The 72,089-nt window shown below is 41.3% G+C and overlaps 3 protein-coding genes and 1 pseudogene across 4 annotated transcripts; 1 reads left to right on the top strand and 3 right to left on the bottom strand.

Annotated features, from left to right (window-relative positions):
• The first annotated feature begins 2,121 nt into the window (after nt 1-2,121).
• On the top strand, nt 2,122-15,871 carry zcchc4 (zinc finger, CCHC domain containing 4). The gene is given in 14 exon segments (XM_052112173.1): nt 2,122-2,295; nt 2,417-2,535; nt 2,878-2,960; nt 3,145-3,423; nt 7,791-7,871; nt 12,364-12,436; nt 12,519-12,669; nt 13,884-13,984; nt 14,075-14,092; nt 14,094-14,197; nt 14,375-14,450; nt 14,545-14,596; nt 14,700-14,832; nt 15,728-15,871. Coding segments are annotated over 14 exon segments (1,467 nt in total). The 5' UTR covers nt 2,122-2,198; the 3' UTR covers nt 15,828-15,871.
• On the bottom strand, nt 7,893-10,153 carry LOC127633236 (tripartite motif-containing protein 14-like; annotated as a pseudogene).
• LOC127633234 (major facilitator superfamily domain-containing protein 8-like) lies at nt 15,859-24,776 on the bottom strand. 2 transcript variants are annotated; one of them, XM_052112171.1, is made up of 12 exons: nt 24,416-24,776; nt 23,896-23,969; nt 23,317-23,360; nt 22,831-23,071; nt 22,522-22,635; nt 20,737-20,881; nt 19,414-19,472; nt 19,119-19,227; nt 18,884-19,018; nt 17,728-17,831; nt 17,327-17,553; nt 15,860-17,221 (listed from the first exon to the last, which is right to left on the bottom strand). In XM_052112171.1, exons 1-12 carry the CDS (start codon nt 24,520-24,522, stop codon nt 17,003-17,005), a joined length of 1,578 nt encoding a protein of 525 aa, XP_051968131.1. In that variant the 5' UTR covers nt 24,523-24,776; the 3' UTR covers nt 15,860-17,002. The 2 variants fall into 2 exon arrangements, with proteins under 2 accessions (XP_051968132.1, XP_051968131.1); XM_052112172.1 differs by lacking the exon at nt 23,896-23,969 and having other exon boundaries at nt 15,859-17,221.
• Nucleotides 24,777-55,112: 30,336 nt separating this feature from the next.
• Nucleotides 55,113-64,829, bottom strand: LOC127633174 (E3 ubiquitin-protein ligase TRIM39-like). The gene is made up of 10 exons (XM_052112050.1): nt 64,799-64,829; nt 64,200-64,333; nt 63,982-64,080; nt 63,244-63,375; nt 62,967-63,101; nt 62,749-62,877; nt 56,592-56,643; nt 56,369-56,395; nt 56,222-56,248; nt 55,113-56,095 (listed from the first exon to the last, which is right to left on the bottom strand). Exons 1-10 carry the CDS (start codon nt 64,827-64,829, stop codon nt 55,551-55,553), a joined length of 1,311 nt encoding a protein of 436 aa, XP_051968010.1. The 3' UTR covers nt 55,113-55,550.
• Nucleotides 64,830-72,089: the final 7,260 nt, after the last annotated feature.

Genomic DNA, 72,089 nt, shown 5'->3' on the forward strand with positions numbered 1-72,089 from the left:
AACACAACATCACCGTGCAGCTGGGTTCAACTACAGTATCGCCTTCCAAAACGGTCCGAAATCTAGGGGTAACCATCGATAACAAACTAAATTTCACAGACCACGTCTCATGGACTACTGTAACGCTCTCATTGCAGGCCTTCCTGCAAGTGTAATTAGACCTCTGCAAATGATCCAGAATGCAGCAGCACGTCTGGTCTTTAATGAACCTAAGAGAGTGCATGTTACACCACTCTTTGTCTCTCTCCACTGGCTGACGGTTGATGCACGCATTAATATTCAAGGCTCTGATGCTAGCATACAAAACAGTCACTGGGTCTGATCCAGCATACCTAAAATAATTTATGCAGATCTACACTCCTGCCAGAAGCCTGCGGTCGGCTAAGGAACGTCACCTTGCTGTACAAACACAAAGAGGCACCAAAACACTTTCCCGGACTGTCAGTTTCATCATACCACGTTGGTGGAATTGACCTTCCCAACTCCATTCGTGAAGCTGACTCACTCACTGCCTTCAAAAAACAACTAAAAACACATCTTTTCCAAGGGCACTTAACCAGTCACTAAAAAAAAAAAAAAAAAGAAAATGTTATATTTGTTACACTTATATCTGTTTTGAATGCTATTCTGATGCTAGTAAAACTTTGTGGTATGGCACTTTTCGTACAAATGTCTCCTTAAGATGATTCGCTTATGTTTTCCTCTTTTGTAAGTCGCTTCGGATAAAAGAATCTGCCAAATGAATAAATGTAAATGTAGAAAAAGGCAAGAAAATCCTACTAGAACAGCTGAACTTTATTTGTGATTAATCAGAGTCACTTTAAATGATGGCAGGTGTGTAATGACTTCTATTTAACATGAGTTTGAATGTGATTGGTTAATTCTGAACACAGCCACATCCCCAGTTATAAGAGGGTGTGCACACTTATGCAACCAGGTTATTGTAAGGTTTTTAATTTGTTTCCTTCATAATGATGATCATAATAATGAATACATTTATGAAATAGTAAAAAGGCTTATACATTTTTACATTTATATTATTAACAATAATCAACATTACCCAAAATCGAACCTTTTATGCTGCTTGTTTAAACTTATTTTGCAGCTTTGAATATTTATGACAAGAACACGTGAAATGTTCCGTTTAAAATGATTCTGACAGTGAAACTAAAAATAAATGACATAATGACTAAACATCAATAGGGATGTGCACTCTGTGTTTGTTACGTTTGTTGGAGTTCGGTGTGTAAATTAGCCATTAAATGCCTTACAATAAGCCTACGATTTGCATGAAATTAATCGATGTAATCGCTCACGCGTGCTAAATCACACACATCTGAATGATCATTCGTGGTGTTCATGTCTTGAGCTCAAAACGCACTTACAAACCCCAACAAGTGTTTGAAATAACATCCGACTTGGATCTGATTTAGTATAATTTATACTAAAACAAATGACAGCTTACACAAATGTCTCATATGCTGAGAATGTGCTAACCATAAAAATATAAATCATAAAAGTTTAAGAACCACTTCATGGTCAGAATGGCGACCTTTTGAATCACGCTCGCGCCAGATTATTATTGCACCTCGACCTGTAACTGGCTAAAATGCTCCGTTCGACTTTTCCGAGACCCTCTACTCTTCCATGTGGAACAAGGAAGCTTGATCTCTGACCCACTTTCTGTAGATCTGAATTTCTGCTATTTGAATTTTAGAATATTGAATTTGGTGTTCCGAATTTGTTCTTCATCTTGAAAACTTGAAGCTGTATTTTTTTTAAAACTGAATATTTACAGTGTAAGAATTCAGAACCAAAAATTTGCTGTTTGAAAATACATATTTATAAAATTGTTTTGTTTGGTTAAATATGAAATGTCCAGGATTGGAGTTTAAACATTTCTAATTCAAACCTATTTAAAATACAACGTAATAATACATTTGGCAAAATCACACTTAAAATTCAAAAGTCTATAATTCAAATTTATACAATTCTAATTCAGATTGTTTTGTCGTATTTCTGGCTCCATGCGTCTCAGGGAACCGAGGTTACGAACGTAATCGAGACGTTTCAGTTTTACCAGTAAATAAACCTGACGTCATATGTGTGCGACAAGTGTGGTTGTCTACTATGGCAGACTCCATTCAAGCATTGTAGGCATGTGTTTGGTGTTTTGATTAGCACATATTACATTTAAGATGGCAAGCATGGGTAAAGTAGAGGATGAAATCGTGGACAGCAGCGGAATAGAAGTGATTATTGAAATCGACAAAACAGCACCACGGTGTCCACATGGTATGAGCTACATGTCAATGTTATTTTATTGTTGCCCTCCCGCTAGTCTACTGTAATCCCAAAATGATTAAAACATATCTTTAACATATCAGTATCGTGTATTTAAACGTACTTTCCTTAGGACCAGCTCTGTTATTTGAGAAAACTAGCAATGGAGCGGGGAAAGGAAGGAGGTTTTACGCGTGTTCGGCTTGTCGAGACAGGAAAGACTGTAATTTTTTCCAATGGGAAGACGAGAAGGTAGTCGAATTTAACTAGTAATTTCACTAGATTGTCTTTTAGAGATTCCTGGAAGTTCTATAAATCAGACCTTTGAAGGAAATACTGCACGTAACATGTTTGCTTTTGCCTGTCAAAGTGCTTTATGGAATACATGGAAGTTGAGGTTGAATATTTGATTGCATATTCTGGTATAATATTGACAATATTCTACATGCATGTAACCAACATCTGCACATTTCAAGTGAAAATTAAAAGTGCTAATGTTTTAAAGATATAAAACCTAAGCCCAGATGTGAAACAATGAGCAACCTAAATTTAGGATGATCCTGTAATACCTGATATATTTGATCCATGCTTCAGATATCAGTGGCAAGAATGCTTGCCAGAGAGGAACAGAACCACTCCAAGATGCCCCTTTTCACTCATAAGGAATACTGTTCAAGGTAAATAACCCTTGAAGCAATTGTACACATCGAAGCCCCACTACTAACTACAATGAAAATTGGTGCTCAAATAGACCTGCTTAAATCCATACATAATGAACTGGCATTAAAATGTGAAAAGTCTGAGAGACTATGACCTGACAAAATGTTTTATATGTGCCATTTGTGTTTGTTTCTTTGACAGATTCAGAGAGTTTGTTTCTCTGCCACTGGAGAAGAGGAGGTTCTGTGTGGATTGTCAGCTGTTGATCCTGCCAGGAGAATGGGCCAATCACACAAAACACAGAACACTTTCAGATGACATCACAGTACAGAGGCTGAGAAGGCCCAGTCAACTACTGTGTCCCCTGGAGAACAAGAAGAGTAATGCACAATATCTGTTTGACGACCGCAGCTGCCATTTCCTCCTGGATATGCTCTCTCGGTTAGGTTTCAACAAAATTCTCTGTGTGGGGACACCAAGGTAGGTCTGAGCTGATGTGAATGGGAAAACTAGTCTTGGGAATCATACTGTGGCGCAATAGTCTCATATAATGAATGTTACTATAACACAATTTTTGCACACTGATTTTTACATGTTGTATTCAACGTTTTGCTGCAGTCACCTGGTGAAATTAACACTAGAGGCAATACAACATCTTCATTTTATTATTTTCACACAAATCATGACTCCAACGGCTGATTATGACTTTATAAACTTTTATTTTTCACACTTTTACTCACACACTGCTGTTATATCAAATATCACTTTTACTCTGATACATCCTTTGAAAAGTGATATATTTTAAAGGGATAGTTCACCCAAAAATGAAAATTCTCTTATTTACTCACCCTCATTCCATCCCATTAAGAAAATGATCACTCGGAGAGAACGTTAGAAGCGACAGAATGTCTTATTTTTTCTCTCACACAGCCTCCGCCTTTGTAACTGAGTGATAAGCAAGAAAAATAATGGTCAAATTAAATTGTTTAAATTAAGGAGCAAACAATGCAGAATATTGATTGGTCCTTGGCAACTCTGTTTGCACATGTGCTGCTCATTCACGTCTGTCAGCTGCCATGTGGTGAACTGAATATGCTGCTCCTCTGTAGTGATGGCGAGATGAAGCTTCATAAAGCATTGAAGCGTTCCATCCAATTGGTTCACTCATGTGCCGAAGCTTCATGGTGCTTCATTTGCTCTATTGTGCCATCAAGTGGACAATAAATGTAAAACGTGCAGTGTGATTATAATGACACTATGGCTTTGGTGTCTGAAGCATTGAATGAATTAATCAATGATGTTTGTGATGCTTATACATAAAGTATAAACTTTTATATGGTGTCTGTCTTTATGATACAATGACAGGGTCAAAATGAAAAGTGGAAACAAGGGAGAGCGTTGTCATGTGAATGTGCTTGTGTTACTTATTTTTTGACTGTGCTGACACAGTCAGCATTTTATTCATTTTTATTTAAAAATAACAACTTCTCCACAGTGCTCGGCTTCAGGCGGTTTCTTTTTTTTTAGATTATTTCACCTGCTTTAGAAAATACCCTTTCACAGGGCACAGATGAAGCAGGGGTACAGAGAAAAGCAATAGCAAGTTGGTACAAGTTGGGATATACTTTTTTCTGTCTTTCCCAATATTCCAGGGGGTTCTCCACTCTGGCGATGTTTGGTTCACCCAAGTACTTCTGGACCTCCACTGTTGCATCTGCAGTGACATTTTGAGCCCTAGTCTGCAGGACTGTGGTGTCCAAACGATGCCATAGTTTGTTACCTAAGACAGACAGACAGGCTGTAAGTCACTAAATACAATAATTAGACATTTATTAGACAACAATTAGAATGTATACAGTATCTATTACTTTGAGTCAAAGGCTGAGAAGCTTCTGATGTGTGTGGTTGTGAGGAGGACGAGGAGGAGGACGGGCTGTTTCGAATAACAGCAGCACATTCAGCAGTGAGCCTCTTCTCGGCCTCTGCTGCTTTATTGGGGCTAAAGAAGCCTATCTTTTTAAACCTGGGATCAAGCAGTGTCACCAGTGACATGATGCTCATTGATTGCAATGTGAATAGCTTCTCCCGTAACTGTCTCTTCAGACTCTCAGCCATTGCTTTGCTCTCTGGAGTTTGGAGAATTCCCATGTCCTCCTCCAGTGTGTGGTGTAGCATTGACAAAAGAGGAATGACTTTTGATCTGGATACTCTCTTCTCCTCTGACAGCTCAACTGTGGCATCATGAAATGGGGACAGCACTTTTAGACATTCTGCAATAATATTGTACTGTTCTGATGACAGTGGGGCAACGTCAGTGCGAAGGCCTGCCAAAGCTGCTCCTACAGGTTCCCTGAGGTCATAAACACGTTGGAGCATATGGTATGTGCTGTTCCAACGTGTATCCACTTCTTGAACTAGCTTCACTGCTGGCTGGCCCATTTGCTCCTGTACCTGTGTCAGCCTCTCCTGTAAAATTAGCAATCAAAAAGTGATCAATGCAAGTGACACTGCAGCAGCACAAAACAGTGGCATTTAGAATATTGCAATGAAATAAAGAACTTCACCTTTGCAGTTGTGCTGCTCCTGAAATAGCCCACTATCTTCCTTGAGTTTGCCCGGATGACAGACAACACAGCGTTTTGGTCAAGAGCCTTTTTTACAAGCAAATTCAAAGTATGCGCCACACAATTTGTGTGACGCAAACGAAGCTCCTTGGCACAAGCACCCATATTTGCAGCACCATCAGTCACAAGGCAAGTAACTTTGTTTGTAATACCCCATTGTGACATAAGTGCTGCTTTTACTTGTGCCAAATATTTAGCAGTATGTGCCTTAGGGAAATACAGCACCCCTAAAACAACAGACTGCAAAGAGGTGCTTGCATCTATAAAATGGCATGTCACAGCTAGATATGCATCGGTGTTTATAGAGGTCCACATATCTGATGTTAAACTAACTGCTGAGGCCTTCAACACCAAGGCTTTGGCTTTCTCCTTGGATTCCTTATATTTGTCCTCCACCATAGCTTTCAAAGCCTAAAGGAAAGAAGAGAACACTCTTGGAATGGCAAATATGGGAAAAAAGGGAAAAATACATGTGCTCACATACGCACCTGCCTTGTGGGGAGAACATAGGTTGGGTTCAAAGCTTTAACAAGCTTTCTGAACCCTTTGTCCTCCACAATAGTGAAAGGCTGGGAATCCTCAATCACCATATTGACCAAGCCCTCATCCACATCCTTCTTCTCTCCTAATTAATCCATTAATTAGATTAATTAATTATTTACAGTATCAGTTAATGTTGTCTAATACAAATATACCATGTCATTTTATGTTGGTATGCTGTCTTATCATTGCATCCTAAAATGGCTTACCTGAGCCTGGTCCACCTTGGTTGGTCTCCTTGTTTTCGTGCAGGGCTCTATAATGCCTCAGCATAGATGAGGTGTTATTGTTGTATCCAAGTTCTTTGGGACACAACAGACACTTCACCTTTTAAAATACCAGAAATAAGAAGAAAGACATTAGAACAAGTAATACCTTGTGTTGCCGCGTTTATTTATATTACACTAGTTATTATTACAATGTAAATACATTATTTGGTGAGATCAGCTCAAAGTGTTCCCAGACAGGGAAAATCTCCTTTTTCTTGCTGGTTCCATCGCAAAAAAAGAAGCTTGAATAGATCGCTAACAAACTCATAGAAGTCCCAAGTCCACAAAATGTGAGGGGAATCCATTGCATTTTGCTGGCCCTTATATTTCAAATAGACCGCCGAACCACTTCCTGAAGCAGTCACGTGGTACAGGCGGCTCGCGAGGCTTCAAACGTCACCACATACATCACCGACACAAGCCTCGATACGCGCTTCACAGAAATCATCCCGGATTACTCGACACACGCTTCGAAGCCTCGATACGGGAGGACACATCACTACCGGTACTCCTCTGTCTGCCACTCCCTGAACAGAGTAGACACAGAAAGAGGCATGCCTGCGGGTGGGAAAGCAAGTGGTGACTCTTCTACGGAAAGTAGCTAAGATTTGTCCAAAAAGTCGCTAAATTTGCCACTAGGTTCTTTTTAGGAAAAAAGTCGCTAAAGGGGTCTGAAAAGTCGTTAAGTTGGTAACACTGCTCTAATGGTTAAAAACATATCCTCAGAAGCGATATGAGTGTGGGTGAGAAACAGAACAAAATTTAAGTCCTTGTTTTACTCTAAATACACTTTCACTTTCACATCTGATAGTCACATGTGGTGCCTGTTTAGTTTCACTTTCACGTCTGTTAAAGTGGAGATTTAGAGTAAAAAATAACTTTAATTTTGGGGTGAACTATCCCTTTAATGCTTGTATTACACTACATTTACACACTTATTCCAATGTGATTAGCTTCCGAGGTAGCTCACCTCAGAGATTGTTGCACAGGATAAGGTTTTGTCTGTTTTGTTGACCTCTCATTTGCTTTTAGGACACTATTGGTTAGGTTTAGGTTAAAGTTTTAGGTTAGAGAGGTAGGATTTACTCATTAAAACTTCCATCTAATATTCATATTAAAAACTTTGTCTGATTACAACACCATTTCACTCTCTTCTGTCGCACCCCGCTGGACATTTCACTGGGAAAATGCAGCGAAACGTGTAATGAACCACATAATTTAGTTTTGCAAAATATTGCCACCTTCACTTAATGTTCATGAGACCATACATTTCCAAACTCTGTGTTTAAGAACAGAACTCAAATGTTCAAAAGTTTGTCAGATGTTTTCCAATCAAAACATCAAATGGAATGTGTAATTGAAAGTGTTTCTCCCCATTTTAACTTTGCAATTATTCTCTTTTATTAATTCACAGATTACATGAGTTAATGAAATTGCGGAACATGGAGGGCAAGAGTCATACCATGAAGAGTTTATTGCTGGATATTGATTGCAGGTAAACTTAAACCAAGAATTACAAAGGAAATACAAGATTAAAGAGCCACACAAACATAGAATTGAATCCCATTAAAGGGGCATTCCACTAATTTTGAGCTTTTACTTTATTATGCCCACCTTTACGCTCTTTTTACTGCATTTTGCATAAGGTTTAAAGTGGTAGACTGTCCCTTTAGGATGACCTCGCTTTTAATTGTTATAACCCACATTCAATTGTTAAAGAATATTTATTTAAAGGCTGAGGTCACATATCTCCATATGATAATGATCTGTGTTTTGGTCTTTGAGTAAAAAGAAGCGGAAGGCTGGGTAGAGAGGCTCAGTAAACTGATGAGCTCTGTCAAACACAGTTGTTTAAACAGCTGAGAACTGTTTACAAATACTCCCAGCCTATCTGGTGCCGCCCGAGCTGCTGTGACAGGTAGTGCCTCATGTCCATCGTAATGCCAGGCCATGAGGTGCCCATCCTTAAACTCAAGGCTCCAAGAGCACCTGTTCCGTCCAAGTTTGGCTTCTTTGTCCCATCCTCTTCTCTGTAGGCTACCATAAGCCACACCCACAGCCCATGATGGGTAGCAGTGCACATCCACCTCGCAGTAGTGCTGCCCAGACTTTGACAACAGAGCCTAAGGCACAGTACAACTGATCAAACCTTAGAGGGTCATTGGTAACGGAGTGGCCCTGTGCAGAGAGGTACATGGTTTGACTTTCTGAGGTCACTTGATCTGTTTGTGACAGGTCAGTTTGTCAATCACCACATTAGAAGAGACTATCAAGGGAAAATGCACAAACATGACATTCATAAACAATTGATTTAATCACAGAATAGTCTAGCTTCTATCTGTCATGTCCTATCACACACGCATATATATATATCATATTTTTCCACATTTTGTTGTTACAGCCTTATTCCAAAATTGCTTAAATTCATTATTTTGCTAAAAATTCTACAAACAATACCCCATAATTACAACATGAAAGAAGTTTGTTTGAAATCTTTGCAAATTTATAAAAAATTAAAAACGAAAAGAAAATCACATGTACATAAGTATTCACAGACTTTGCCATGACACTCAAAATTGAGCTCAGGTGCACAGATCTGGGGAAGGGTACAGAACAATTTCTGCAGCATTGAAGGTCCCAATGAGCACAGTGGCCTCCATCCGTAAATGGAAGAATTTTGGAACCACCAGGACACTTCCTAGAGCTGGTCGCCCGGCCAAACTGAGCGATCGGGGGAGAAGGGCCTTACTCAGTGAGGTGACCAAGAACCCAATGGTCACTCTGACAGAGCTCCAGCATTTCTCTGTGGAGAGAGGAGAACCTTCCAGAAGAACAATCATCTCTGAAGCACTCCACTAATCAGGCCTGTATGGTAGAGTGGCCAGACGGAAGCCATTCCTCACACATGAAAGCACATGACAGCCCGCCTGGAGTTTGCCAAAAGGCACCTGAAGTAGTCTCAGACCATGAGAAACAAAATTCTCTGGTCTGATGAAACAAAGACTGAACACTTTGGCCTGAATGGCAAGCATCATGTCAGGAGGAAACCAGGCACCGCTCATCACCTGGCCAATACCATCCCTACAGTGAAGCATGGTGGTGGCAGCATCATGCTGTGGGGATGTTTTTCAGCAGCAGGAACTGGGAGACTAGTCAGGATCGAGGGAAAAATTAATGCAGCAATGTACAGAGACATCCTTGATGAAAACCTGCTCCAGAGCGCTCTGGACCTCAAACTGGGGCAAAGGTTCATCTTCCAACAGGACAGCGACCCCAAGCACACAGCCAAGATAACAAAGGAGTGGCTACCGGACAACTCTGTGAATGTCTTTGAGTGAGCCCAGACTTGAACCCGTAAACATCTCTGGAGAGATCTGAAAATGGCTGTGCACCGACGCTCCCCATGTGTGTATATATAAAAAAACACACACACACACACACACACACACACATATATATAGAATAGGATTTATAGCATTAAACAAAATGACAAGTTTTATGAACAGAGTGCTTTGTACCCATCAGTAGGCTCTTTCACAGTAGCTGGGCTTTCAGATCTTTTGAGATGTTCCTAAGAGTCTTCATGAGCTTCTGGATCCTCTCCTCATTCATTTTTATCTCCTCTTCAGCTGGGTCCTGCTTCTTATGACAGCTTGCCATCCTTGTCAGAGAGTGATTAGAATTACACAGTCATTCAGTTGCATGCATATTAAATATTAAACGATATACATTGTGATCTTCAGCACCTTCAGTGCTTAGTATTTAAAATAAAATGCAAAGGCATATCGTTTTGACATTTATGAAATGTATATGTATATTTGTCATAAGTTTAACAGAGAATGCTAGTATTCATAAAATAAAAAAAGATCTTGCATATAATCCTCAGGAAGCTGAAAGTAGAGAACATTATGTTGACAAGATTATTACAATGACACTGGTAGAATTGATTTCAGTAATGCGTATTTGTCCTTGATCATTCTAAATCATGCTGGCGTATCTGCTTTAGGATCACTTCTTGGCTCTGTTGTGGTGATTGTATTGTGCTGGTGTATTTCTGCACGAGACTGAGGTGTTGATTCCAGTCTTGAAGAATTCAGTTTAGTTTACTGCTGGTCTCCCTGCAGTGTTGCTCTATCATGTCCAAAACAGCCCCTCATCCTCCTGCAGAGTCATATGTAGCCCCTCAAAGCACTCCTGTACCTGCTGTTTCATTGCCTCTGAACTCATCTTTAGCAGAGACATTTATGGTAGTTGACAAAATAGTTGAAGTGTTATCACTTTATTTTTTTTTAAAGGGATGCTTGTTTTTCACTTACATTCAGGTTTGCTTTGCGCTTTTTAATGGATTCCAGATGAGCCTCTGCTCGTTGTTTCTCTTTCTTCAACTCTTCCAACCAGACTGGCAGATGCCCCTAAAGTGTTTACAAATTAATTATGTTTTTTAATTATTTTCTGCACTTTTAATCTATTTATTGCTGTATTTTATAAAGGAATAGTTCACTCAAAAATGATTTATTTTTCCTCTCATCATTTACTCACCCTCATGCTGTTCCAGTTGTATATGACTTTCTTCTTCAGAACACAATGATTTTTAAAAGAATCTCTCAGCTCTGTAGGTCCATAACAGGCAAGTAAATGGTGGCCAAAACTTTTATGCTGCCTTTTATGTCCTTTTTAGGGCTTCAAAGTAATGCAAGTAATCCAATTGGTTTTGGATAAAAAACGACCAAAAAATAACTCCTTTTTCACTATAGATCATGACATCAGTAGTCTTGTCAATCATGATTGACAAGACTACTGATGTCATGATCTATAGTCTTGTCAATCATGATTTCAAGCTTGATTCCTCTTCCTAGCGCCATCAAGCACTAAGTGTAATCGAGACTGAAATCATGATTGTGACTACAGACTGCAATGGCACGATATACAGTGAAAAATTAGTTATTCGTTCTCTGGTCTGTTCTCACTTTAAACTGATTGGATCATGTTAGAAGACATGGATTAAACCACTGGAGTCTTTTGGATTACTTGTATGGACCAAAAGAGTTGAGATAGTCTTCAAAAAATATTCATTTGTGTTCTGCAGAAGATTGAGAGACATTCCCAGATGGGATAGCATGAGGGTGAGTAAATCAGAGAATTTTAGTTTTTGTGTGAACTGTCCCTTTAAAAGTTCAGAATTGTTGCAGCCTGTTGTTATTCAACCGTCAAGACATGATTCACTTCATAAGCTGATTATTAGACTAATTTCTTTTTCTCTGGTAGGCGATTTGTAGGAGGGAAAAAGCATCTACTGTACCTCTGAGGGTTTTGGAGAGCCATCTGTTTTTCTGATCAGTTTTGGACTGGGGGCTGTGTTACTTGTGTCCCTGAACGAGCCTCTAAAGCCAGACAGAAGTAACTGGCTTCCTCAGATAGAGGCATGAAGTCTTCCTCTGCCATCTCTCCCAATTCTAAGAACAGAAACTTTGGTGTTAGCGGTTATGTTTGTTTAAGGAATGCCTTGAACATAACTGTTTTCAGTTCCTATTGTGTCACGCATACAGTCACAGTATCGCAAGCACAAATTGCAAAAACTCCTAAAGTTCTAAACTTGCTTATTTTCTCAGAGGACAGATAAGTTTGTTCCTTCTTATTTCAGATGGAAAATTTGCAAAATGCCATGGCAAGCCTTTACTAGAGCACATTGTTGGGCTAAAGGTGCACTTAAATCAATATAAACTGAAGGAAAAAAAAAAATTGGGAAAACGTTTGTTTCTAAACTGTTCTGTAATGCATGTTGACACTTGCATTTATTTAGTTATACATTACATGAATATTTAGTTTGAGTTCATAGTAAAAAATTTATCTTAAACGTCTTATTTAGTTTTATTATATTAACCTGGTTTTTGCTATGAAAATAACCATCAAAGCTGGCATTGCATTAAGAAACAAACAAACATTTACATGCATTTTGGATCCTCATTTTTCGTTTTCTGTCTTTTTAGATACGGACAGTTTTATGGGCAAGATGAGTTCTGCCACTATAACATGTTCAACCATCACTTTTTTGATGATGAGGTAAAAACTCTGCCTATGTAGATGTCAAATGTGGTCACTCTAAGCACATTCTAAGTAATCACAATGTGCTACTGTTGTGCAGGAAGCGGTGGTGTTTTTTCAAGACTTTCTGTGTGAGGAAGGAGCAGCAAAGTTAGTCATGGTAGCAGACCCTCCTTTTGGAGGCCTAGTGAAGCCACTAGCCAGCAGTTTCCTCAAGATGTCAATGACCTGGAAAAAGCTTCAGAATAATGGCCAGTAAAATTGCATACTTGCCTATTACATATTCTGGTTTAACATCTTTAGCAAGGATTTGTACAATGTACATTTTTCATTCATAAACCAAATGCATTATGCATAATGAGTTTGTCATACTTTGATTTAAATTGGGTTAATAGAGTGTATACCTGGAAGCCTATTACTAAAGAAAAAAGTATAAAAGTAGGTAAAATAACTCAGTAGATCCCTCTTTAGGAGACATAGGTGGTGCTACATAAATCTAAATGGGTAAAAATGTAAAATAAGATTACATTTGTTAATATAAACTATCAATGAATAATACTTTTACAGCATTTATTAATCTTGGTTAATGTAAATTTCAATATATACCAACAAAAAATTTTTTTTAAACAAAAGTTGAATATTAACATTAATGCACTATGAACTAACAGTGAACACGTGCAGTTTTAACTAGACAACATTAAAGGGATAGTTCACCCATGCAATTCCAGATGTTTATGACTTCTGGTCCTCACAATGCAAGTGAGTGGGTAACAAATTGTGAAGCTCCAAAAAGCACAAAGACAGCATAAAAGTAATCCATACAACTCCAGTTATTTAATCCATGTCTTCAAAGCGATATGATAGGTGTGGGTGAAAAACATTCATATTCAAGTAATTTTTTTCCTATAAATTCTCCTCTCTGCCCAGTAGGTGACTATATGCATGAAGAATGCAAATCACCAAAAGCACAATACAAATGTGAAAGTTTAGATTGATAGTAAAAAGGGACTTAAATATGAATCTGTTTTTCATCCACACCTATCATATCTCTTCTGAAGATATGAATTAAATGACTGAAGTCATATGGATTACCTTTATGTGGTTTTTGGAGTTTTACAATTTTGGTACCCATTCACTTGCATTGTATGGACTTACAGAGATGAAATGCTTTTCTAAAAATCTTAGTTTGTGTTCCACAGAAGAAAGTCATACACATCTGGTATGATGTAATAGTGAACTATCCCTTAAACACAGATAAAACAAAATGCTGTCAAAAATGAATAAATTAATCATTGTTAGTTCATGATACCCAATGCATTTACTAATGTTAACAAATGTAACTATTATAAAGTGCTACCAAGCAATGTTTGCTTTACCATTACAGCAGAACTGTGTCATAGGAAAAAAAAAATCTGCCAGAAACATAATCAGTGATCATTCTTACCTTGATGTTTATCATCTTTAGAGAGTGATGCAGCTGAGATGCCGATTATCTGGATATTTCCGTACTACTTTGAGTCTCGTATCCTTGAGTGTTTTCCCTCCTTCTCCATGTTGGATTATCAGGTACTATACTGTAAGAATGCCATATCATACAAATTGATATGGATAATCAAATATTTACCAGGTGTGATAGTGTTGTTTTTTAATTCTCAGGTTGATTATGATAATCACCGCTCTATATAAACATGGCAAGACCGGCCGGAAACAGTCACCAGTACGACTGTTCACTAATCTGAGTCCCAAAGAAATCATTCTACCTGAGGACGAGGGTTACAGGTCCACATTGAACACAGTTTCTTTTTTTAAACATGTTAATAATCAGCAAAAGCCATTAATCTATTATTTGATTGTTGCATGTAATTTGCTTTTAATGTTAACTGATTGGAGTGGGCAGAGTTCAGATGGTGGTGTGTTTAAGTTTGGATCTAACATCATTCAAACCCCTCTTTTCAGATTTTGCTGTGTTTGTGAAAGGTATGTTTCAGCAGGAAACAAGCATTGCCCTAAATGTGACACATGCCCATCAAAGGTAAGGGCTGTTATCTAAGCAGGAGCATATTAAATGTATTGAATGAACACAGACTGTGTCTGACTTTCTATCTTTCTGTTTATCTATCTTACAGGATGGGCGAGAGTGGAGACATTGTGATGAATGTGCACGGTGTGTGAAGCCTTGTAAGAATATGTTCATTTTAATTATATTGAATTAATAGATTTCTCCTTATACAGTATGTTTATTTCTATCTTAACACCTCCTTTCTCCTCTCTCTGCCTCCAGCGTGGCATCATTGTTCCTCATGTGGTCACTGTGCTCTCCCTGATCACCCTTGTGGGCAGAGCCAAATAGGCTGTTACAACTGTGGCAGCCAAAACCACAAACTCAGAGCCTGCCCTAAGAAACGCAATAAACGGTAAATATAAACGCATACAGATCATTCCAAAAATGTAATAAGTGGTTTAAACAAACTCTCATTTGTGCCCTATAATGAGTATGAGCCCCTCACAAATATACTGGGTAGTTGATGCATAACGTGGACTTCTTTCTTGTTATCAACATACACATTTTTGTTTAAAAAAATATTATACATATAATGAATGTATAAGGGAAAAGTTATATTTTATGTCCTGTGACTGATCACCTTTTTTCCTTCTAGTTCATTTTACAAGGTCTTGCCTTGGGTTAATGGTGCTTTAAGTGATTTTATTTTACATGGAAAAGTGGGCAAATATTTTTTCCACTCCCTTACAGATATTCATGAAATTCACCGGCCTCTGTGACTGCTGTAGACTTTGTAAACGGCAAACAAAAATGTGTCCACGGATGGTGGACACTGATGCCTTTCCAATCTTTTTGCTCGTTCTCAGTGTTGTATTTGAAGTGGATCATTGAGGTTATGATTCATAATGTCTGTCAGTTGAGGGAGCTATTGTGCAGCTGTTTTGACAGCCACAGAAACAAATAGTGCAGCTCTTTTGCTCAATTTTGGTCTCAAAATTATCTTTTGAGTGTGAGGCTTTGGAGTGAGGGGGCATTGCTAATTCAACAGCTCAGTCACGTGAACAATTTATAATGCTAATATTGCTTACAGCACCTTTAAGCTTATTAACATAAATTAAACCAAAATGAAACATTGCATAATCACCTCCAATGTTCACCACAAATAAAACACGATGTACTTTAAATACTAGTGACATACTTAAATATGAATTCAAAACTTGCAGTACCCTTGACTCAATGGCTCTTTAATATTTAAAAAGTGCCAATCACTGTTGGATTTCCCATTTACTTGATTCATGTTCTACCAGCAGAATGCAAGTGAGGGGCGGCTGTGGAGCTCAAGGCTTGTCCAAACACATTGCCAGCAAATCCACTGCTAAAAGCAAGAAGAAAAGAGCAGTAACATGATCTTACACACAGTGCATTATGGGATTAATTATTTTGCAGCTCACCAAAAATTGCATCAAATATCACACAGTGAGATCACAAAGTGTGAAATGAGAGCTTAAGTGTTAAACTAACATTTTGTTTCATGTATATCGTCTCTGCTCTGGTTAGGCAAACTACCAAATTGCAAGCTCATCCCACATCCTAACTAACATGTGTGAACAACCAAATCAACAGCGTCTGTGTAACTGTTCAAAGAAGCTTTGTTCCAGCATACTCAGCTTAAACAGTTGCAACCTGCAGATAAAACCTTTGAATATAATTACTATGGTCTATACAAAAATGTAAATGTCACATTTTGTCTTTAATGGAAAAAGATAGATTTCTATAAATGAACATTTAATCTTTTATTTTTTTCAAAAGAAAGTAATGCCTTAAAGGATTGAGAGTTTTCGGCTTTTAAAAGCAACATTTTTGTCAGTTTCTAGAAATATTCATATTGTGCTTATTTAACCACAAAAACAAACTATTTCTTACTTATTCAGTTGGCTTGAATTATAAATAGTCTTGAAGTTGCTTCTAATCAGTGAAGATGTCTTTCTTCATTACCGGGTATACTTGTACCTTTTTCCTTCCAAAATGTAGAGCTATATACAATGCCTAGTGTTATTAAAAACTATTCCAGCTAACATTTGTTTCAGTGTACAGTCATTTAAAGAAATCAGCTGACATATCGGTTAACATTTTACAATGGCAGAAAAAAAATCAAGTTATTAAAAATTATTAAAACCAAAATACTTCATACTCCATAAAACATTCAATTAAACAACTGCATGTGTCGTACAATGTGTGAGAGGGAAATACAAACCCGGACACTATCTTAAAAGTGGTAACAGAAGATCTAGAGTAGACCATGCTACTCCAGTAGTAATTTAATTCCAGTAACACTGGAAATTGTAGCATATATAGAGTATATAAAGTTAAGATATTTACATTGGAAAGCTCTGTAAACCCCTTTAGAATCACAATGATGCTGTAAAAATTCTACATTTTATACAATAGCCTATGAAAGGAGTATTCATAAGCATATTAGTGGCTCGTAATCTTGCACTAACATTAAAGTTTTAAGTCACTCAACCTCATGGCAATAGGCCCACTTCTCTGAATGGTCCTTTAGTAGTAATTAGAAGCACCTCTCAGTTATTTTGACATTCCTCCAACCTTCCATAGCGTACAGAGAAGGCAATTAGTCTTTTATACATAGCAATGAGGAGAATGATTGCAGCAAGTACTATGATACAGATGATACTGAAGGCCCATCGGGGTCCCAGAATGGTGTAGACATAAGAGACAAACACAGGCCCAAGTGTCCGTGCACCACTTCCAGATGCTGTCAGCCAGCCCATGTAAACTCCCTGAGAATACATACAATTGGGGGAAAGTGTAAATGGCACCAAATACAATGAATCGTCATGTTCAGCTTAAAACTCTTTAAAGAATAAATACTGTATATGTTGTACCTGAGGTTTGGGGCCCAGAATCTTTGAGTATAAAGTGTAGGACATGACGTTGCATGTCGGATAACCCACTCCTATTAGGATGTCAGAGGTGATGTACTGTGCAAGATAAATCACAGGGGTAAACAGGCACCAGGTTTGTTCAGAAGGACATCCAGTGGGCTCCAATGAGGAATTAGAGGCTGGGTTGGGGGCCAATCTTACTGCTGGCATAGTGTTATTTTGAAGATCTGTTCATGGAAACAGTAGGAGGCATGGTAATAATATACATGTTTTTTGAACAGAATAAAAGTGTTTTAACTATGTATAAATAAAAAAATCAAATGTGATTAATTTAACGATAAAACTACAGAAAGATGCATTGTAAACATGCTGTCACGTTGGTAATATCTAGGATTCCTCACCTGCCCATTGTATTTTAGGATATTGACTTCCCCATGGTAACAACATAAAGAAACCAGCAAATATGACAATCAAACCACCAAGGAGGAGTGGTCGATCACCTACCCTGAAACACACAAAAAAGCATTGACTTTCTTTGAAATCTGATTAGTCAGCCTGCAACAGTAACATGAGGAAGTCATGCGCACAAAAAATGCTGGTGAAAAAAAAATAGCATGTGAGATGCAGTATGCAAAACCTATAAGGCTCGACACTAATGATAATGCAAATGTTCTGGACTACTGGAACGTGGCTTCCTTCCAAATATGCACAGTAACATTTAATCTAAATTAAAAAAGCACTGGCTTAGTGATTGGAAACATGCTTAAATCCTTTGTTTTAACAGTGAAAAACTAAAGGGACAAAGCAGGTCTGACTGTCTGAAATTTTATCAAACATAGATATAAATTGAATACGGTAGATGATATTCTATTTCAATTAGGGGTTGTCAATCGATTATTTTTTTCATCAAATTAAATTACATGCAGTTTAATTTAAATAAATTTGCAATTAACTGCCTTTAAAATATTTGCTGAGAAAGGCCCCCAAATAAAGCTAATTCAATATACATAATACATAGTACTCCATTTTAAATACATAACTCAAATATCTCATGTATAATTCAGATTGAAATATATTGCAATATTGTGGCAGACAAGCATTTATTAGATAATACAAAAAGTGGCTTTAGTTGTCAGCAATCAATGTTGCATTGGAGTACATAAATCTGTCCTGTTTCTAAGGACACGCATGTTCTTGTGTTTCATCTGCGCTATTTCTTTTCAGTCTATATACGTGTGCGTCAGACAGATGCTTTTGGAGAATCTCACTGGTTATGGAAATGGAATTCAAGCTTGAACAGATCAGAATCAGATGGTAGTAAAATACGTTCTTTTATTACGGAATTTACATATGGTTCAGGAAGCATGATTAATTGCATAATTTTTTTATTACAAAATAAATCGTACTAAATTAACATGTTAAATAAACTGCCCTAATTTAAATATACTATTCTATATGCCATTTATAAAATTATAGCATAGTGATGTGAAAAAGTAACAAATCCCAATTATCACCATGAGCTCAGCATAAATCTACTTCAAATAGAATTGAATTTACCATGCTGAAACTACCTTGACCACCAGGAAGACAAGGACGGACTCAAAGCCAATGGCAGCCAATATGATGCCATTATACAAAACGGCATTTGTTCTTGTCCATGCAAACATGTCCATTGACAGTGGGGTAGATATACTGCAGTAAAAAATGAAACCGCACAAAAATATGAGCTGATTTGAAATACATCTTTAAATAAGATGTCTCTGAGTCACAAGATTTGGTGATCATCACTTACGTTTCAAAGACTGCAAAAATAAAGAGAATAATGAAGAAAAGGATGTTAGATGTGAGCACTGCGATCTGATCAATATCACCTTCTACCTCAGGAACCACAGGCACTTGCTCTGAGTGCAGAGAGAAAAAGCAATGGATAATTTTACTAGTGCATAAAGCACAGTGATATGTTAATGAATTACACAAAACAGACTGAATACAGAACATATGGCAGAGAAACAGTACACTATTAAGGATAAGATAATATGTGTATTTATAATATTAAATGTGTACACCACAAAATAAATAAAGGATACCTTCTGACGTGTAGTTAATTACACGGATTTCCCTCCCATGGTCATCCACGTCGTGTTCCCTAAACATTTGAAAATGTATTTAAATTTTTATGCATGCTGCTTTTAACTCAAGTATACAGGCAATTATGATTTCAACCTTAGATCAAAGCAGTCACTTTTGAAAAAGCAACACTAGGACACAGACATGAGCTGAAACGCTCAATTTTTTATGTATCTACTCACAATGTACATGTATTTAGTATTGTTGGATTGCTTGACTGTATTAAAATATTGAGTTAAATCACGGGTTTTCAAAGTCTTGGACAGTAAGCTCCCCCATGTACAAGACCATGACCCCCCCTCCCCCCAATTTTTGGTGAATTTATTTCGAGATTTACACACAATAATGTTGTATAGGCCTTTACGATAGCAAAGGAAATAATAAACAAAACAGACTATGCTAAATGTAAAAAAAAAACAGACTATGCTAAATGTAAAAAAAAACAGACTATGCTAAATGTAAAAAAAACAATCTAAATATAAGACAGCAGTTCCATTCTGGCCACTTATTTGAAGTTTTATCGCGTATTTTCCTAGTGTAATAGTATTTAACCTATATCTGTAATAAACTCGCACATGAACCAATCTCCATCTCTATGTGAAACTGCACTTGTCACAAACACAAGACAATTGATTTTGTTTCTGCTTATTTTTGGATTTTCTGTGGCCTAGATTAACTTGTGCAGCTGTTTTCCACTGAGGTGACAGATGTCAGTCGCAACATATTTAATTGATGGCTTTATTTGCTCACATAACATACATCGTCAGCGAGCATCGGAATATAATTTTCAATATGAATTTAATCATATCACGCTGCTTTAAAAAAAAAAAAAAATACTGGCCAAATTATGAGTTGATTATTAAAACTCCCTTGATATAGCACATCTGCAGAAGCAGGATATGAATGAACAGAGGCAGAGCCTCTTTATAATAGATTTGCGAATGTAGAGCAATGTAGTTTGAGAGCGCACGTCCAGTTTTGAGTGAGAGTTGCCTGCGTCCGAGTGAAGAGATTTGCACTGGCACAACCGGTACACGGATGTGCTCTCGCATGATATGCATGTTGTGCTCTTGACATTAACAATATTATAACGCCATAGAGGTATGGTTTATTAAGCAGGACTATGGTCCATTATGCCAATAATTTTCAATTATCCTCACAATAAATTTGTATTGTATTTATGTATCTTTTTATTTTACTTGGTGAAATTATCATCAATCTCCATGCCTCCCCTGACATGCTCTGGCACCTCCCAGTTTGAAATAGTGGAGTTAAATCATTACCTCAGGACTAGGACAACAAGCAGAATGTTAATGACCCCAAAGCAGACAGCCAGCAGTGCTGGAGCAGTGTACATATTAATCTGAAGCTTGATAGCATTCACACTGATACCAGTCTCTCCGATGAATGACAAAGCAGCCTGTAGGGCTAAAAAAAAAAAAAAACAGATATAAAAGATATGATACATATACATGTTAATTCATTAATTTATAAAAAAAAATGTCACTACAAATTTGAGTTTGACATGGGTTCTACATGCTACATCCTTGCAAGTGACATATCTTGTGAAAAATAGAGTGCATCTGGAAATTATTCACAGCGCTTCACTTTTTCCACATTTTGTTGTTACAGCCTTATTCCAAAATTGATTAAATTCATTATTTTCCTCAAAATTTTACAAACAATACCCCATAATGACAATGTGAAAGAAGATTGTTTGAAATCTTTGCAAATGTATAAAAAAACGTTTTTCTTTTTTTACATGTACATAAGTATTCACAGCCTTTACCATGACACAAAAAATTGAGCTCAGGTGCACAGATCTGGGGAAGGGTACAGCAAGAATTCTACAGCATTGAAGGTCCCAATGAGCATAGTGGCCTCCATCATCAGCAAATGGAAGTTTGGAACCACCAGGACTCTTCCTAGAGATGGCCGCTCGGCCAAACCTGAGCGATCGGGGGAAAAGGGCCTTAGGTCAGGGAGGTGACCAAGATCCCGATGGTCACTCTGACAGAGCTCCAGCGTTTCTCTTTGGAGAGAGGGGAACCTTCCAGAAGAACAACCATCTTTGCAGCACTCCACCAATCAGGCCTGTATGGTAGAGCGGCCAGATGGAAACCACTGGAGTTTGCCAAAATTCACCTGAAAGACTCTCAGACCATGAGAAACAAAAGATTGAACTCTTTGGCTTGAATGGCAAGCATCATGTCTGGAGGAAAACAGGAGCGCACATCACCTGGCCAATACCATCCCTACAGTGAAGCATGGTGGTGGCAGCATCATGCTGTGGGAATGTTTTTCTGCGGCAGGAACTAGGAGACTAGTCAGGATCGAGGGAAAGATGAATGCCGCAATGTACAGAGACATCCTTGATGAAAACCTACTTCAGAGAACTCTGGACCTCAGACTGGGGCGAAGGTTCATCTTCCAACAGGACAACGACCTCACGTATACAGCCAAGATAACAAAGGAGTGGCTAAGGAACAACTCTGTGAATGTCCTTGAGTGGCCCAGCCAGAGCCCAGACTTGAACCCATAAACATCTCTGGAGAGATCTGAAAATGTCTGTGCACTGACACTCCCATCCAACCTGATGGAGCTTGAGAGGTCCTGCAAAGAAGAATGGGAGAAACTGCCCAAACATAGGTGTGCCAAGCTTGTAGCTTCATACACAAAAAGACTTGAGGCTGTAATTGGTGCCAAAGGTGCTTCAACAAAGGATTGAGCAAAGGCTGTGAATCCTTATGTACATGTGATTTTGTTTTTCTTCTTCGTTTTAATTTTTTTTATAAATTTGCAAAGATAAAAAAAAAAACTTCTTTCATGTTGTCATTATGGGGTATTGTTTGTAGAATTTCAAGGAAAATAATGAATTTAATAAATTTTGGAATAAGGCTGTAACAACAAAATGTGGAAAAAGTGAAGCGCTGTGAATATTTTCCGGATGCACTGTAACTGCTGCAGATCAACTGCCCTATTTCATGCTATATGTACTAATTAAGTTGGTTCTACTTCGTTTGAAATGTATTCTGTGCGTAACTTGCTTTTATTCTCTTGACACAAACCTGGGCCAAGTATAAAGCCGAGAGCTTGGCAAGCACTCATGTTAGCCATTGCACTGGTTCTCTCCTTCAAGGAAGTGGCACCTGCCACATACGATCTCACGACTGCTACATTACCTACAAGCCAGAAATGATAGACCTAAACACAGCTAATGAACACCGTACCACTTTACCTTGTGGTTGAAGATGCTAATTTAGTAAACAATGATTATCATCTGCTTTCAAAGTGTTTTCAACCAAAAACATCATAATGGCTCTGGCTTTAGATTACATATTAAGGTTGTTTACTTCACATATGTATAACTAACATACCTGCTCCAAAGCCCACCAAAGTACGAGCCAAAAGCATGTGAATTTTGTTGTGCGAGGAAGGGAGGTAGACATAGGTGTAATAAATGTTAGCCGAGATATTGATGAATATAGAGCAGACTAGAGGCTCCTGCCGAGGCCTGTGATTGGACCACAACCCAAAGAGGGGTGAAGCCACCATCTGACCCAAACTATATGCTGCAACCACCCATCCCAGGAAACTGGTGTCTGCAGTGTCATCTATCTAAAAAGTCAAACAAAGCATGGTTGATTAACTTGCAGTACCAGTCCAGTTAATGTAGTAAACAGGGACTAACAGGTCTGCACCAGGCACTCTTTCTTAGAAAATGAAAAGCACCTTAAAAATACAAATACTTCCCTCTTTCACTTCCAGTTTTAAGCCAAGGGTAGGTCGAAAAGTAATCTTTGCACAGATCTCTAAAGTTATTTTAAACTTTGAAAATCAGCAAAAACAAAAAGCATACTTACATTCTTCAGATAGGGCCATATGGAAGTGATGACAATCGTAAAACCTAAAACACAATGCAAAATCCATGCATTTACTTTGTAGAATACAAACAGTGCAACTATAACACTAATCTACCAACTACAAGAATATAATGAATTGCAGTAATCGTATTGACATCTTAAGTGATGCTTTGATTGTTTTATGATGTTAAAGGGCATTAGTTGATTTGCACGGTACAGTGAAGCATACAAAGGCCAGACATTTTAGAAACAACATGCAAGTTACAAAACATTTTCAGCTCTAAAATGAATGGGTGCCAGCTTTATCTATTAAGTTAACCAAACAGCTGAATGGATAGCTTTGAATAAAATGTGTACAAATGTTTGAGGAAGTATGCTTACTATGAGGTCATAAAATTACATGAATAATAATTATAAAACAATCAGCAAGATGCCGTTTAAAAAACTTTTGGATTGAGTTGTCTTTCTAAAAGTATTTAATGCCCATATCTTCTTCAGATCATGCACAGCAATTTTCACATCCAATTAGTGGGATAACCAAAGCAGAAATATGAGTGTGAGAACATAGTACTTTCTTACCAACGCTGCTAAGGAACATGGTAAAGTACATGACCCTGATGGACCTCCACCGGCTTCTGTCTGCATCATTATCCCTCAAAAAGTAAATTTTTGACATTTTCTTAATATACATGGATTTATAAATCTTTGTTTAAATTCATTTGCAGCTCTTAAATTCCTAGATCTGTTTGGTTGCATCATACTTTTAATCTGTTTAATCTCAGCCTATTGAAATATATTGATTGCATGCATTGTGCAGTTTGCATGTCTATTATGAGACGTTACAGTGACAACATTTCATGCAGGACATTCACAACTCGAAGACTGCTACAGTATGCAGATTATCTTTTTGTGCACTCTCCCCAATGTCCCAACTTTCACTGACATAAGTCTATTTTTAACTTATCATGTAGTGACGGAAATACCCTCGTGACTTACACAGACAACATTGTTAGTTAGAATGCTCGAGACAAATTATTTCACATACTTAAGACAACATGTATTAGACTGCGTCGTTAGAAAAACAATTATGATAAATTACCTTGCATTATCGTCTCTGAGAAGAGGGGTACTTTCTTCAGACTCCAAAAGTGACATTGTTAGTGACTTAAAGCCGCTCGGAAAATTAAACGACGTCACGACGGTCATGGAAGACGAGAAGGCGCTTTTACATGGACATGATCCTTGTAATCAAGTTAATGTTTGCAAGCTCACTGGGGTTGCACAACCCAGATCTCGAAACGCATTCAGGCTTCTATATAATATTTCCATTTGAACTGTTATTAGCAGACTAGTGTTAGGAGTAATTCAGCCTTGTTTCACGCGCTGTCTGAAGTCCGAATGTGTTGGTGATTCAGCGCAAATTTCAATCAAACATGAGCAGCGACAAACAGACATGCATGTGAAAGATAGAGATTTCAAAATAAAAGTCATATAACAAATAAATAATATCTAATTAAAACAAATAATTAATTAATATAATAATAAATAACTTGATATTTTGCTTGCGAATTTGATCTTAAGAACATTTTAAAGTCCTTCCCAGTATTGTGTAAATTATATCTAAAGGGTGAATACTGCCTTACCTTCTCAGCTGAATGAGATTTTTAATTTGTATTATTTTAAAATCTCTTTCATTTACTCACCAGATGTGTTGGACTTTCTTTCTTCTGTAGAGTGCAAACAAATATTTTTAGAATAATATTTCAGCTTAGTTGATCCTCACAATGCAAGTGAATGGTGGTCAGAACTGTGAAGCTCCAAAAATCACATAAAGGCAGCATAAACGTAATCCATACGTGTCTTTAGAAGTGATATTATAGGTGTGGGTGAGAAAAATAGCAATTTTTAAGTCCTTTTTTGCTAATTATTAAGATTTGTTCTTTTTTTTAATGATATAGCAACATAATTTGTGTGAAAAAAAAAATTTAACAGAAAAATTAACTTCACATCTGAGACCGTCAATCCGCGCATCTTATTATGTGGCTTGTTGAGCGCGTTACCGAGGAGACATAGCTCATGTGGAGGCTTCACGCTATTCTCCGCAGCATCCACGCACATCTCGCCACATGCCCCACCGAGAGCGAGAACCACATTATAGCGACCATTAGGCGGTTACCCCATGCGACTCTACCCTCCCTAGCAACCGGGCCAATTTGGTTGCTTAGGAGACCTGGCTGGAGTCATCCCCTCCCCATTGGTAAATAAGATATCATGGAATAAATACATGACAGCATGAGATAAATGGGAGTCGCGTGGCACCATGCGAGAAGCAGACGTGTGAATGGCGAGCTCTGCGCACTTTGCTAGTTTTATTACTATTTTTGTCATAAACCAGTGAAGTTCTATACACCCTGATTCTTAACTGTTCTAGGAACAAAATATGTCAAAGAATTAAAATTCCTCAGGCTCCGGAGATATTAAAAGACACTTACATGCGCAAGCTGACACCATGAGCAGCAGGCTGAAAGCCCAGGACCAGAGATCCAGAGTTAACAGTCAAACATGAAGGCAATGATGATGAAGGTGGTGGAGACTTGGAGGATCTTGCTGTAATACATCACGGCCATGAGATGAAATTCACTGAGATGGTTACAAGAGTGTCGGATGTCTAGAAATGGATCGATTATCTGGAGTCATCGGAGAGGGAATTAGCTGCTAACCCGCTAGCGACCAAGGTGGATTTGCAGCGTGTCTGGGAAAAACTGGAGGATTTGGAGAATTGTAATCGATGAAACAACGTCCGAATTGTTGGAATTCCTGAGCAAGAGGAAGGCAGAGATAAGGTAAAATTCCTAGACGAGCTCTTCCTGAGTCTGCTCGACATAACAGGCCATAAGTTGGAAATCGAGCAAGCTCACAGGGTTCCGGCTCGGAGATCCGCAGAGTGAGACAGGCCCAATCAATTCTGGACTAATTTCTGAGATCTTCTGATAAAGATCTTGTGTTACGCGAGGCGAGGTGTAAAGGAAGGCTTTCTTGGAAGACCCACAGTTTTTTTTGTTTCCAGACTTTGCAAATTCGATAAGAGAGAAACGTGAACAATTCAGGGAATGCAAGAATAGCTTACATCAGCGGAAGTTCGCTTTTGCACTGATGTTCCCGGCCAAATTGAGAATAGATACTAAGGATGGCCGTAGAGAATTTACATGCCCACAGCAAGCATTGTCCTTCATAAAGACAATGGAGCGTGTAAGCTATTTGGTTATTTTCATGTTGCTGTCTTGTGGGCCTGACTCACTGAACATAAACTTGACTGTCCGAAGAAACTGTGCATCTTTTTTGTTTCTTTTTGTGCTGGTTCTGCCTAGCGGCTGGAGTTTGTTTTGTGGAGTATAATTTCTTCGGGACAACTTGTTGATTAATCTGCACATTTTTGGTGCTTATGCCTCCTGTGGCCTGGAGTTTGTTTTGTGGAACATCTTTTGCAGGACATTTGAGTGATTGGGTCTTTTGTTGTACTCATGTATTGGCCGAATGGGCCATCTTACTGAACATTCGTTTGACTGCCCGAAGATCTGAACAGCCCCCTTTTTTTGTGCTGGTTCCGCTAGCAGCTGGAGCTTGTTCTGTGGAGGAACACACCTTCAGACAGTTATTCAGAATCTACATGTTTTTTGTGTTTGTTCCACTTATTGGCTGGAGTTTGTTTTATAGATTATCATTTGCTCACAAAATTTATATAGAAGCTTCGGACTTGAGCAATCCAATGACAAAGTTGTCACGGGGAATCTTGTAGGCATACATGTACTGTTTGAGTTTAGAGGGATGGATGCCGGTTGGCGCTGTCATGTGTGGGGTTAATGCGTACATTATTCTTTTTCTGTTTGTTTGGTTCGGAGGGAAATTTGGGGTTTGATTGTTACACTAATGTAGGAATGTGGTATATATAATTACTTTTTTTTACATGCAATCTATTTTTTCTAATGTCAAATGTTAATTGAGTGGATTATCTCTCTCCACGTGGAATGTGAATGGGCTGGGGCACCCCATAAAAAAGGAAGGTTATATCTTTTCTTAAACGTAAGAAATATGATATGGTGTTTCTTCAAGAAACGCATCTTTCCCCGCAGAAAGCTGAAAAATTTGGGAAGATATGGGATGGGCGTGTTTTCTTTAGTGCTGGCTTGAGTAAGAGCAGGGTAGTCATAACACTGATAAGTAAACATCTACAATTCAAATGTCTCAAAAGATTAATGATACATTAGGAAGAGTCATTATTGTTTTAACAGGGGTAAAGTTTGATTTAGGCTAATATTTATGCACCAAACACTGATGATCAGGGATTTTTTTACAGATCTTGAAGGAATGTTGCAAACCGCTGGCACCACTCATGATATAATATTGGAAGGAGACTTTAATCTTTAGATTAACTAATTGATTCAGAGACTTTTGAACCCATCTGGTAGGGACTATCATTTTTTTCATCAGTACATAAGATTTATTCTAGAATAGATTAAATTTGTATAACCAAGTCCCTCATTTCATTTGTTGTGGATTGTTCAATTGGCTTGGGATGCTCTTAAAGCAGCATTATGCCTCATTCATCAAAAAATATAAAGCACAAGATCTTGTGGAGTTGAAAAGGAATATTAAAAGTGCCAAGGCAGAGCTGAAGAGCCAAATGTCATTTGATGGCCTCAGAGAATTGACCCGATTGAAATACATATATAATACTATTTTGTCACAGAAGGTGGAGTTTTGGCTATTCATGGCAAGACAGTCATACTTTGAGTCGGGGGACAAAGCAGGGAAGCTTTTGGCTAGATATATAAAGCAGAAAGACTCTTTTTCTACCATTCCCTCAATGAAATCTGCTGGTGGTGAAATATTTACCTTGGCCATTGATATTACTAATGCTATAAAAATTATATCTTGATATTATAGTTCCACATCTTCATCTACTGATGAGGATATTAGGAACTTTTTGGAAACATCAGAACTACCTAAACTGATGATTGAGCAAAAAAATTAAATGGATTCTGAGATAACCTTGGAAGAGCTTGACGAGGTAATTAAGGCCTTGCCCACAGGCAAGGCTCTGGGGCCAGATGGCTTTGCTGCTGAATTTTTTAGATCTAATGCTACAGAACTGGCTCCACGTTTGTTAGCAGTTTATACGGAATCAAATGGAAAGCTTCCACCAACCATGACTCAAGCCCGGATCTGATTCTTAAAAAGGACAAAGATCCAAGCGTAAGAGTTTCCGTCCAATTTCCCTGATCCAGCTAGACATAAAAATATTTTAAAATATAAAGTAAAGTTATGACATCTCTGATACATATAGATCAGATGGGGTTTATTCGGTGCCGCAGCTCTTCTGATAACATTAGGTGTTTCATCAGTATTATGTGGTCAGTGGTGAATGATCAGACTCCGGTTGCTGCCATCTCACTTGATGCTGAAAAGGCGTTTGATATGGTAGAATGTGATTTATCTTTTTAAGATTTTGTATATATACAGGTTCGGGAAAACATTTATTGGATGGCTTTACAGAAACCTGATAGCGGCAGTACAAACAAATGGATTCATTTCAGAATATTTTACTCTGGATAGGGGCACCCGGCAGGGTTGCCCTCTTTCCCCCTATATTGTTCTGTCTGGCCCTGGAACCATTAGTAGCCACGATAAGAGAGGATGATTTTCCAGGGGTGGTGGCGGGAGGTATGATGCATACGCTTTTGCTTTAGGCAGATAATCTATGCATTGCCTCCACAGAATTATTCATTCCTTTTCAAAGTTCTCAGGACACAAAGTCAATTCGTCTAAATCCGAAGCTTTGGCTATGAGAGTGTACTGCCCAGTAACGGCTTTCCATCTGGGTGCCTTCTAGTGGCCCAAACAGGGCATTATGTTTTTGGGCATTTTATTCCCAGAATATTTTAGTTAATTTTGACCCCTAAATAAAAAGGTTTTCGAGCGATGTGGGCAGGTGGGCTTCATTACATTTATCTATGATTGGGAAGGTGTAAAGTAGTTCAATGGAAAGGAGGATGCGAGAACCGGCTTATCAATATAAATAATATTTGAATAATAAACTTAAACAAAAGACACAAACACACACATGGCGGACTTGTGCGTAAACTATCTCTCTCCCCCGCACAATCCTCCGCAGTCGGCCTTTATCCGTCTCGGAGGCTTGATTAGCCTGATAAGGGACCGGGTGTGTATGATCACGACCCGGCCCCACCCTCCGCCCTGCCACCGAAGTTTAATGTTATTAAAATTAATTGTATTTCAAAATGTAACTACCTGCTGCAGTCTCTCATTGTAGATGTCCCTCTCTCTTATTTCAAGCAATTTGATAGTATAGTATATTTCTATGTTATAGAATATTGTATATATCAAACATAGAAAAGTACTTTTATAGAATAGCCTGAAATTTATGTGATCTAGGAAAGAGAATATGAGGTTATGGAGTGCATATGAGGTTATGAAAAGTGCTTATGCAGCCAGAAACACACTGTGCACTCAGCCGTAGCAGACACACTGTGCACTAACAGCTGTGCGAAATTGAGATCAAACACAGCCAATGGTCAGAGTCACCTTATCCTTTTCAGGACTGTTGTATTTTATTAACTCACAATAAAAACTTTTATAATTAATACATTTAAAAGATTATTTAAAAAAAGTACTAAAAGCCAGGTTTCCACAATTAAAAGAAATAAAAGGCTCTGTGAACAAATGGTGGCAAACGGTATCCATGACAACCAAAAAATAAAGAAGGGTGTACCCATGAGGTAATATCAGATAAGAAACTGTTTAAAAGAAGAGGGTCTGGACCAAGAGAATCTCAGCTGACATCTCAGGTTTGTTGGTTTGCTCAATAAACTCTAAACTTTGACACTTGGAACATCTGACTTAGAGAGTTTTCTTACTGAAAGGAAAGAAAAGGTCCTTGATGCTCCACATCAATAGCATAGCAAAGTCCTTCATTTGGAATGGTAAACATCCTAGATTACATTTTAATAAGTTACATAGGCCGATTGACAAAGGTGGGCTAGGAACCATATATTTTGTTTTGTTATTATTAGGGCTGTCGATTTAACGTGTTGATTCAGTGCGATTAATTTTATGTTTTATTTATGCAATTAATCACAATGCCCCTGTATAAGGAAGTTTCCTGAGCAATGCAAGCTTGTAATACCACCTGTTTACTCCAGAGAGCAGTAAGTGAAACTTCAGCTGTATGAGCAACGTGCAGTTTATACAGTGAAGAAAAACACCCTTGAGCAGCAGAACAACACAAACATTTGTTACGTTCTTGCATTCAAAACACTTGATAGGTCGGATTTGCGCTCTAAGGGATCTCAAGATGTGTTCTAAGTATTAAACTATATTTAACTTGACACTGTGACCTAAACATTTTATATTAATGATGCAACGCACCCGAGACGCTACACAAGCATGTCTGACGCAGATGTAAATTGACGGGTCCTTAACCAAGCCCTCATAATAAATCTCCAACTGATTGACAAATTCACTTGTGTAATCGATTGCTGTGAACTGTATGCCAATGATTGACTTATGTTCAATAACATGGTAATAAACAAAATATTGTATTCAAAAGCTGCTTTTTGTATCATCTTATCAATGATTAACGCTTCTGCCACAAGAATGTAATGCATTTTAATTATCAGAATTTTTTTATATATATATATATATATATATATATATATATATATATATATATATATATATATATATATATATATAATTGTTAAATATTTAAAGATAACTATGTATAATTATTTCATCATTATATATTGAATTATTGTTATATGAGGGGCTTTCCCAGCAAATATTTGTATATGCGATTAATCGTGATTAATTAATCGGGATACCATGTCATTAATTAGATTACAATTTTTAATCGATTGACAGCCCTAGTTATTATGCATTCAGTCTCAGGCATTTGGCTCATTGGTCGTTTCCACCTGAGAGAGTCTCTCCCTGGTTTTGTATTGAACAGGAAGTTATTATCCCTATTTTGCCATTGCAAAGCCTTTCTATCAAACTAACTGGAGAGGTTAAGTTACACCCTGTTATCTAGCATTTGCACACGGTATGGACAAAAGTGTCCAGAGTTTTTAAGTTGGACATTTATTTAAATGTTGCCTCAAGTATATGGCTGAACCCTAGATTAAGTATTGATATGTCCCCTTTCAACTGGTTAGACTGGATTGTGAGAGTGGCGTGTTGAGATCTTTTGAAAATTTGGTTCAACATCATGGGATTCCCAGACCTCAATTCTATAGGTATTTACATCTGCAACACAGCTCTGTAATATTTTTGGGAGTGGCATACAACCCCTAAAGCTGCAGATACTCTGGGAGAGGTGATTACTGCTTTTGGAAAAGGTCATGAGGCATCAGTGTATTACTCCATGCTAATTCAGAGTCTGGGGGATGGAACTTCAACTTCTCTTAAGAGATAATGGGAGAAAGATTTCAACTTGGTATTGGAGGAGTGCGTGTGGGCCAGGATTCTAAAAACGTCAAGTCTGTATGAGATGCAATGGTGCGCCTTATGCAGTTTAAGATTTTACATAGATTCTATTGGACCCCCTCTAGATTGTATAGGCTTGGTCTTAAAGACACACCCACCTGCTGGCAATGCCATTCAGAAGATGGAGACACAACCCAAATTTTTTGGGTGTGTGTTAAGATCCAGGCGTTTTGGTTGAAGGTTCAGAGATTCATACAGTATGTGATATTTTGGGCTCTCGCATTTCGTTGCCCCAGACTCTGTATTCTGGGCAATGGGGCGATCATAAATTTGGGGGACAAACATGTAAAAAATTGGGTTCTGTCTAGTATTATGATTGGCAGGCAGATTATTTTAAGGGGATGGAAGTCAGATGGGGCTCCCTCATTTCCGGAGTGGTGTGTGGAGATGGGAAGAGCGGCGGCTTTTGAGGAGATGTCGAGCAGAGGGCTGGGGGTTCGAGATTTGTTTGATAGGAAGTGGGGCAGGTATTTGGTGTTTTTGGGGGACTCTTGGGGAAGGGCTGTGAAGAGAGAGGTTTAGTTTGAATTATATATGATTATTATATATATATATATATTTTTCTTTTTCTTTGGGTGGGGGGTTTATTTGATTTTTTTTGTTGTTGTGTGTATTCCATTTGTGACCACAGGGGTGATCGTTGGGGGTTGGTGATTGTGGAGGGATTAATAGTGGGGGTTAAATGTGGACTCAATGTATATGTGTTGTGTTTTTTCTTTGTTATATGTTTATGAGCCATTAAAAATGTTAATGAATAAAATAACTATTTTAATTTAATAATTTAATTTAACTAATTTAGTAAACTAAATGTATTATAGTTAATAAAAGAAAAAGAGATAAATGAGAGTTAAAACACCAATGAATTCAATAAATAGGACAGATAAAAACAGTTGCACAATAAAACCCAAATACATATTGCATAATGGTGAGTAAAACATGAAACAAGTCCTTTAATCACATTAAAATCCCATGATGGAGACCAATTCGTAGCCCATCACAGCCCATTGTACCCTGTAGGCTATTTGCAGTAATGCATTGAAATGGTGAACGTCTAGGTTACGTATGTAACCTCTGTTCCCCGATGGAGGGAATAAGACGTTGTGTCTGAGAAGCGACACTAGGGGTCTCTCTTGAGCGCCGATATTCACCTCTGATCTATGAAAAAAGGCCAATGAGAAGTTGGCAGCCGGTATTTGCATGTCTCGCCCCCGGACATACGGGTATTTAAGCGGTGCAAATACGGGAGTTCATTCAGGATTTTTCTGAGGAGCCGGAAATGGTCCGGCCACAACGTGGCGGTGAAGACACAACGTCTCGTTCCCTCCATCGGGGAACGGAGGTTACATCCGTAACCTAGACGTTCCCCTTCTGTCGCTCTCTCCACGTTGTGTCAGAGAAGCGACACTAGGGGTCCACTTATAAAAGTGCCATGCGCTGAGCCATGTACGTGAACTGCTGATACAGGAGCGAGCAGGTATTATTACGTGCAGGACGACCAACTGTATTAGACTGCACATACCCTTCCCCAATGGCCCCATTCAAGCCATCAGAATCCTTTTCGTTACCCTGGAGGGGGGAACAAGGTGATGGCCGCCAACCTGGGAACGGGCCAGCCTGGCTGGGCCTCTTTTCTCTCTATGTTTCTCGCATAGAGCAACTACGGCCAGGGCCCTTACACGCATCGAGGGAAGGGGGTCTTAGTCCTTCTTTCAGGGGGAGAAGACCCTGCGGAGACCACACCTGCCCGGCAGGGGAGGCAAAGAGTGGCAAATACATCACATGGCCCGTTAGGACCTATGTGGAAAAGTTGGTGCGGTGGTAGATCCAGCCTCATAAAGGGGGGAAGCATACAGCACGGCGACCAAGGCAGCTGTAACTGTCTAAGGGAGACACGGGGGTCCGCTCGTGAGGGGACAGTACCGCGGAATTACACACAGGGGGAGTCCGATCAGGAGGCCTTACCTGTGGAGCACCTATTCCAGTACAGGGTAGCCTTTGGGTACCCATAGTGGCTTGGGTCTGCGAGTTCCTCCGCTGAACTGCGGACCCAAAAGGGCTAGGGAGGAGTCAACCAGCGACCCGAAGATGGGGTCTCCTGGGAACGGAGGCGCACTATTTGACCTCGGCTGAGGGAAAGGGCGCTAGGCGCAAGCAATTCACCCGGCCAGAACGTCATGTGTTACCGAGTTCTACGGGCTCGGACCTGAGAAAACACGGGACGATACTGACTCTACTCGGAGATTGTAGAATCTCGAAAAAGTGTTAGGTGTTGCCCAGCCCGCTGCTCTGCAGATGCCTGCTAGGGAGGTGCCCCTGGCCAGTGCCCATGAGGACGCAACACCCCTGGTGGAGTGAGCTCGGACCCGCAAAGGGGGGGGCACGGCCTGGGTGTGATAATCCAATGAAATGGCTTCGACAACAGAGTGGGCAAGCCTCTGATTGGAGACAGCGTTCCCTTTCCGCTGTTTCCCGAAGCAGACAAAGAGCTGCTCAGAGCGTCTAGTGCTCTGTGTGCGGTCCAGATAAATACGCAAAGCACATACTGGACACAGCAACGAAAGGGCTGGGTCTGCCTCCTCCCGGGGCAGCGCTTGCAGGTTCACTACCTGTTTGGTAGGAACCTCGGGCACATAGCCCGATCGCGGTCTTAGGATCACGTATGTGTCTGCCGGACCGAACTCCAGGCAAGTGTCGCTAACAGAGAACGCTTGAAGGTCCCCGACCCTCTTGATGGAGGCGAGCGCAATCAGCAGGGCGGTCTTGAGAGAGAGGGCCCTGAGTCCAGCTGAATCTAGCGGCTCGAAGGGGGGTCTTTGGAGGCCCGTGAGGACGATCGAGAGATCCCAGGAGGGAAACGGGTTAGGCCGGGAGGGAGTCAGCCTCCGGGCACCTTTTAGGAACCTGACAATGAAGTCGTGCTTACCAAGAGACTTGCCGTCTACCGTGTCGTGGTGAGCCGCGATGGCGGCGACATACACCTTGAGGGTGGAGGTGGACAGTCTCCTCTCCAGCCTCTCCTGTAGAAACACGAGCACTGACCTAACCGCGCACTTCTGTGGGTCTTCAGCTCGGGAAGAACACCAGTCTGCGAACAGACGCCACTTTAGGGCGTAAAGATGCCTGGTAGACGGGGCTCTGGCTTGGTTGATAGTATCTATGACGGTCAATATTAGGCCGGCTAGATCTTCCGCATCCCGTCCAGGGGCCAGACGTGGAGGTTCCAGAGGTCTGGGTGCGGGTGCCAGAGCGTGCCCCATCCCTGAGAAAGAAGGTCCTTCCTCAGGGGAATTCGCCAGGGAGGGGCTGTCATGAGGAGCGTGAGGTCCGAGAACCAAGTCCGGGTGGGCCAGTAGGGGGCCACCAGAATGACCTGCTCTTCGTCCTCCCTGCCCTGCAGGCAGTGGTAACTTTCACGTTGTGCGTGCCGCGGCGCCATGCTCGTCTCGGGACTCGAGTCTGGAGCCAGTGCTGAAGTGGTCTCATATGCATCAACCCCAGCGGCGCGGCCGCCGCTGAGGATGCCATATGCCCCAGGAGCTGTTGGAATCGGTTTAGAGGGACCACGGTACCTGGCTTGAAGAAAGCAAGGCATTTCAGCACCTATTGAGCACGCTCGTTTGAGAGACGTGCTGTCATTGAGACTGAGTGTGCGTATGCCGGCTTTTCGGAGCGGGGCAAGAGCTGCCTCTGCGACTTTCGTGAAGACGCGAGGGGACAGAGACCGGCCGAAGGGGAGGACTTTTTACTGATACGCCTGGCCATCGAACGAATCGTAGAAAGGGTCGATGTCGAGGGCAAGTCGAGACGTGGAAGTACGCGTCCTTCAGGTCTACCGCTGCAAACCAATCTAGATGCCGGACACCAGATAGAATTAGTTTCTGGGTGAGCATTTTGAACGGGAGTTTGGACAGGGTCCGATTGAAAACTCGCAGGTCCAAGATCGGTCGTAAGCCGCCGCCTTTCTTGGGTACAACGAAGTAAGGGCTGTAGAGACCCTTCTTTGTTTCGGTTGGAGGGACAGGCTCTATCGCGTCCTTGATTAGAAGGGAGGCGATTTCTTCGCGCAGGGACTGGGCATGTTCGCCATGTACTGCGGAAAAATGAACGCCCATGAAGGGGGGCGGAGGCCTGGCAAACTGAATTGCGTAACCAAGTCGAATGGTCCGGTGCAGCCAGCGTGACGGGCTGGGCAGTGAAAGCCACGCCTCTAAACTCCGTGCTAGGGGCACCAAGGGGACGAGTATTTTGGACGTACCCAGCGGGGCTTCGCAGCAGTGCGGAACAGGTAATGCGGCATCGGGAGGCAGTGAAGCAGCCCGAGGCTCCGGTGCTGAGAATAGACTCAAAGCACTTACCTTGCTTCGTGACTGAGGAGAAGGTCTGATGTTGGCGTCCTCTGGACTCATCTGAACCGGCCGGCCGGGGAACAGTCGTGGGGCTGAAGGCGGGGACACCGCGTCCAGGAAACCGGGACTGTTGAGACCTGAAAGCAGAGTGCCGTGAGAACGGCATTTGCGGGCCAGGTGACCCAGAGACAAAAAAGGAAATAGCTCTATAGAATGTAAAGAATTTAACAAAAAATTATCCCGGCCCTCCACCGGGGAACGGAGCGGTCTTACCGGCTCCGGAGCTACCATCTCGGTCTCTGGGTCGGTCATCTCAGGAGCGCCTAGGAGCCTTCCGGGTCCCCGAGGGGGTCCGTGAGACGAGGGGCGTCCAACTTCTGCGGGGAGCTCGACGCTGGGGCTGAGAGCTGGGCCCATTCTCTTCGTTAGTTGAGGTGGAGCATCACTTTCTCTCTTTCTTGAAAGCCGCAGGAGGACTCCCTCGGCGAGCAGACAGGGCATGGCCCTTGGCGGCAGGTTTGCGGCAGGGCAAGATGTGTGAAATAGCCTCCGTCTGTTTCTCCACCACTGAGGACTGCTGGGCGGAGTCGTCAAGTGGTGTCGCTGAATGGACGGAGCTGGGAGATGGGGGCGTTTTGAGAAAGCGTGCTTTGTCTGCCTCCTGTACTGCGACCAGGTCCTGTCTATCGTTGCGTTCCTGGACCACGGGGGGTGGCCATCGCCTGTTTGAGTGCAGTTCCTGCAGCACGTCAAGAACAGGACTACCCAAGTGCCTTGGCCCGGTGGACTTGCAGGAGGGGGCCATGGCGTGCAGGGGGGAGGTGTCTGGGACCGTTCTAGCACCGAGGGTAGCGAGAGCGGAGGAGCGAGGAAGCTGGGCTTGCTCAGCTCGTCATGCACGTCCGGGAAGTAACCGGGGGCATGGCTGTGAGTGGCACACATGCCCGCGGAACCAATTAAGCCCGGGGAAGCATAGCGGACCTCCGTGCGTCAGGCTCAAACTGGCCGGAGACCCGAAGGTGACACAGGCGAGTTATCCGCATCCGATGCCGCTGTAACGCTGGGCTGTAATGGTGATGTCATCATCCAATGCCGGGGAGCTCGAGGGACCGGACGGTTGGCCATTAAGCGTACCGCACTGATCCCCAGCTCGGGGAGCAGGCAAGCGTGCCGGGGAGGCGGGAGGTTTCGAGGGGATTTACCCGGCGAAACGGAGCCTGTCATTGTCCCCAGATCGTTTTCATTGCCCGCGGCGCCTGCCTCAATCCCGTAGGAAGGAGGCGAGGCGTGGGGGGTGGCTGAAGTGGCTTTCTCTCACTACAAGAAAAACCCATGACCGCAATGCTGTCATGGCTATGTTCTCGTACTGAAAACATAGACCATTCATAAAAACGCTGCCTGCGTGTGATCGCTACCCAGGAATGCATGGCAGTTTTTATTACCGTCAGAGGTGGGGAGAATCAACGCATCCAGAAACTACACCGGGGCGGAAAATCGTCTTTAAAAAGACGTGTCCTGAAAAGGACGTTCGACGCCGCTGTATTTTGCTCTTTTAGAGCGAAATTACTCTTTTAGAATAACTCTTTCGAGTTATCTGCGCTGTCGAAGCGCCCAGGGGCAAGAATGCACAGCCGTGCACGAAGGAGAAAGCCGCTGTTGTGCGTCATAAAGTCCAATAGCATGCAGAGTGTCAGAGGATTTAAACAGGAACTTGGTGTGTAACTCGCAGCAGACTGCATGCACGACCATCGGCTCCGAATACATTTTCTGAGTGAACTCCCGTATTTGTGCCGTTTAAATACCCGTATGTGTGGGAGCGGGACATGCAAATACCGGCTGCCAACTTCTCATTGGCCTTTTTTCATAGATCAGAGGTGAATATCGGCGCTCAATAGAGACCCCTAGTGTCGCTTCTTTGACACAACGTGGAGATAGCGACAAAAGGGGAACAGCTATTTTCTCTCTCTCAATTAAATTCAAAGTACTTTATTATCACAATTGTGTTTACCTACACTATTGCCAAAGCATTAATACACAAAACAGATAATGACAGGACAAATAATAATAATAAAACAATAACAAATAGCAATACAAATGTAATAAGGTGCCAGGTAATTAATAAAATAAAAACTATAATAACAATATACTAGGGCTGTCAATCGATTACAATTTTTTATCTAATTAATTACATGGTGTCCCGATTAATTAATCGCAATTAATCACATATACAAATATTTGCTGAGAAAGCCCCTCATATAACAATTATTCAATATATAATGATTATACAGATTTATATCAATATATAATTATACATAGTTATCTTTAAATATTTACAAATTTATATATATATATATATATATATATATATATATAAATAAAAAATATTCAGATAATTAAAATGCATTACATTCTTGTGGCAGAAGAGTTAATCATTGATAAGACGATACATAAAGCGGCTTTAGAATACAATGTATTGTTTACTACCATATTATTGATCACAAGTCTAACATTGGCATACAGTTCACAGCAATCCATTACACAAATGAATTTGTCAATCAGTTGGAGATTTATTATGAGGGCTTGTTTAAGGACCGTCAATTTACATCTGCGTCAGACAATTTTTTTATTATTAATGCTTACAAACTTTTACATCTGAAGCCAAGAGGTATATTAAAACAAACAACAACAAAAAGGAAAATAAATAAATAAATAAACAGTTTAATAAAAATATAAAATTGTTTATATATTTCAATACACTTTACAGCTTTCTTGTTACTAAAATTGGAAATTGTTCTTAGGTATTGCTGAACCTCTAGTGGTTTATTAAAACTAATGGTTTATAACCACCATACTTACATTTATGAATACTAAACTTTGCCAACAAAAGCAGAAAATGTATCAAATAATATTCCTGATGAAGAGACATGTCATAGCTAAAAAAAAAAACGGATAAAAAATGTTCAAAACAAAGTTGAAAGCTGAAATGATATGATCTCTAACAATCTTGTAGAAATCAGACCAAAAACAAGTTGAGTAAGGACAACTCCAAAATAAATGAAGAAATGTTTCCGCTAGCAGACCACAAAATGTACAGAATAGATCGACATCACAATTAAATCTCTCTACAAGAAAATGACTAGTAAGGTAGTACTTACAAATAAGTTTGAAGGAAATTTCTTTGATTTTATTTGTGATTAAATATTTATGGGTAATCTCAATCCAGCCACACCCTGCGTCAGACATCCAGACAATTTCATTTACTGCCCTCTGGAGTAAACTGGTGGTACTACAAGCTTGCATTTCTCATGACTCTTCCTTATTATGGTCTGGGGGAAGTGCGATTATTTGCGCTAATTAATCGCACTGAATTAACGCGTTAATTCGACAGCCCTATAATATACACTATACAATATAAAATAAAATAAGAATTTAACAAGACATTATGAAAATAAAAATAATAATAAAAAATACTGTGAATCAGGGGCAGACTGGCCATCGGATGAACAGGGACTGTTCCGGGCCGCGACAAGCTTAAATGGGCCGCCGCGTTAAGCAGAACAGGCCACAAAACTCCGCTGTGATATGCCGAGGGGGCAGGAACTAATTGTTTTCTGAGGGTGTGCATTTTAAAAATGAATTTTGCTGCAAGAGTTTTTCAAATTATTTCTCTCTTACCTCTAAAAGTGTGTCTCTGTCTCAACCTCTCCAGTGTCACAGTTAGCACAGACTCGTTCTTCCTTTGGAAGCCATGTTTGTCTGTGTTATCCAGGAATGATTATTTGGATAAATTTGCCCTTAATAGAATGGAATGCTCTTCTAGCGCTCTCTTTTAGTGCGTTCACTGCCAGCAACCCCCCGAAGCACTGATTTTTAGACCGAGGTAGTCATAGTGTAGGGTGTGTTATATTGCAGTGTTTCCCAGAGTGAATGTGTATCTGGTTTCCAATAATCTGGCTTTTTTCTGGAAGATCATAATTTCAGTTTTTCTTTTCAAATTGATTGTCAGGGCCCAGTTCTGACAGCAGTTCTCCTGCAGGTCCAGGTGCTACTGTAGCCCTTGTGCAGTAGCTGACAGTAGCACCAGATCATCCGCATAGAGAAGAAATTTAACTTCAGAATTATTTCAAGTAAGACCAGGAGTTGCAGATTGAACCAGTAGCACAGCTAATTCATTCATGTAAAAGTTTTTAAGTTTTATAATATAGACAATCATGCCAAATGGAATCAAATGCTTTTTTTCTCCTTTTTTGATGAATGTCCTGGTAGACTATCGTGTGGCATATGAATGTGGTCAGTGGTGTGGTGATTTGTTCAGAATCCAATTTGACTCTTCCTCAAGTCATTGTGCTTGGAAAGGAAGGCCTGTATCTGTGCATTCAGGATACAACAGAAAGTCTTCCACAGATTACTGTTCACAAAAATGCCTCTGTAGTTATTGGGGTCAAATTTGTCTCCACTCTTTTATAATGGGTGTATTAAGCCCATACTCCAGGTATCAGGAAAATAGCCAGTTTGCAGAACTAGATTGAACAGTTTTAACAAGGCCTCCTGCATTACTGCAGGTCTGTGCTTCAGCATTTCTGTTCTCATGTTGTCTAAACCACAATCCTTTCTCAGTTTTAGTTTCTTAAGTGCATCTGCCAGTTCCTCTCTGGTAATCTGATGGTCTAAAGTGTTTTGGTTATTTTTTTAAATTTTAGATTCCAATTGACTCAGCTTATTTTGCATGTTTTTCTGGTCAGGTGTGAGATTTTCTGGAGAATTTTCTTTGAATAAGTTTTTAAAATAGCTTTTCAATAATTTCATTATTCTCTCTCTCTCTCTCTCCCTTCTTTTGCCAACAGCAGTGCTACCGCACGTCCGAAAGTGGTAGGGCAATTTTAGATTAAGCTTTTAAAATCGAATACGTTGTTGTTGTTTTGAAAAATATTTGTTTCTAGATCTATAAATATATGTTGTAGATCAGGGGTGTATTCCAGAAAGCAGGTTATGCGACATACCTGGGTAAGTTTAGCAGGTTATGTTCTAGGGTTATTTTGTTTCAGAGAGCTGACGGAGAATGGTGTGCCCTTTTGAAGAAGATCCAGTGGACGTGGCAGCACAGATTATACAAAATCTTTTCTGCCGTGAGAGGGTGATGTGTTTTCATATCCAAATGAATATTTGCAGGACCGTTACTGTTTTTCACGAGAATAGTTAATTTATTTAACGAATCTTTAAAAACCTTTCATTTCCAATGTGGCACATCACAGATCGGTATTTTGTGCATTGCCCTTCATTTTTTTGGGATAATGTGGGTGATGCAGAGCACGTGGGAAAGGCAACTGTGTGTAGGGCCATTCATACAATATGCCTTGCACTCAAATGGTTCCTACACACTTTTGTGCAGTTCCCTGGCCTCAAACCTTTGAAACCCATTAAAGAGGAATTCTGCAGAGTAGCGGGTTCATCCTTTCTTTGATATTATGAGAGACTTTTTAGTTACATATTGCACTACTTCATCTATCCATCCATACTGTACATAATCTAACTTTCAATTTCAGGTTTCCCAAATGTCATTGGATGCATTGATGGAACCCACATTCCTATTAAAGCTCTTTCAGTCAATGAAGGAGACTATGTTAATAGAAAGTAATACCATAGCATCAATGTGCCGGTAACAATTGAATATTGGGTGCTAAATCAATATTTAAACCATTAAATGCCACTCATTACTGGTTCACACTAACTAGGTAATATGTGATGCATCCCACCTCATCACAAATGTTGAAGCCAAATGGCCAGGGTCTGTACACAATGGCAGAATTTTCCAGGATTCATCGTTGTGCAACAAATTTGAACAAGGAATTTGAACAAAGGTATGATTTGCCTTATTTCTTTACCATTCAACAACAAATTACAGATTAATCACTACTAGGCAAATGCAATTCCCAACTTTAGCTGATGCTCCAGCAATTCAATTTCAAGTCTGGTCTTTTTTATGTTCAGCCTTTTCTCCTCCATTTGAAGCAGTATAAGGTCCATCCCCATGTCACCTTTTCTTATTTGCCTTTGAAGATGGACCTTATACAGCTCCTTTGCAGGCAGCTAGGAACACCAAATGATAATTCAATATGATTGCTAAAGTCTGTAATACATATACAGACCAATTATTTTAATAGACAACTGTACAAATTTCTCACACTGCTAAGATTCTGTGTAGAGGTAAATTGACTCATCTGTATAGGAATCCCCAGACATATTCTGTACCAGGACATTGACAAAGTTTTAATCTCTTTTTGTTAAAAAAAAGGGGGATGCATTATATCTCTATTGGCCTCCCAGCATTTTCATTTTCTAATTCTGTCAAGTCAAGTGGTTTTTATTGTCGTTCAACCATATACAGTTAGTACAGCACACAGTGAAACCAGACAACGTTCCTCCAGGACCATCACAGCAGAAGTGGTCTCTTCATCTTCATCCTACAATGCAAATGACAAAGGATGTATAGAAACAATGCCTAAAGACAATAATCACTTACAACTGTGGGGGCTGTGATGTTTTTGGAGGGTCTATTAATACAACGTGTCCATCAGCAATTAAACCAGTAAGATAGTTAACGTATATTCTCAAATAAATACAACTAATAAACAATTAGGAATATTACAATTTTGGAGAATATTTTTGTTTAATTTTGACTTGGTTCAGAGTTCTTTTGGCTCCAGAAAGATTACATCTGATAAAATAAGACAATATATTACTAGCCAATGTACATTACAAAGGTATGTTCAGAAATTGATGGAGGGCAAAAAGTAAATGCTTATCTATTAAATATTGGTTTTTACAACATGACCAATAGGATCAATGTTCAATTATGCATCACAATGAAAGAGAAAATGGCATTTATAATTGTATAAACTCACGCATTTACTAATTTTATCAGTTCTTTTTTGCCCAGCCAACTCCGCTTTGCTGAAGTATCCAGCTATTTTTTTCCCCTCCTTTTCCATGATGACTCCTGAAATCAGCGATCCATTGCAAATGTCTTTAAGTACTCACCTCGCGAACACGTTAACTCTGGTTTACCAATAGAAGGTTGATTGATTGATCTAACCCCTCACAGGTGTTTTGGAACCAACATACCAGAGTAAGCAAGGAATGGGTTAATCAACCGAGAGTTCAGGGTATATGTGACGGTAAAGTAACCCTGCTTTCTGGAATACACCACAGGGCTGCGTTTCCCAAAAGCATGGAAAGCCTAAAATGAGAACATGAATTGTAGAAACCATTGGTGCCAGTGCTTTCTATGATCAACTTACATTTATGCATTTGGCAGATGCTTTTATCCAAAGCGACTTACAGTGCACTTATTACAGGGACAATCCTCCCGGAGCAACCTGGAGTTAAGTGTCTTGCTTAAGGACACAATGGTGGTGGCTGTGGGGATCGAACCAGTGACCTTCTGATTAACAGTTATGTGCTTTAGCCCACTATGCCACCACCACTCCACATACTTAAACTTAAAGGAGCAATAATAATATTTATATATTAAATTGTTTTTATCAGAGATTTAGGAAACATGCTACGTTGAAATACTAGCTTCTCCGGGAACAATGCTACAGCCCATATTCTGCTATGAAATGTGCTTTCCGGGCTGGAATATCTGTATATGTTTTGGCCTGTGTGATCCTGCCCACTGTCCATTTCCCAATAGTATTTCGACACCTCGGGTTGCCAGAGTTGAAACAAGTTAGCAAACACAGGGCGCTGCAGCCATGGAAGCCAGCAATACATCAGAATCAGCTTTACTGCCAAGCATGCATACACATACAAGGAATTTGTCTTGGTGACAGGAGCTTCCAGTGTACAACAATACAATACCAAAACAGCAGCAAGACATAGGTAATTAAAAAAAGAAAAAAGAAAAGAATAATAAAAATAAACAATTATACATGTACGTACATGTCCTCACCTTCATACATACCCACATACACACACGTAGAGCAAATCCATTACAAATCCGTCATATAAAGAACAAAAATACAGTATATTATGTATAGTGCAATGTATGTAATGGCAGAAGTGGATATGTTGGATAATATAAATAGACTTAAACTGTGTATTGCACATCATTATTGCTCAATGGGGCAATTTAACTGTTCATGAGATGGATAGCCTGAGGGGAAAAAACTGTTCCTGTGCCTGACGGTTCTTGTGCTCAGAGCTCTGAAGCGTCGGCTAGAAGGCAACAGTTCAAAAAGGTAGTGGGCAGGGTGAGTGGTGTCCAGAGTAATTTTACCAGCCCTTTTCCTCACTCTGGAAGTGTATAGTTCTTGAAGGGGGGGCAGGGGGCAACCAATAATCCTCTCAGCAGTCCGAACTATCCGCTGTAGTCTTCTGATGTCTGATTTTGTAGCTGCACCAAACCAGACAGTTATTGAAGTGCAGAGGACAGACTCAATAACTGCTATGTAGAACTGTATCAGCAGCGCCTGTGGCAGGTTGAACTTCCTCAGCTGGCGAAGGAAGTACAACCTCTGCTGGGCCTTTTTCACAATGGAGTCAATGTGTGTCTCCCACTTCAGGTCCTGTGAGATGGTGGTGCCCAGGAACCTGAATGACTCCACTCCTGCCACAGCGCTGTTTAAAATAGGTGAGGGGGGACAATGTTGGGGTGTTCCTCCTAAAGTCCACAATCATCTACACCGTTTTGAGCATGTTCAGCTCCATGTTGTTTTGACTGCACCAGACAGCCGGCCATTCAATCTCCTTTCTGTATGCAGACTCATCGTCATCTCGGATGAGGCCGATGACAGTGGTGTCAACTGCAAACTTCAGGAGCTTGACAGAGGGATCCTTGGTGGTGCAGTCATTGGTGTAGAGGGAGAAGAGTAGTGGGGAGAGCACACATCCATGGGGGGCACCAGTGCTTATGGTACAGGTGGTGGAAGTTAATTTTCCCTGCCTCACAAGCTGCTGCCTGTCCTTCAGAGAGCTGGTAATCCACTGACAAATAGACATGTGAACAGGGAGTTGGTTTAACTTATTCCGGAGAATAGCTGGGATGATTGTGTTGTAAGCTGAGCTGAAGTCCACAAAAAGGATCCTTGCGTATGTCCCCGGTCTGTCCAGATGTTGCAGAACATGATGCAATCCCATGTTGACTGCATCATCCACAGACCCGTTTGCTCGATAAGCAAATTGATGGGGATCTAGAAAGGGTCCAGTGATGTCCCTCAGGTGGGTCAACACCAGTCTCTCAAATGACTTGATGACCACAGATGTCAGGGCGACAGATCTGTAGTCATTAAGTCCTGTGATTTTAGGTTTCTTAGGGACAGGGATAATAATTGAGCGTTTGAAGAAGCATGGGACGTCATGCTGCTCCAGTGATCTATTGAGGATCTGAGTGACGATAGGGGCCAGTTGGTTAGCACAGGAACGAAGGCACGCTGGTGAGACGCCATCTGGGCCTGAAGCCTTCCTTGACCTTTGCTTCCGAAAGACAAGGCACACATCATCATCACAGATCTTGAGTGCAGGTTGAGTAGCAGGAGGGGGGAGGAGGGGGGTTACAGGAGGTGTTAATGTTTGTGTGAAGTGAAGGTCCGAGTGTGTGTGGGGTGTGAAATTGAGCCTTTCGAATCTGCAGTAGAACACATTCAGTTCGTCAGTCAGTCGTTGGTCCACCACAGGGTTGGGGGTAGGAGTCCTGTAATTGGTAAGTTGTTTCAGGGCACTCCACACTGATGCAGGGTTGTTAGCTGAAAATTAGTTTTTCAGCTTCCCTGAGTAACTTCTTTTAGCCACTCTGATTTCCCTGTTCAGTGTGTTCCTGGCCTGATTATACAAGACTTTGGCATGATGAAGCTGTCTGAGGTTTCCTGTGAACCATGGTTTATCATTGTTAAATGATAAAAATGTCCTAGTAGGGATGCACATGCCCTCACAGAAACTGATGTATGATGTAGCAGTATCTGTGAGCCTGTCCATGTCTGTAAATGCAGCTTCAAAAACACTCCAATTAGTGCATTTAGCTACATTTAGCTAACATAGACAGAGTTATAAAAAATCCACATGAGCTGGTGTATAATTTGCAATCAATAAAATCTTTGCAAACTACATTAGCTGATCAACTTTACAGAGTAACTTTAAAGTCACTTGCCATTGTCAATTTGCTGATTCCTGTTGCGTGTCCTCAACCTGGCAACCCGTGTGAGCTTGGAGTCTAGGGGAGGGGGCGGGGGAGACAAATCTCTCCAACATTTTGAATTTGGACTGCAGTACCCATTTTAAACACTTGATGTCAATGTTACATATTGCTCCTTTAAGCTGGCAATGCGTTTGGGTAACGCAGCCCAGAGCATTTCTATACATTTTTAAACATGTATTTCTATACATTTTGAAAAGTATTTTTGAACTACCAACACACTTTGTCTGTGATGACAGGATTAAAATGTATATATAATTACTCTTCTAAAAAAATCATGGTAAGGAGTGGTGTTAAACATACAGTAATACATCTGTATAAACTTAATTGTCTAAAATAATATTACAAGTAAATATATAATACTATATAATATGTATTATATACAGTATAATACACATTAAATATGATACAATAATATAATAACATATAACATGTACAATTATATGTAAATGAATTATTTCAGAGTGGAGCAAATAAAGGTGCAAAATAAATATTATGGGCATCAGAAGGAGTGATTCACAGGTATTTTCTTCAGGTGAAACAGTGGGATGAATAAGGAAATCAGTTTTGGCACTATAATTTGTTAGGACTAGGATATTAAGATGATTGTATTCCTTTGCACAAATATGTTTGAAGTTTTATTTATTAAATTATATTAATAGTAAAACATTTTTGTCTATTTGCTTCCATCAATAGCAGTATGGTTTGAAAAAGTAAATGATTACTGGTGATAACTAACAATTTAACGAGTAATAAATAATCGGACCCGTGAATCTCATTTTGACCAGTTTCAGCCATAAGACAGTTTCAGATCAGCTAAGTCTAATTTGCATGTCATTTATAGCAGTAATTCATTGTCAACCCTGGGTTCTCATCACTGATCTATAATATAGAAAATGAGTGGTTTCCATACCCCAGGGAAAAAAAACATGGGAACATCATGTTCAAACAAAATACTGTTTTACTCTCATACATAACTTTGACTTAAAAAAAAAGTAGAAATAAAGCAAATTTGTGATCATTGACTTAATCTTTGATATCCAGCATATCCTCTTAATCATAATCATCCATATTATTACAAAGCATGTATCACCAGATTTAGACTAGTGTGAAAGCTAGCCTGTGTAAACAATATGGCAGTTAATGGAAGATATAGGAAGTCAATGGAAAAGCAATTGGTACATCCAGCTGCTGCCAAGCAAAGTGGCACTAAAAGTAATATTTTAAATTGAAATTTAAACTTCAGTGAACCTGATCAAAATTAAAGGGATGGAGAAAAGGATGCGTCATCTATTTCAGGTAAAGACGGGCTCACTGCAGCAGAGTCTAGTTCAGTGTTTCCCATCCTTTTTTCTGCCACTGCACACTTTTTACAACTAAGCAAATCCCATGGCACACCTCTGTCACACTGTCCCATATAACCATGGTTGATAGTTTTCCTATTCAAAAACTTCCATGTTTCTGTCCAATTTAGTTGTTTGTTTACTCGTAATGTTTGAAATTAGGCTATTTAAAAAAACACAAGTCACGTGGGAACTGTGCATAATGAGATCACAGTTGGCAAGAGTGCTAATTGTGTAATGAATACAGTAAAACAACTCATTAGCATATTTTCTTATTTTTAGATTTGTTCTTGAAAATTAATTCTTGCACTGCCACAGCAAATAATTTTGTATTTATCTATTTATTTACATGGTGTCACGAACTCCAGTTCCTGAAACCACCCCGCCCCTTCCAACTCTCACACTCGTTCCCAATCACCCGAGTATTAGTTTCACCTGTATTGTTTGTATTCTCTATTTATACCCTGCCCTTTCACTTTAGCTTTGTTGGTTATTGCTTGTTACTCTCTTTGCTTTACTAATGCCAGTGTTTCGCTTAGTCTACTTGTTTGTTTGTTCTCGTGCTTTGTTTTTGTATACTATCTCCTGGCTTTGACTTTGCTCTCGTCTCAACTACGCTCCTCTGGATATGCCCTCTGTACTATTACCAGTCTGTGATTAAACCTGTTTTCTGCAACTGAATCCATCTCATCCAGTTTCGTCACAGAATAACCAACCTCACATCATGGATTCAGTGGAAAACCTTCAAGGCTCTTTAGAACGGATTTGTGCGGTGATTTTATCTCAAGGATCTGCTGTTGGGAGACATGAACAAGCGTTGACCACCCAGGGACAGCAGATCCAAGAAATACTACAAACGGTACGTGTTCTATCAGATCTATTAAATCCAGTTCCACCTGTACCTATCCCTGAACCCGCTGATACTCTCAAAGCACTGCCGAGCGCAGCTAGTTTTCAACCTCCCGAGAGATTTGATGGGTCTTCTGACAATTGCCAGGGCTTTCTGATGCAGTGCAGTTTTTACTTAAAATATCACCCCCATTTGCGCTCCGACAGTGAGAGGGTTCACTTCATGATTTCACTACTTACCGGCAGAGCGAGACAATGGGCCACAGCGCTGTGGGTGGCTAATAGCCCTATTCTTGCTTACTATGATCAATTTTGTAACCAGATTGCCGTTGTATTTGATCATCCTGCAGCCGGGAGAGATGTAGGCAGCCGCCTCGTATTTATGAAACAGGGGTTGCGTACCGCAGCTGATTATGCCCTTGATTTCCGCACACCCTTGCCGCGACCCTGCTCTTTTGACTGTCTATCGCCAGGGTTTGAGACCTCAATTACAGATGTAGCTAGCCTGCCGGGGAGAATCATTGACGTTGGAAAATTATATCCAACTCTCCATCACAGTGGATAACCTACTACGAGATTGCACGTTCAGAAATTCTTCAGGTGACAATGAACGAACTGTAGTTTCTGACTCATCACATCCCTCACCTCTAGAAAGCCCTGCTGGGCCTGAACCCATGCAGCTTGGTCGCACTCCGTTAAACCCTGCTGAGTGAGTGAGACGTGTGATGCAGTGCCTCTGTTTGTACTGTGGGAAACCGGGACATCGCATCGCTTCATGCCCAGTCTGTCCTCAGCCTTCCTCCTCCAGAAGCCAGGTTAGAACATCTGTCATTCTTAGCATTACCCAGAAGCAAGTCTGCCTCCCTGTGGTGTTGACCCTTAACGATGTCTCCTTTTCTGCTCCAGCCCTAGTTGATTCTGGGGCGGCAGGGAATTTTATTGACGATGGCTTGGTCCAAAGATTCCTCTTAGTCCGGTTGAGCCGCCCCTCAAGGTTAATTCTTTGGATGGAGAACCACTCGGCTCAGGATTCATTACCCACAGAACTGTACCGTTGTCACCTCAAGTAGGCTTTTTTCATAAGGAAGTCATTACATTTTTTGTTGTTCGTTCGCCCAGAGACCCAGTAGTTTTATGCCATCCCTGGCTATCTCTTCATGACCCCCATATTTCCTGGCGCACGGGGGAGCTATTGAACTGGAATAGACACTGTTTGTCTCGTTGCATTAACTTACCTGTTTTCTCGACCTCTGTAGAGAGCCCCGAAATGAAGTCTCCTGTTTCCATTCCCTCTGAGTATTTAGTTTATGCTGATGTGTTCGAAAAGACTCAGACTAACATCGTAGTGGGGATTGCGCCTTCTTCCGGGGTCCTCACTCCCTAAGAACAGAGTGTACCCCTTGACGCTGCCTGAAAATAAGGCTATGGAGAACTACATCGATGAGGCCCTTAACCTTGGCATAATTCGTGCATCCACCTCCCCAGTTGCATCAGGCTTCTTCTTCGTGGACAAGAAGGATGGCAGACTCCGTCCGTGTATCGATTACCGTGCCTTGAATAATTTCACTGTGAAATTCACCTATCCCTTGCCTCTTATCCAGCCGGCCCTTGAGCATGTCAGCAAAGCTCGGGTATTTACCAAACTTGACCTCAGGAGTGCATACTATCTCGTGTGCATTAGAAAAGGAGACGAATGGAAAACTGCCTTCATCACCACTAGGGGGCACTACGAATACTTGGTTATGCCTTTCGGCCTCGCTAACTCTCCTTCGGTATTCCAGTCCCTCATGAATGAGATCTTTCGAGACATGATAGACCAGTTCCTAATCATTTACATAGATGATCTATTAATCTACTCTTCTAACCTATCTGAACACACAGACCACATTTCCAGGGTGTTGCAAAGGCTCAGAGAACACAACTTGTTTGTTAAAGCAGAGAAGTTTGCATTTCATCGTTCTTCTGTCTCCTTTTTGGGGTATGTCTTGTCCGCTGGAACGATGAAGATGGAGACCAATAAGGTAGCAGCAGTCCAGTCCTGGCCTGAGCCTAAGGCGTTGAAGGAGTTTCAGCGTTTTCTAGGTTTTGCTAACTATTACAGATGCTTCATTTGGAACTTTGGGAAGATTGCTGCACCACTCACTGCTCTGACACGAGGTAAACCCAAGTCCTTAACATGGAACACCCCTGCTCAACAAGCTTTCCAGACTCTGAAAGACTTGTTTACCAGTTCCCCAGTTCTAAAACAACCAGACCCTACTCTCCCTTTCGTCGTGGAGGTTGACGCCTCTGAGATTGGTGTTGGAGCTGTACTCATGCAGCGTCACAGAACTCCAGCTAAACTGTACCCTTGTGCATTCTACTCCCATAAGTTGTCACCCCCAGAGCAAAACTATGATGTTGGAAACAGGGAGTTGTGGGCTATTAAATTAGCCCTAGAAGAATGGCGTCACTGGTTGGAGGGTTCGAGGTATCCTTTCGTTGTCTTTACCGACCATAAAAACCTGGAGTACATTCGTTCAGCCAAACAGTTAAACCCCAGACAGGCCAGATGGGCTATGTTCTTCACTCGTTTTGACTTTTCGGTAACCTTCCTCCCAGGGTCAAAGAACACCAAGGCTGACGCTCTATCCAGACTTTTCAGCAATGGAACTAAACCAACAGAGCCTGATACTATTCTCCTAGCTTCGTGCCTGGTGGCCCCAGTGAGGTGGGAATTGACGGAGGCGATACAACAAGCTCAAGGTAATGAACCCGCACCTACTCAAACTCCCCCCAACAAGATATATGTACCTGCCGTGATTCACCCTCAGTTGATGCAATGGGTACATACATCCCTTTGTTCCGGCCATCCTGGTATAACCCGTTCTACAGAGTTAATTACGAAGAAGTTTTGGTGGCCCTCTCTGAAGGATGATGTCCATGACTTTATCCTTTCCTGTCCCGTCTGTGCCCAGTCCAAGACTCCTCGCACCCTACCCGCTGGACTCCTCCAACCGTTGCCCATACCCGATCGGCCGTGGTCACATATAGCTATGGACTTCATCACCGACTTACCACCATATGACGAGTGCACGGAAATCCTGGTGGTCATAGACCAGTTCTCCAAGCTGTGCCACTTGATCTCGTTACCCGGACTACCCAATGCTACCCAGCTAGCTGACCTCATGATTAATCACGTGTTCTGGAATTTTGGAATCCCCGAGGAAATTACGTTAGACAGAGGAACCCAATTCACGTCTAGATTTTGGCAAGCTTTTAGTGACAGACTAGGCATTCAACTTAAGTTCTCCTCTGTATACCACCCACAAACGAATGGTCAAACTGAACGCCTGAATCAAGAGGTAGGCACACTTACCTCCCCTGGGCAGAGTATGCCCAAAACAGCCTAGTCAGTTCCTTGACCCGGCTCATCCCGTTTCAATGTGTCCTGGGTTATCAGCCACCCCTTTTCCCATGGGAGGCTGCTTCAAGTGATGTTCCTGCAGTAGATTCCTGGGCCCAGAAGTGCACTCAAGTCTGGAGAGCTACCCATGACTGTCTACAACACTCCACTCGAACCCAGAAGTCTAAGGCAGACCGCCGACGCAGACCAACACCTACTTTCCATCCAGGCCAGCGAATGTGGTTAGCGACCCGGGACATCCGTCTTCATCTCCCTTCCCGAAAGTTATATACCCCCCAGGTATATCGGTCCATTTAAGATTTTAAAAAGAATGAACCCTATAACCTATAAATTGTTGCTGCCACCCCTCTACAAAATCTGTCCTGTTTTTCATGTCTCCTTGCATAAGCCGGTCTTCTACAGTCCCATGTTTCCGCCTGCGGCCTCTCAGACACCCCCTCCACCACTCGATATTGGAGGTCAGCCCGCCTATGTTGTCCGGGCCTTGTTAGACTCCAGACGTCGTGGTGCCCGGTTGCAGTATCTGGTAGACTGGGAGGGCTACGGACCAGAGGAGCAGTCTTGGGTGCCTTCAAAAGATGTCTTGGACCAAACACTAAAGACTGATTTCCATCTCCAGCATCCCGATCGTCCCGGACCGCTTCCCAGAGGGTGCGCTCCTTGTAACCGAGAGCGGTCGTCCGGAGCCATCCGCATTAGAGGGGGGAGTACTGTCACGAACTCCAGTTCCCGAATCCACACCACCCTTTCCAGCTCTCACACTCGTTCCCAATCACCCGAGTATTAGTTTCACCTGTACTGTTTGTATTCTCTATTTATACCCTGCCCTTTCACTTTAGCTTTGTTGGTTATTGCTTGTTACTCTCTTTGCTTTACTAACGCCAGTGTTTCGCTTAGTCTACCTGTTTGTTTGTTCTCATGCTTTGATTTTGTATACTGTCTCCTGGCTTTGACTTTGCTCTCATCTCCACTACGCTCCTCTGGATTTGCCCTCAGTCTGTACTATTACCAGTCTGTGATTTAAACCTGTTTTCTGCAACTGAATCCATCTCGTCCAGTTTCATCACACATGGCTCCAGACTAAAATTTAAGAGTTGTAGCACCGGTGTTAAATTGTACATATGGTCACACCTTTCCGAAGGAAAGAAAATTTGTTTTCTTTCTCGGGTTCTTTCATTTTATCAGGATCTTGACGATTAAAATACAGTCATCATCAAGACAAACAAAGCCTTTTTCTACAATCAGAAAATATTTTACCCAGAAAGAAATTTCCATTGTTTCCATAGTTTTAACTGTGACTTTTGCAATATGATCATAGTAACCAAAAGTAAAACCATGATTAGCAGTAACTTAGTAAGAAAACCACATCCAAAGAAATTAAATTGTATTCTCTCACTATTATATTGATATAAGTTAATGGTAAATATATATTTTTTAATATCTGTGATGTGTGGATTGAAACCTTACAATTTCTGTCTGTTCATTGTGCAGATTTCTCCTTTATTCCTTTTCAATGCTGTTTAGAATGTTGGGGCCAGTTAATAAAATTTTTAACTGGTTTAATCGTCGACACATTATGTGCTTTCTTAGAGGTTTTAAATAAATAATTAATGGCGAATTTGTGACCCAGCCTGTGCTTCTCGTAGCTCTGTTAATGGTGATGTGCGCGGATGAGCGCTCGAGACCGGTCCATGTGTAAATGCACGTCTCTGCGCTGATCTGTCCATTGAGGAGCGCTGACTGATCTGGGTAAAGCTGTTTCCTTTCGTGTTTGAAAGATATTTGCCATTTTATATTTCTCATAGGGAACATAAAATGTCAGATCACAATCAGAGAGTCAGCCAACTTTGTAATTGCACCAATGTGACCTCTAGCAAAGTTTAATCGCACTGCTAGGAAAAATTTGTCTCAGTCCAGAGCCCTGATTTATTTTGTGGAATCTGATCATTTTCCATGGCACACCTGCCAATCTTTCAGGGCACAGCACACTTGTGTGCCTGCGGCACAGTGTTTGGGAAACACTGGCTTAAAGGAATAATTCACCCAAAAATAAAATTCTCTCATTATTCACATACCCTGATGCCATCCCAGTGGTGTATGACTGTCTTTCTTAAGCAGAAAATTAATTAAGATTTTAAGAAAACTCTTGAAGCTCAGTAGGTCCTTACAATGTAAATAAAAGCTGCTGGCTGTTTGATGGACCAAATGGCATATTTAGGCAGCATAAAAGTAATCCACATGACTCAATCAATTAATATCTTCTGAAGCAAATCGATAGGTTGGTGTAAGAAATAAATCGATAATTTAAGTCATGCGAGAGTAAGTTCAAACAGCATCCCAGCGCTAGCCGGAAACAACAATGTAAAGTTATTTTTTAAACTTTTTAATTATTGATTTGTTTGACCAGCCCTGACAACTAGGTGGCAATATGCACAACATTTGTGAATCACCAAAAAAGAAAGAAGAAAGTGGAAGTTAAAGTGGACATTTATGGGAACTACAGAGCAGGGATGGATTACTGACCAGGCCAATGGGGCCAGTGCCCAGCAGCCCTTGACTACCAGGGGCCTTTGACTGCTTGGGGGGCCCTGAGCTTTAAGGTTGCGTGATACAGTTTGCCGATCCCATTGCTCGAAAACCCATCAACAACGAAAACGAAACATGAGATATTCTTAAAAAACTCTTCATTTGTGTTCTGTAGAAGAAAGAAAGTGATACACAACAGGGATGGCATGAGGGTGAGTAAATGATCAGAGAATTTTAATTCTGGTTAGAAAGTGTGTGTTGCAAGTACAGCAGTACAGTGGGAAATGGTGAACAATAACTGGACACATGATGACCTGTTTTATTTTACATTAAGACTATAAAAAATAAAATGATTTTTACTTCTAATAGATATTATTAACACACAAACATTTCTATAATACATATACCATTGAACATTTTGATGTATTAAGGTGGTTATAGGAAGAACATTGATTGTACAAAATATACATTAATGACTAATAAACAAAATCATACCTAATTCCATGAAATATTCTGTGCCAAAAACACATACTGTTCTTAAATACATGGCCATGCAAGCAAATAAGCTTAGATACATGCACATAATCATTTAGCCACATAAAACATGCATAAATACTTTATATAAATGGAGAGAAACAGAAAGACAGATCTAGAACATCTAGATACGTGGATAGAGCAATCATGTTGATGATGCATTTCAATCAGACTGAATGAAGGTGCTAAAAAGTATGTTTTTAATAGCATTCATCAGGTGGGTCCAGCCCACCATTGGGTTGAATTCTCTGAATTAAAAGGTCTGTTTCAGGAATTGTGTTAGTAGTTGCTCTTTAGTTTTGGAATATGTACACAAAAAGAGAATGTTAGAGATTTAAGAGCAAAATACTGCTAACACAAAGGCACGCACAAAAAATACACACACAAACAAAAAACCTGACAATAAACGTGGTGCTTAGGGATCATTTATATGAATCGGGTATAGATGTTCAAACAGCAGCACAGAAATCTTTAAATCAGCCATGTTGTTCAAATTTAGCGAGTTCATTAGGAGACCATATGGTCATAAGGGTCCTGCCATCAAGTGGGGCAAAGAAAGGGTACAATTTCTCATTAAAGTGTCCTGTGAAGGTGTAGATGTGAGATTTGTTCTCTGCGTTGTAGAAAGAAATCTGTCCGTCCTCATAATCAATGTAGATCCCCATCTTACGGGGCACTAGTGTAAGTGGCAGGGCCGTTTCGGGGTTGGTGCATGCAAAGAACTGCCGTGTGCTGCGCCACAGGACCCAATAACCATTCGAGGGATTCATTGGAAAGCGGCCATGCCTCTTTGAGGAACCAGTTGTCACCCCCACTTTCCAGTAACCATTGTTTGCAAATTCCATCTCCCAGTAATGGCGGCCATTTATGTAGCCTTCCCAGCCTAGGACGCAAGGCCAGCCATCAAAGCGCTGAGGGCTAAAGGGCAGATCAGCTTCTTTTAGGCACTCCTGGACCTTCTTCTGGTCATCAGAGAGTTGCAGCCAGGGGTGGTTAGTCATGGGATCAAGAGTTACATCAGCTATTTGAGAGAGAAAGGGAGGTGAAGACTTTAGATCTAATGTCATCTAATGCCATCTTATGTGAATGCTGCAGTTAAGTTTTTTTCCTAATATCTAAATATGACATAAATATGGCATAAAGCTACCTGCTGCACTGACAATCCAGCTCCAGACTGTGAAAAATGAGAGACACTTATTTTAATGCAATCAAACTGTAGGTTCTCAATCTGACACATGCACAACTCAGTTGACATATACTTAGTGGTGTCTGCTTGAAGTTATGAAAGAGTTACCTGAATTAGGGATGTATCGTGGCATGCCTATGTGAGAAAAGAGAATACAAAAACAAGAGACATTCTCTTTATTTTATCGGTGTATTCATATTTTCTGAAATGATGATAATGAAAACAGGAAAGAAAATATGTTTTGAACATCTGCCTTGTCACTATGCTGTCTTTGTGGTGTATATTGCTGTTCTTTCCAGGAACAATTAAATTAAGATTTAGGATCTCTCACCGGCTTTCCAGGTGCGCTGCTTAGCTGAAAGCCATAGATGAGGAACCATGCCCTAGAATTTTAAAAAGATATGCATTAGCAACAACGTGCAAAAATCTAGGGCTTTTATTACACAAGACTGCAATAAGAGATAACGTCTCGGGTTACATGTGTAACCCTTGTTCCCTGAAAAAGGTGGAACGAGATGTTGCGCTGCTAAGCGCTACGGGGAACAGCTTTCGCTGTGAGCCGAGCTGAAATAATGTGTGGAACACGTCAATGAACATTGACCGGAATTTATAGCCTCGGTTGATGTAATCATTAGATGCACCTGAGGCCAGGCTATAAATGGATACGTCACCAGATGTCGTCAGATACTTCTTTTTGAAGAGCAGTCCTGGGACGTCCCAGTGCGGCAAAGCAGCGTAACATCTCATTCCGCCTTTTTCAGGGAACAAGGGTTACACATGTAACCCGAGACGTTCCCTTTACAAAAGGCTTCACTTTGATGTTGCGCTGCTAAGCGCTACGGGGAACGCAATACCCACGCCGCCGCACTTGGGGCTGTCCGGACCCCTACGGTTGTGCAGTGTACTCACAAAAACGCGAGAGGTCTCAGACATGAGCTTGAGATGTCGACTCAAGGGCATAAGAGCCCAGAGTAGCATAAACATCTAAACCATTCAATTTTGATGAATGTGTGTGGAGAGGACCAGCCTGCCGCATCACAAACTTGTTTAGGCATGGGCTGAGATGTCGACTCAAGGACATAAGAGTCCGGAGTAGCAAAGCATCTAGCCCATAAAGTTCGATGAATGTGTGCGAAGAGAACCCTATCGCAACACAAACTTGCCATAAAACTGATGAATGTGAGCGGAGAGGACCAGCCTGCCGCATCACAAACTTGCTCAGGCATGAGCTGAGATGTCGACTCAAGGGCATAAGAGCCCGGAGTAGCAAAGCATCTAACCCATAAAGTTCGATGAATGTGTGCGAAGAGAACCCTATCGCAACACAAACTTGTCATGAAAACTGATGAATGTGAGCGGAGAGGATCAGCCTGCCGCATCACAATCTTGTTCAGGTATGAGCTGAGATGTCGACTCAAGGGCATAAGAGGCCGGAGTGGCAAAACATCCAAACTAAAAAAGTCCAATGAATGTGTGCGGAGGGGACAACCTGCCGCATCACAAATTGTTTAGGCATGGGCTGAGATGTCGACTCAAGGGCATAAGAGCCCGGAGTAGCAAAGCATCTAGCCCACAAAGTTCGATGAATGTGTGTGAAGAGAACCCTATCGCAACACAAACTTGTCATAAAGACTGATGAATGTGAGCGGAGAGGACCAGCCTGCCGCATCACAAACTTGTCCAGACATGAGCTTGAGATGTCGACTCAAGGGCATAAGAGCCCGGAGTGGCAAAACATCCAAACTATAAAAATCTAATGAATGTGTGCGGAGAGGACAACCTTCCGCATCACAAACTTGCTGCAGAGGGAGACCTCTAGCCAAGGTTTTAGAGGAGGAGTGCCCTCTGGTAGAGTGCGCCCTGAAACCTACTGGCGAAGCTTGACTGCGCGCCTCGTAGGCCCGGGCAATAGTGAGGATGCCTCTTTGAGGGCACCCCGCCCACCAAGCCGTGGCAAACCGCAGTGGCCAAATACAGCCTGGCAGTGGCGAGGCAAGTGCCCGCTGACAGTTCTTTCTAAAGAAAATCCAGAACTGAAGCAAACTGGCAGTTAGCTGGTTCTGTAATAAGAACTTTAGCAGAAGGAAACGCATGCAGGCGCATTTGCGTTTATCGCTTCAGCCCCTCCCCAAGGGGGACTGGGCGACTCAGGGAGAAGTAGAGGAGACATTGCGCTATCAACAGAGGCGAAGAGGTCCTCTTCTGCCCTGTAAAATCTACCCAGATCAGTTCCAAGTGGAGGGAGCCCTAGCACTTGAAATGCTCTCGATGACCTCAAGGATGAGAAGGTCCTCCCTGTTCGGAATCGCCCAAGGCGAGCCGTCGAGGAGAGGAATTAACTCCGAGAAACATATCCTGTTCGGCCAGCGCAGCCATTATTAGGAGGCAAGACCCTTGCTGGTGAACATTGCCAAGACTCCCGGGAGCAGAGAAACCTGGGAGAGAAACACATACAGACGCATTCTGGGTCATGTATGTGTCTTAACGTCCAGACCCAAGGGGGCTGGGTGATTTCAGGGAGAAGTAGAGGAGACATTGCGCTCTTCATATAGGCGAAGAGGTCCTCTTCTGCCCTAAGATCTCACCCAAACTTGTTCCAAGTGGAAAAAGCCCGGCATTTAAAAAGGTCTCGATAACCTCAGGAGAGAGCCCTGTGTCCCTCAGTTGGTACCCTTAGGGGCCAAACATGAAAGATTCCACAATTTGGGGCAGGGATGAAATATTGCCCTGTGCCTGGGATAGAAGATCCTTCCTGTTCGAATCGCCTAAGGCGAGCCGTCGAGGGAAGAGATTAGCTCCGAGAACCAAGCCCTGTTTGGCCAGCTGGTGCTATCAGTAAGAGGCAAAAACCCTTGCTGGCGAACTCTGGGCAACTACTACCTTAGGGTGGAGTTCTTAACTCCCCGTTGGTATTTCCTGTCTGGACCGTAAATCTGCTCCCAGTATCACGGGCATCCAGGGATATAACTGACCTGAGTGACAGGAGCTTACCCTGGGCCCTAAGGAGAATCCGACGTGTCAGAAATACAGCTGACAAGAACGTAGGTCTCCTTGAAGATTTATGTAAGAGGCTACCGCTGTATTGTCCACCCGCACCAAGACATGGCAGCCTCAGGAGGAGGTATTTCAGGGCCAGAAATACAGCCATCAACCCGAGACAGAGACTGTGACAACCGAGCTGATGACCCTCCTATCCCCTTAAGCTGGACGACCACTTAAGGCCGCTACCCCGCCCATCAGGGAGGCGTCTGTCGTTAGCAGTCTGCGACAACAAGACGCACCTATAGTGGGACCCAAGGCAGAAAACCGGGGTCTGAACCACATAGGAAGGGAACGAAGCCTGAGGCGTGTAACCCCTATTTAGCCCAGGGGTTTTGGCCCTTGGAAGAAATCCCCTGGCTTTTGGCCACAACAAAAACGGTCTCATGAGCAGAAGGTCCAGAGGGATCACCGTGGACGCGTTCGACCTGAGACCTGGAAATCGTTGGTACTGATAACAGTGCAACCTTGACCTAGCCTGACTTTGCTCAGGGTGATCTGAATGGACTCAATCCTAGCGGGAGACAGTTGTGCCTGCATTGAGATTGAACTCCATACGATGCCCCGATAGACAGTGTTCTGAGTGGGAGAGAGGACGCTTTTCTTGGCGTTGAGCCTCAACCCCAGAGAAACAGATGAGCTAAGACGATGTCCCTGTGCTGAACTGCCAGTTCCTGGAACTGCGCTAGGATCAGCCAGTCGTCTACGTAATTCAGAATGCAGATGCCCCGGAGTCGCAAGGAGCCAGCGCTACATCATGCATTGTGAATGTGCGGGTAAAAAGGGCTAGGCTGAGTGAAAGAACTTTCCATGTTGTGGCAGAACTTCTAAATGAAGTATAGAAGTGCATCATAAGATCGATGGTGACCAGCCAAACGAGTTGTTGGGCTTGAGACACGACCGTCTTGACAGGCATCTTCTTGGACTTGAACACCCACGGGTAGTTCAAGCTTTAAGATCTAAGCCAGATGCCACCCCTCACCCTCCATGGGAAACGGGAAGTATTTAGTGTAATAACCTAACTCTCTCTCTGGAAGAGGAACACATACCATGGCCCCTTTAACCAGGAGATTGAGTTTTTTTTTTTTTTTTACAAAAAAGAAATCCGGTTTACGGTAGTGAGAACACGCCGTTGAAACACGGAAAAGCGGTGAGATAATTAAATCCTGACGCCCTTATAAGACCCACAGAAAAGAATATATCCGGCAGAAGTTTCCACGCTGCCAGGATCTCTGAGATGGGTATTATATTTTAACACTTCCTGTTGAGGGGTTGTCGGGTGTTTCGCATCCTGAATAAAATGCAGGAACAGCGAAGACACCCGATTTTGACGGAAGCCTCTGCAACCCGAAACACCAAGAGGTGGCGGGAATGGAGGGGCTTCGAGGGGGTACCGGGAGGGGTGAAGTGAAGCCGCGCCCGTCCCGAGGGAGCTACCCCTAATCTAGGCGCAAGACCGTCAGGGTTTTCTCTTACTAGAATTTATAGTCCTGAGGTCTTGCTTCGGGGGCTGGCGAGGGCAGCGAGACTGTCCCCAATCCCTGGGAGGAGGAGCACGACTCGCCACGCTTTGCTTTTGAGCCTCCCTTCAGTCAGGACCGAGGTGGGTCTGAGGCTTGCTTGTCAAGCGCAGAACCCACACTCAGGTCGTCCAGGAGGTCAGCCTGGTACGCCTGAAAAATAGCATAGTGTGCAGAGCAGCACCAGCCTGACCTGCTGCTTGATAAGCCCTTCCCACTAAAGTGGAGGTTGTCCTACAAGGCTTTGAGGGGAGAGAGGGCTTCGTAAGTGACGATGCCGAGCCCGGCGAGAGATAGCCCTCAAGCGTCTCTTCGACCGGCGGCATCACTGAATACCCCCGTGCCTCAGCACCCACGATAGTCGAATATAATGACGTCGAGGGTATGTGAACACGGGAAGAAAATATATATATATATTTTTTTTTTAGGGGTTCTCCATGAGAGAAAAAGCTCTTCATGGAGGTTATCAAAGAAAGGAAGGGACCCATGAGGCGTTCCCTTTCTTAGACTGGAAGATAAAATCTATCCCCTAATTTGGAGCGTGTTTGGGGGTCTCTTTTTCGCGTGGCCAGTCCAATCTGGCAACCGCACGAGTAACAACATCGAGCAATTCCTCCGTATATTTTTTTATCGCGGACGGAAAGCTCGGAGGCGGGAAGAGAATTGCGATCCACCTCATGATCCGAAGAAGCGTCGAACGCAGCCGAGATCATGTGAAGGACCAGCTGGGTTTGGGGAGAGAGTGAGAGAAAGGGATCAACCCGTCTCTTGCTCCTCAGCCAAATCCATGCACGAGCCTCACGAACGATCTTTTCATGAGTGCTGACTCCCGGAAGCAAGCACGACGCACTCTGCCTGTTAAAGCAAATCGCAGTGCTCGCACCCGCCCTGCTGCAACGCGAGAGCAGCGTGCTCTTACCCCCAAACAAACAGCAAAAACTGATGTGTGCCATCTTCAGCTATAGAGCGAGAAGAGAGGAACACGCACCGTTTGCTTTCAGTCATTCTCTCTTTTTTTTTTTTTTTGAAATATATATATAATATTTTCTAAACAGAAGAGAAAAATAGAACAACATTCACTGCACACTGCCTAACTGATTCTATCTCCTAACAGAGGAAAGAAAGTTTTGACAGGGTGTGTGAAACACACAGAAACAGAATTGCTCTGAAGAAAGAGTTTCTGACGACACCTGGTGACGTATCCATTTATAGCCTGGCCTCAGGTGCATCTAATGATTACATCAACCGAGGCTATAAATTCCGGTCAATGTTCATTGACGTGTTCCACACATTATTTCAGCTCGGCTCACAGTGAAAGCTGTTCCCCGTAGCGCTTAGCAGCGCAACATCAAAGTGAAGCCTTTTGTAAAGGGAACCTGTATCTCAATAAGAGGTTAAAAGGTCATGACATAAATACTACGTCAGTTCTGGAAAGTAACGCTCCAAATCCTGTATTGCAGAGATTATTCTAATTCATACAGAGCTTTGTCTTTTCACAGACTGAGGGACTGTTACTTTTATTGGCTTAAAGCACTCTGGTGCCAATTAAACAGTATATGAGACTGTCAAAAGGAAAAACAGTAATTAAATCAAATAAACCAAGTTTATCTCCCACGCATTTTAATTTTATAGCTTCGCCATTGCCCTTGAAAGACACGTCACAAATTGTATCATTAATTAAAGCATGAGTTTGGAATTATTATTTATTTAATGAAAAAATAATTATTTGTGTTTTTATAATTAATATGATAAAGAGCCACAACACTGCCAAAAAAATATTTTTTTTCTTTGGTTTGCAGTGAGAAAAAAACATCAATTTCCTCCCCAAACTTTCAATGGCTCTGTGTTAAATTACCTGTATTCTACACTACACCTTGACCTGAGCCAAAATGAATAAATAAAATAAATAAATCAAGTAGCGCATCTCACCTTACTGTCCTCTTTCAGCAAGCTCCAAGTGATGAACTCCATCAGTGGCATGAGAGAAACCAACCTCTTCTTCCTCAGTCCCATGAGATGCAACATCTGTCCAAGCTCATCTCCCAATATTCCACAGCTCTGAATTCACACAGAAAGAGCAAATTTAGCAAGCTTAACATTACATGGGTTCATCTTGGCATTTGGCATCCTAGTGTTTGATGTCTCACCTCAGACACACTCTGTAGCTCTTTGGCCCACTCCATGATTCTCTTCTCCACCACCTCATTCTGATCCTTATCCTGCTTTGTGTCTTCCTTTTCTTGATCTAACCTCTTCTTCATCCATGGATGATCTTTAGACAACTGGGGTTCACACAGGCACACAAAAAGGATAGTTTGAACCATGACATGAAGTTATACATTATATCTTGATATCTAGCTGCTTGAATTGGAGTGTATTACAATTTTTAACTTGTTTCCAACATTTTGCAGGCAATTTTCTAACCTTGTCTACACTTTTAAGTTCAGTGGCCCACAGTAGAATAAGCTTGCGGCTCTCTTGAAGACTACGTTCAGTTTTGGGGTGTGTCTGCTGTTCTGTCCATCTGCTGCACCCTTCACCGGCATCATTGCCCGTCTGCAAATCACACATGCAAACATTCACAAATCATTCTTGCTCTGCCATCGACCAACACATTCAAATTTAGTTTTTTTATGATTCAGAGACAGATCAGTTCCCTGAGTGCTTTCAGCGCTCTTAGTGTCTTCTAGAATCAGTTTATTTGTATTGAATTGACCTTGAAGATCACTTCTTCATAAACCAGATACCCAGAGATCCCGTTCACCTTCATAATTATCATGTGACTCATCCTAATAACCTTAACCCACAGACCCCATCGCCACACCTGCTCACCACTCACACTGTGTGAACCATTGCTGGTGTGATAAGGCCTTGTCAATCTCTGGATTTTGTGATGCAGAATGTTTAGGCTATCACGTACAGATAAGTATTTGCATTATCAGTGACTCTGGGTTCCATGAACAGAGTCAGTCCCTAATAATTAACTGGTGTGATACACATCTTACATACTTTGCACTTGTAATTATAGAATATGAATACTTTGATACAAATATCGAGACTTTAAGACAAAGGACTTAAATTCCAAGTAAAGAAAAGCGTCTTCCCACAAAGGCACAGATACAATGACTGTACTCTTTCTTATTCCCTTTCTCTGTGGCCTACCTTGCAAACTTGTGCCACCTGTTCCTTCCAATGGTTGATGAATCTGATGCACTCTTGCAAGCTGCGGAGGTCCTTCAGGCCCTGCTGACGTTGCCTTTGCTGGAAACACACATAAAATGTTAGTGTGATGCAACAATTAATTGTGATCATGGCCCAACATTGATTCACCATATCATCTACTGTATAGAAGTCATTTATTAAAAAAAAAGAAGTGTTACCTGTGAACGTGTGGAGAAAGCACTACTGTTCTTGAAGGGGCTGCTAGGAGCAGAACTGTGGGCCTGAACATCTTCCTCAGGTAGCGTCCAGCGTACTGCCCCAATAGAGTGACTCTGCATCTCCAGATTCACTTCTGCAGAGACACAGAAAGAGTAAAGACTTCTGACTCCACATTAGATTTAAATTTGTTTTGTCTTAGTGCGCTTTCTGAGAAGTGCTTTTAGAATCCAAATCTAACACAGCAGTGTGAAATGAATTTAATGTTCCTGACAAACAGAAATACAAGCAGGTGAAATGACAGCTCTACTTGAGTAGCTCTAAGTGTTAGCTCTATCTGTCTATACTGTTAATTACAACACTCCTTTTTTCTTTCAGTAGATGGGAAATCAGACATCCAGTGCAAAAAAAAAAGGTACGATATTGAAATCTGGAACAAGTTATATTTATAGCCAAGAAGAATTTATGTAAGGTTATATCTTGGTTCTTAAATATTAGTGTGTGAAATCTGATTAAAGCAAATACTTTATAAAAATATTACAGAAAAGATTTCTTCTTTCAGAATTATGCTAAACATTGAAAACATGCATAAGACCCTTACTTGGAGTTCTGTCCTTCAGGATGCTCTTCATTTTCAATGGCTTTGCTTGTGCTGCTATTAGAGGGACAGTGTTAATCAAAAGCTTTTACAAAAAGATCATAAAAAAAAAAAAAAAAAAATTATAAAAAATCCAAACCAGTTTATCCTCAATGCATAGTAACTTCAAGAGAAATTGAACAAATCTACTAATTTCTTTCTTAGGAAATTAATAAACATTATCTGAAAAAACAACATGTTGATGAAGATCTAACAGTAAACAAAAACAACAACAACAACGATGATGATGATGATGATGATGATAATAATAACAACAACAGTAATAATTATAATAATATAAAAAACAGAGCAGTTAAAATGAATTACTCAGTAATTGACATAATACTGAAAGCCTTGTATAGTGTAAACTACTTCATGAGACTGAGACTTACCCTAGGTGAAGGATTGGGGAGGCAGGTGAGCACTCGAGGAGTCAGATGAAACTGAGCATTGGCACTCTCTCATCCTGTGTTTTAGTACATACAGCATTGGCTGAACTTTGGACCGGCTTTATTACTGTTTTAACTGTCATGCCAAGAAAAGGGATTATGACATTTCTCACATAAGTGTCCCCTCATTCCCAGCAATCATTCAGACAATTGATGGTATGATACCAGTAGCAAGAACAAAGACAGCTAATATAATTTAACTAGCATGCAACATGTCAGGCACTGATTCACCCAATGTCACAAAGAGACTTGTTTTATGTGTTGCAGAATGGTAATCTGATTCTAGATCAGTATTTAACAAGTGTTGTTAGCCAGATGGATGTAGCCTTTGCCTTTGAAACAGCTGACTGTACTGCTTTATAAATGTAACCCTGTACACATGTCAGTGACTAATGGGATTGTAAAAATGCAATGGTAAAAACCAGTAAACTGTGCAATTGTGGGTCGTATTAATTTCTATTGAGAAAACAATTAAAGGGATATTCCCAGAAGTTCCTGTGTGGCACACTTTTGTTGGTATTTCACTTAAAATTGTCTTTGTTGTTAGTTATGTACACCAGGTTGTATTTTCTTTTTTCATTCATTTTCTTTCTTTATTTATTTATTACAAGATTCGACAACCTTTTTAACAAAAAGTGCCATTTGTTATTTTCCTGGTCAAAAAAGTCCACTGGTGAAAATGTTTCTATACGTTTCACAAAATAAATAACCTTCCTTCTTTTTATGGGGTATACCCAACCAATTCACATTCCACATGGAGAGAGACAATCCACTCATACTAACATTTTGACATTGGAAAAAATTTATTGTGTGTCAAAAACCAAATTATAAAGACCACATTCCAACATTAGAGCAACAAACAAACCCCAAACTTCCCCCAGAACAAAACTAAACAATAAAACAGAAAAATGACATTATGCGCATGACAGTGACAACTGGATTCCATCCCTCTAAACTCAAACAGTCTACACTTTTGCCATCGGATTGCTCAAGTCCGGTGCTTTAATACAAATTTTATGAGACAGAACTGCACAACAGAAAAAAAAATCTATAAAACAAACTCCAGCCAATATGTGTCAAAAGCACAAAGAACATGTAGATGCATCCACATAACTGTCCCAAAGGTGTGTTCCTCCATAAAACAAGCTCCAGCCACTAGCAGAACCAGCAAAAAAAAAAAAAAAAAGGCATTTCAGTTCTCCTTCTGTCACTCACTCGATGTTGTGTCGATTGTAGTGACACAAGGGGTCTCTTCTGAGAGCCTCTCGTACCTCTGAACTTGAGAAAAGGCCAATGTCAAGTTGGCAGACAGAATTTGCATGCTCCGCCCCTAAAGGGGAGCGGGTGAGCGAATGTTAGACAGAATTTTTCTTCACAGCCGGTTGTGTGTCACGGTTGTGTGATCAGCGAGCTGTGTGTACCTCTGGGCGCTTTGACAGCACTTCTCTCATAAAAGAGTTGACCTCTCTGAAAGAGTTTTATTTTCCTCTACAAGCGTTTGTTTTCTGGTAAAAGAGCAACATACACAAGCGGCATGAACGTCCTTTTCAGGACGCGTATTTATAAAGATGCCCTTCTGCCGCTGTGTAGTTCATGGATGTGGCCGGTATCTCTCCACATCCGACGGTCATAGATACTGCCTCGTGTGCCTCGGTAGCGATCACACCGAGGCAGCGTTTGTGAATGGTTCATGGTCTTACTGCAAGGACATGATCATGGCAACATTGCGGTCGCGGCTTTCGTTTCTCAAAACGAATCCCAATCTAGCATCCCCCCACGTCGCTCCTTCTTTCCATGGGATTGAGGACGACCCGGCTGGCGATGGAGGCGATTTGGGGATGGCAGTGGGCTCAGTTTCGCCAGGTACAGCCCCACGAACCACCCGCCCCCTGGCATGCTCGTTTGCTTCCGTCTGTGCTCGGCATGACGGCGGCTCGCTTCACGGCCAGTTTGCCTCACCCTGGAGCCAGCTCTGGATGATGACATCGCTGCTGCATCGGAGAGCGTTCAGGCGTCTGATGCTGAAGACCTGACCGGACTCCCGCCAGCTCGCCCAATCAGAGTCTGATGCGTATCTACACAGACTGCATGCAGGGCTTTAGATGCTCTGAGCAGCTCTTTGTCTGCTTTGGCGGATGGCGGAAAGGGAATGCCGTCTCCAAACAGAGGTTAGCTCATTGTGTTGTTGATGCTTTTTCCCTAGCCAATCACACCCAGGCCGTGCCACCCACCCCTTGCGGGTTCGAGCACACTCTACGAGAACTGTGGCATCCTCGTGGGTACTGGCCCATGGCACCTCCCTAGCAGACATCTGCAGAGCAGCAGGCTGGGCAACACCTTTGCTAGGTTCTACAACCTCAGGGTTGAGTCGTCTCGTCCCGTGTTTTGACGGGACTGAACTGGTAGAACTCTGTAATACGGAACAACCGATTGGTGTTCCACTTGCACCTTGCGCCCTTCACCAAGCAGATCCAGTGCGCCTTCTTTCCCAGGTGAGCCATCAAACTCTCGCTCCATGGATGCTCTTCCTCCCTAGCCCTCTGGCTGCTGATTCAGCAGAGGAATCGAGTCGAGTGCTCCGTGCTGGGCTTGGGCTCCACAGGCATAGTTCCCGCTTTAGGCAACTTCCTGTGATGTATGTTCCACAGTATGTTACCCCCGCTGGCATACCCGCGTTTCCCTTGGGCAGTCCTCGCTGTCCCCCGGTTGCCATTTCTGTAGCAACTCCTCCCTTATCAGGCAGGATCTACCACCGCACCATGTCCATGAATGGCTTGACAACCCCTGTGTGTATTTGCCAAAAGTTACCTCCCCCCAGTCTGGGCAGGTCGTGGTCTCTGCAGGGCCTTTTCCCCCTGAAAGAATAGGAACTGGAAAGGAAGTCTTCCCCGACGCATCAGTACCATCACTTTTAACTCTATGACAAGAAACGTAGAGGGAGCAAAGGCTGCGGCTGGCCGGCTGGCTCCCATACAAGTCATGTCGCCTGTTCCTGTATGGGTACTGGAACCTAAGAGTGGTATATGACACCTCTTATTGGGGGTGTTGGGGAAGGTTACGTGCAGCCGACCCAGCTGCTTCTAGCACGCAACAGCTAGCTTGCACCTGGCTCGGCAACCACGTAACACGGGTTAGTGCATGGCGTTTTTAAAGTGGGACCCCTTGTGTCACTACAATCAACACAATGTCGAGTGAGTGACAGAAGGGGAACGCCATGGTTACTTTTGTAACCTCCGTTCCCCGATGGAAGGAACGAGACATTGTGTTCCTCTTGCCACGTCACTATCCCTAATGCGCCGTAACAATATTCTCGGCTCCTCAGTGAAAACCTGTCTGACATTCCCTTGCCTGCTCCCCTTTATACCCGTATGTCCGGGGGTGGGGCATGCAAATTCTGTCACTACAATCGACACAACGTCTCGTTCCTTCCATCGGGGAACAGAGTTTACAACAGTAGCCATGTCGTTTCCTCGGGCATGTTCAGTGAGCTGCCTGTTACATGAGTGTAACACATGCCCTAACTCACTCTAATGATTTGCAAGAAATATTCCACAAAAAAAAAACTCCATCCAATAGGAGGCATAAGCACAAAGAACATGCAGATACACCCACAAACTGTCCCGAAGGAGTGTTATTCCACAAAATAAACTCCAGCCGCTAGGCGGAACAACACAAAAAGAAACAACGAAGGCACCCAGTTTCAAGTGAGTCAAGTGAATGTTCACAGAGTCAGGTCCACTTGGCTGCATCGAGAGCATCACACAATGACTTACTCATTCCATTGACTTTATGAATGACATCGCTTGCAGTGGGTATGTGAATATTATGCGGCCATCCTTAGTTATCTATTCTCAATTATCTTTTCAGCATTGGCTAAATTTTGGACCGGCTTTATTACTGTTGTAACTGTCATGCCAAGAAAAGGGATTATGACATTTCTCACATAAGTGTCCCCTCATTCCCAGCAATCATTCAGACAATTGATGGTATGATACCAGTAGCAAGAACAAAGACAGCTAATATAATTTAACTAGCATGCAACATGTCATTCACTGATTCACCCAATGTCACAAAGAGACTTGTTTTATGTGTTGCAGGATGGTAATCTGATTCTAGATCAGTAGTTAATTACTTTTTTGCCTACTACATGGAAGACCTCACATTTGAGTGTGATTGTAAGCATTCGTACTCAACAAGTGTTGTTAGCCAGATGGATGTTGCCTTTGACACAGCTGACTGTACTGCTTTATAAATGTAACCCTGTACACATGTCAGTGACTAATGGGATTGTAAAAATGCAATGGTAAAAACCAGTAAACTGTGCAATTGTGGGTCATATTAATTTATTTTGGGAAAACAATTAAAGGGATATTCCCAGATGTTCCTGTGGGACACACTTTTGTTGAATTTCACTTCAAATGTTATTCTTATTCTTGTTGTTTGTTATGAACATCAGGTTGTATTTTCCTTTTTCATTCATTGTCTCATTCATGGTCGCTGGCGTTTTTCAAATATTATGTCGAAGGAACGAGATCAGGATGTTGCTCCCTCAACATATTCCCTCAACATATTTGTTTTTGTTGTTGTTGCTGCTTTTTCCTCCCCTTGTCACCCTCCCAGGTCCGAAGAGGCGGGGATGACCTGCTGGTAGGTGGGGCGGGACAAAAAAGTGAACCAAACCCGTCACTTCCCAGGCAACGTAGTTAAGCTCAATTGACAGCATTTGTGACATAATGTTTTTTACTACAAAAATTAATTTGGACTTTTCCCTCCTTTTCTTAAAAAAGCAATCATTGGGTTACAGTGAAGCACTTACAATGGAAGTGAATGGGGCCAATTTTTAAACATTAAAATACTTTTTCAAAAGTATAGCCACAAAACATAAACAAGATGCAATGTTATCATGATTTTAGTGTTATAAAATCACATACTAACCTTTTCTGTGTAAATTAATAACCAGTTTTACAACTTTGTTGCCATGACAATGTAATGTCAACAAACCCTAAAACGACTGTAAAAATGACAATTTCACGTGATGCCATGCGATGTTCGGACGTGTGAACAGCGAGCTCTGTGCACTTTGCTAGTTTTAATACATTTTGTGTCATAATCCAGTGAGATTCGATACACCCTGATTCTTTATTGTTCTAGGAAGACAATTTGTCAAAGAATTCTAAATCCGCGAGCTCTGAAAATATTAAAAGACACTTGCGTGCTCAAGCTGAAACCTCTGAGCAGCAGGCCGAAAGAACTGAAATCAATTTGGATGGCGAAGTGAATGAAACTGGGCATCAATTGTTGAACGTGTCAGCAATGCTGACAAAAGTCGTTGCTGACTTGGAAGATCTTGCTTTAATATGTCAATCGATCACTGCCATGGAGACGAAATTCACTGATATTGTTACAAGAGTGGCTAATGTTGAGAAACAGATCGATTATCTGGTTGGATGTGGATTGTGAGGAAGGTTAATTCAATCGGTGTCCTATATGAAAGTGGAGTGTTGAGATCCTTTGAAAATTTGGTCCAACATTTTGGGATTCCCAGATCTCAGTTATTTAGGTATTTACAGCTGTGCCACCTGCTCTGTACTATCTTTAGGAGTAGCATACACCCCCCTAAAGTGGCAGATACTCTGGAAATGGTGATTATTGCTTTTGAGAAAGGTCATGAGGCATCAGTGTATTACTCCCTGCTAATTCAGAGTCTGGGAGATGGAGCTTTAACTTCTGTCAAGAGATTATGGGAGAAATATTTCAACTTGGTATTGGAGGAGGGAGTTTGGGCTAGGATTCTAAAAAAGTCTGCATCTAGGGATGCAAGGGTTCGCCTTTCGCAATTCAAGATTTTACATCAATTCTATTGAACGCCCTCTGGATTGTATAGGTTTGGTCTTAAAGACACACCAACCTGCTGGCGATGCCAATCAGAAGATGGAGAGACAACATATTTCTTTTGGTGGCGTGTTTATGTGATGCCCCAATTGCGGTTCATCACAAATGATGAAATTAATATTGTCTCTTTATGTAAAAATACATTGAGGGAATGGTGGTTCTGTCAGACAAGCAGAGGGTGCTATGGTAGTGCAGTGTGTTGCGAGGGGTCTGCTGCGTTGCTCGACATAACCCAGCAAGACCAGAGCTGATTACACACACGTTGTTGTCCTATGTTTATTCCACCATTCCACAGGTTTGATTGTTTTATATGTCAATCTGCATGGATGTTGAAAGAATACATGTTAGTGCATATTAAGTGTTGGAAATTGATTCGTTTTCAATTCGATGTTCACCCACAATTGGATGATATGCATGTCCATTTACAGTGTTGATTTGAAAGTGAATATGTTTATATACGTCTTTATATTAGTACGTATAATGTTTAGTTCATTTTAAAAATGCATGTGAGTGGTCTAAAATGGGTAAAACACACAGACATTTCATGATTGAATCATTTTGATATTGAATCAGTTTGATATCATTTATATTATTTGAACTGAGTAAAAGCTCTGAAAGTCATGTAACACTGAACAGCATTTTGAATATGCAAATGAAAACACTGTGTATTTGCAAGATTTTTTTTGTGACAGTTTATCTTTTAACATTTGTGTTTGTTCTAATGTGAACGTTTTGGGAAAATAGATAACCCAGCAAGACCAGAGCTGATCACTCACATTGTTTATGTTTATCCCACAGATTGCTGGGAATGTTTAACTGTCAGCTGATACGGAGATCCTGTACCCGCTACATTAAGATCCATGAATTTTGGTTGAGGATTCTGAGTTTTATGTGTGACGTATTGAGTACTCAAA

The sequence above is a fragment of the Xyrauchen texanus genome, chromosome 40 (assembly GCF_025860055.1).
Source record: "Xyrauchen texanus isolate HMW12.3.18 chromosome 40, RBS_HiC_50CHRs, whole genome shotgun sequence".
NCBI classification, from domain to species: Eukaryota; Metazoa; Chordata; class Actinopteri; order Cypriniformes; family Catostomidae; genus Xyrauchen; species Xyrauchen texanus.

Bases quoted from the DNA above. Each gene is read 5' to 3' on its own strand.
- LOC127633234 (XM_052112171.1), bottom strand. From the start codon at position 24,522: ATGACCGTCGTGACGTCGTTTAATTTTCCGAGCGGCTTTAAGTCACTA. The intron at 23,970-24,415 runs GTAATTTATCAT...TTACTTTTTGAG, and splicing joins CTCAGAGACGATAATGCAAG to GGATAATGATGCAGACAGAA. The intron at 17,832-18,883 runs GTAAATTCAATT...TGTGTGTTTCAG, and splicing joins GTCAAGGTAGTTTCAGCATG to GGTAGGTGATCGACCACTCC.
- LOC127633174 (XM_052112050.1), bottom strand. From the start codon at position 64,829: ATGAAGAGCATCCTGAAGGACAGAACTCCAA. The intron at 64,334-64,798 runs GTAAGGGTCTTA...GTGTCTCTGCAG, and splicing joins CCTGAAGGACAGAACTCCAA to AAGTGAATCTGGAGATGCAG. The intron at 63,102-63,243 runs GTTAGAAAATTG...TGTGAACCCCAG, and splicing joins AACTTAAAAGTGTAGACAAG to TTGTCTAAAGATCATCCATG.